The 72,089-nt window shown below is 40.5% G+C and overlaps 1 protein-coding gene across 1 annotated transcript; it reads left to right on the plus strand.

Annotated features, from left to right (window-relative positions):
• Window positions 1-5,122: 5,122 nt before the first annotated feature.
• Window positions 5,123-29,395, plus strand: LOC126162710 (NFU1 iron-sulfur cluster scaffold homolog, mitochondrial-like). The gene is made up of 7 exons (XM_049919368.1): window positions 5,123-5,256; window positions 5,370-5,529; window positions 9,298-9,432; window positions 12,970-13,087; window positions 21,568-21,671; window positions 24,833-24,949; window positions 28,361-29,395. The coding sequence occupies exons 1-7, from the start codon at window positions 5,183-5,185 to the stop codon at window positions 28,466-28,468; spliced, it is 816 nt and encodes a 271-aa protein (XP_049775325.1). The 5' UTR covers window positions 5,123-5,182; the 3' UTR covers window positions 28,469-29,395.
• Window positions 29,396-72,089: the final 42,694 nt, after the last annotated feature.

The raw sequence follows: 72,089 nt of genomic DNA on the forward strand, positions 1-72,089 counted from the left end.
TCAGCGAACAGCTGCAGACTGCTGCTTACCCCATCTGCCAGATTATTTACATGTATGGAAAATAACAGCAGTCCTATTACACCTCCCTGGGACACTCCTACCAAGAGGTCCTGTTCTTCCTGCCATGGCTTCCAACATTTCCCACTATATCTAACTCCAACATATACATATATCTGACTAAATTCCCTAACCTATCCATGCATTTAAGGGACCTAACAATCCACTCTTCTTCCATAGAATACTGGCTTTGGTGGTCCTGACGATTAATTACATCCTCCTATGTAGTCCCAGCCTGGAGGTCCAAATGGAGGGCTATTTTACCTCCAGAGTAGCGCCCTCCTTGTGGCTGGACATAAGATACTGCTACCTGCTTCATTGAGGCAGACAAGGCATTTCACCCGAACAAAACCCATAGTTTTCTTAAATATCACAATCAAGATGTAAATCTTTTGTTTTTGACGTATGTCATCTTGGTGAAAAGACTGTCAGAGTTCATGGTTCTGTTGTTTTTCCTTTATATGCCTCAAGTGAGGGAGGAGAAAGAGGGATGTAACCCTTTTATTTTGCTCCTGAGAAGCTGCTCTATGATGGAACTCATTTATGAAATAGGTTATGGAAAATGGTTGTGTATTCATTGAGCAGCTTGGTATCACTAATACAAAATGTAACTATACTTAATAAATATGTAACATATGATACCTCTGTAACATATATTTTGTTTGGCTTTTCCATATTAATTTTGAGTGTACACGGATCCCAAAAAGTTTAGCAGTAGCAAAGATATTGTTATCATCTTTAGTGTGGTGCATAAACCAAAGAGAATGTTTACATTTTTCAAGATTAACACACAGTTCATTCATTACAAACCAGACACTGGCCTCTCTGAAATGGTCCGTAATTCTATGTTTTATTGTTGTTACATCCATGCCTACTGTAAGCAGTGTGGTGTCATCTGCATATAGTATGGACTAACAATTAGACAACATAAAACTGAACAAGTCATTTACACAGATTATAAATAATAATGACCCAAAAACAGAACCTTGCAGCACACACTTGGTATCGTTCAGAACATTAGATCAATTGCTGAACTGTAAGCCTACTATTTGTTCCCTGTCGTTCTGGTTTGACCTGCTCAGAGCGTTCTGGGCCTTAAAATCCAGGGCAGCAGGACTTTTTTAGCACAATATCACCAAAGTCTACTAGGCATGGGCCTACCTAATTTGATTTTTGGGCAACATGGTTGTGGAGGTGAAGCAGCAATTAGTATGATTAATCAATTATTCAAAAACAGTCTTAATCGCATTTATTATTATTATACCGCCAACCGGTTTCAACCCAACGTAGGGGTCATCTTCTGGGCGTTTACACCATTGGTCGACTGCTGGTGGTGTCACAGTTTCCTGCCGTTATGTAGGCTAGACAGTCAACCAATGGTGTAAACGCCCAGAAGATGACCCCTACGTTGGGTTGAAACCTGTTGGCGGTATAATAATAATAAATGCAATTTAGACTGTTTTTGAATAACTGGCCTACCTAATATGGTTTGCCGTCCCCCTCCCTCTATCTCAGATTCTGGGTACACTTTTGCTGCGACCCTAAGACTGGCAAGACACTTGAACTATAACAAACTTCAGTGTGGATATGAGCACAACGTTTGCGGTCCACGTCTGAGTACTTCCAAATCTCAGAACATGGGAGTGATTCCACAGCACGAGTTCTCAAGCTATTAACTTGGCAGCAGGGCATCACGCCAATATTGTCATATCGCAGTTAGTGAGTTCTTATGTGACCCGTAATATATATTTACGAGAGGATATTAGAGTCGACTAAATAAGAGTTTGATATTATGCACTTGTAAAGGCAACAGTGATGAATCTAAATGGAATTTTTATATTTTATGAAGTTGCCAAAACCGTTAATAGTTATAGTTCATTACTGATAACATGATGTAATATCTTTAAATTTTTTTGTTTATTCTTTGGTAGCAAAGATGTGATGATTCTGAGATGGCTTCTAAGCAAAAAGTCAATAAAGAAGTCTTAAGCAGGCCAAGTGGCGTGTGTTCTTGGTGATTTAAAATTAGACTAAATATCGTCAAGCGACATCTTTTGGGAACTGCCGCAAATATTGCGTTACAGCAGTTATGCACTCCCTGAAAGACTAGTTGCGATGACCACCAACTGGTCTGTAGCTCAGCCCCAGTTCTGGGTTAGGTTTAAAGCTGATAAGACTTGTTATAAGTGACTAGCAGCGAAATCTAATATTTGCATTTTCGCCATACTTAACGCATCTTTCGCTGGAAAAACTAAAACTGCAAGGTAAATTCAGAAATGAGATTATGGGCAAGTATCTGGCGAGCATTAAGATTCAGGTTATTTACATGTGCACTCATTATAATTTTGCTGCTGTTATTTACATATGTCGTATACAAACTACGAAAAGTGGGAGAGATATTCTCTGCATAACGTTTACCTCACAATATAAGTACCCCAATACTTGATCTCCTGACTAAAGCCGCGGTGGCCGTGCGGTTCTGGCGCTGCAGTCCGGAACCGCGGGACTGCTACGGTCGCAGGTTCGAATCCTGCCTCGGGCATGGGTGTGTGTGATGTCCTTAGGTTAGTTAGGTTTAAGTAGTTCTAAGTTCTAGGGGACTTATGACCTAAGATGTTGAGTCCCATAGTGCTCAGACCCATTTTTTGACTAAAGCCCGGTCCACACGCAACGATCTGTCTGCGCAGACATCGGCGCAGATGTCTGTACATGCAAAAGATCGCTGCAAATGTGGTGTGTTCACACGACACAAACCCCAATCTACTACTCGCCCGCCATCTGTCGCTGTAGAAAGGAAATATTAGTGGCAAGCGACTGCGCTCCGCGTAAACGTCAAAAATTTAATTCAGTTATTTTGAAATATAGAAATGGAGGAAGTTCTGTTGTGGTCTGTGTTCGCAACCTGTGTTGCAAAAAACATTCAGACCAACCGCAGGAAACAGAGAAAGCGGTCAAAATGGTGTAGACAGTGGCTGCTAAAGCGAAAGCAGTTTTCTCACGTAAATTTACTGCGAGATTTGAAGGGCGAACCTTATGAAAGCCAAGCAGATCAAAATACCATAACGTTGGCTGGTGTACTTGATCTACTCCTACTTCAGATCTTTTAGATTTCTGAACTTTGGATAACTCTTTTCGGTAAACAGTTCGCAAAGAATTTTTTTTTTTAATTCTGTTTGCCGAGGCGTCAACTGCTCGCAATTTTTCAATTAGAGCATTGTATGGTGCTGTCTTTTTGTCTCTGTCACTATATTCTTTACTTTTAATCTTCCACAAACATGGGTGGTTTCTATATATTTCAATGAATTCACTGACAAACTCTCGAGAACACTGACGAGTATCAGCCATTTTAATGCCCTGTGCGCACAAATACAAACACTAGACTGAACAAACAGCTGTTTCGGGCCAGATTTGCGGCGATCTCCTGTCCACACGCTCCAACTTGTCTGCGCAGATGCGGTTTGAACCCACAGATTTGAGAGGTTTCGCTCAAACCTCCAACTCCAACTTCCAGGTTTGCACACATCTTAGGTTGGTGCAAAACTTCTGTCCACACGCAACGATCTGTCTGCGCAGATGTGATGTGCGCAGACATTTGCGCAGACAGATCGTTGTGTGTGGACGGGCCTTTAAAGTATTATTGCCTTGTAGACTTGGCCACTGTTTCTAAGTTTCGATACAGCGTATCGATACCTGGAACTGTTTCAGTGTTTCGGAACGGCTATGGTTCACTGTTTCGAAACAGTGGTGTTTCATTCCGCCCCTGTCTCAGATCTCTAGCCAGACATAGAAACTGTATCGTTGTTTCAAAATAAGACTGTTTCAGTCCACCTGCGCCTGGAACGGACTAATTGTATCGAAACAGTGATGTTTCATTCCGCTCTGTGTCGGACGAGATTCGGGCTCGGCACAGGTACTGAAACACAACATACCACTTCACGAAACACTTTCAAGAGTGTCGAAATCTTTTGATAAGCAATAGCATGAAGCTTAAGATATCCGAAAATAAAGCTTCGTTTCTAGTTGACTGTCCTATTCCGAAATGGCGTAACATCTGCTTAATAAACACTAACCAAACAATAAAACAACGCATACTATTCGCATTCAAAATAATAAATATGTGAAAATCATTCAGTTAAATTACACTTTTTTTATAACATACGCTTCTCTGTTCATATACAGTAATCATATTAAGAAACGCAAGTAAGACTACAACATTTTAATTAAAAAAAGGGAGTAGAGTGACAGTTATTAGACATGTACATAAATTTGATGTAGGTATAATTGCAAGCAATCGGTTTGACATATCACTGATAGTGTAATGGTGAACGGGAAGCATCGTAAATTTATAGTAACGGTTCGAAACACCTTGAAACACAAAATTTTTTTCTGTTATATTTTGTTATTTATTCGAATTATTTGGCGTTATTTGTGAGTCTATAGTCACTGTGTCTATTATCCACAATGATTCCCTTTGTGTGCATGGAAACTAGCAGGATGGGTATATTAGCCATACTAATGGAATGTGGGAATCCCAGTAGCATATCTGTTGTTTCTGCAGTTTGCTCCCACCTCCAGTTCCGTTCGTGGTGGTTCTTCTGTCTTCAGCTAAGGCTTTCCTCAGCCAATTGAAAAGTATGAAAATCGCATGACACAAAAGCAGCGCATTTGCTGCAGGAAATACGAAACTGTCAAGACGCCTAAGTGATAGTTTCATACTTTCTGCGTTATGATTAGCGCTCTCGCACCTCATTTGTGTTTATATGGACATACTTATACAGTAGACATTCAAGACGATAAAATGTGTAGGTTTATTTGATTACAAAACACAAACTGTTTCACTGTTTCGAAACACCGTATCGAAACATTACATTGTACCGTTTCATTTGTTTCGAAACATTTACGTGTTTCAGTTTGCCCATCTCTATTGCGTTGGGTCCTAATTGTTGCAAGACGTAAAAGCTAGGACTGAATATCGAGATCTACTCCAGTCGATTTCTCCTCGTCAGTTCCTGCAAATTTGCATCTGTATTTTTCGATGTTGGTCACCCTTTGTTCAGATGGGTTACGTTTGATGTTGGCAATCGTTAAGTTTGGCAAACAGCTGACTGGTGCGTAATTTGTGAAAATGGCAAACAGGGTTTTGAAACTTGGTATTGCGTGCCGCCGATTATTTTCGATCACTTCAGCGCAGAATTTGAGGTAATACTAAATTGAAATCATCAAGGTAATCAGTAAAGCGCACTGTGATACGGACGTACGTTGTCATCTTTATGCTTGATCAATTGCTAGTAAATATTATGTTATATATACAGGTTGCTGACAGACATTGGCACAAGAACATTCTCAAACCGCCTATTTAAGTATGGTGGGGATAAATTGTTTCTCACCTACATACAACCAAGGAGAACAATGTTCATACAGACTCAGGAAACGCCGAATCCAAATTGTCTGAAATTTTTACCGGGTGTGGAGGTAAGTGGCTAACCTTATAAATGTACTTCTAATAACAATCTAGAATGGTTCAAAATTTTTCTCTGGCTTCTGTATAAAGCCTATGACTGGACAGACTTTTCGGAATTACAGATTTAAGCGAGAACGATAGTTTATCGTTAAATACTTTAGCATTTAAAATCTCAAAACCATAGGTCACTATTGGGCGAAAGTGTGGTATTTTAGCCCCCTTACCCCCCAAATCGTGGTTGTGGTGACAGGCTTTTCTACAATGTAATCCAAGATGTTTTAGTTTGGAAGGTGATAATTTCTTGAGAGTTTTCTGAACTAATAAATGTGAATGCCGAGAAAAGTTTCGTAGTGGACCCATCTTCCGTATTTTGTAATTTATTTGTTAGAGCTTGATAGTGCCATACTCCCCCCTTCCCCTCCACACTGCCCTATACCCAACCTAAGTCAACTCCACACCACCCCCATGTGACTGGTTACGGTAACAAATTTATCTATGTTGTAGACCAAGGTCCATATTGTAGTGTTTTCATTTATCTTTGTTTTCAGTGTTGCCACTCTCCTTAGTTCACATTGGACAGCCTTCTGTTGAGCTGACTGACTGATTAGCACCTCTCTCTCTTGGACCAAGGGGTTTGTCATATGCAAAGACACGGAAAAATGTGTCCATTAATGTTAAAATGATTTACAAAAATTAGGCAAGTAGATGACATAGTGGTGCACTGTGTCACAGGTTACCTTCACAAGACAGCTCAGTGTGACACTGATGTAACTTGTTGCTATTATGACGGAATGTAAATCATGTTATGGTGATTTCCACTTATTGTAAAAGTTAAAATGACTAAGCCGGCTTGTATGGCAAGTGCATTGTGAACATCTTTGAACCAAGTTCCTACAATCATAGCTCGTAATGTGCAAAAACTGACATTGTCACTGTGCCACAACAAGGTTTCAGTTCGGATGTGTTAGAGCTCAGGACAGTTGTCATTGCAATACTGAGCCCTAACTGCAGTTCGTTTGATTTTCACTGACACAGCAGACAACAACATGTTTAATTGAATTGAATAGAATGAAATTGTATTGCCGTTTAGCTATTACAGCAATTGACAAGGTCAAGTTATATATATACAAGTTATACAGCATATATACAAGGGATTGAAGATCAATGTGTCACTATTGGTTTTCCATAAAATACAATATTTAAAATCAAATAATATGAAAAACATTGCATCATAAATTACTCAGTTAAAGAAATTTTGCTGTACTCTCCAAACTGGTACCACTATGATATTTTACAGTCATAAAATTCCTGAAGTGAGTACCAAGGATTTGCAGCTAACCAACTGAATAATTTGTCTTTAAATAAATCAAATGGAGCTTCTACCCATTCTAGTGGCAGTTTGTTAAACATCTTCATACCTACCACTTCGTAGCTGTTCAGTGACTTGGATAATATGTCGTAAGGTATGTCAAGATGGCTACTATTTCTGGTTCTATGAGAGTATACATCTCTTCTACACTGCTCTTTATATGCAGTGGGGCAGTGTAAACATACATGTTTATAACAGGTAATATTTTTAAGTTTATAAGCAGTGGTTTGCAGTGGGCCAGTTTATCACTGTTTGTGATAATTCTAATTACTTTCTTCTGAAGTACCAAAATGTCCTGAAGGTGTTAGCTATTGCCCCATATTAAAAACCGTAAGATATAATGCTTTGAAAAAAAGCAAAGTAGGCTGATCTTACATAGGCCGCAGGTACATGGTTTTTTAAATTCCTTAACAAATACACCACTCTAGACAGCCTTGCACTAATGTATTAAATATGTGGCTTCCAATTCAATTTACTATCTATAACAATACCTAAGGACTTAACACTATCCATGAAGTCTGCCACTGGCAGATCTCTTAAACTAAGTACAATCTTTTGAGTTTTACTCTCATTAAGCAGGAACCCATTAACTCGAAACCAGACTGATGCTTGTGATATTGTGTCATTTGCCGCAGTTTGGAGCAGATCCATGTCTGAGCTGATATTGAAAAAAGTGGTATCATGTGCATAAAGAATGGAGTGAGTATTTAGGTAAGATGGTAGATCGTTTGTCATTATGATAAATAGCAGAGGTCCTAATACTGAGCCTTGTGGCACACCTCACTTAACTTCAGTTACTTTAGATAAAATAGGTGTCCGAATATTTTGCGATAGCTAGGTGGGCAATTTTTGCCTCCTTTCTTGTAAATGGGCACTACCCTGTATAATTTCAATACATCTGGGAATACTCCTTCAATTAGACATCTGTTTATACCTACATTTAGTAAGAGGATATACTATGGGCCCAGTTATCTTTTCTAACATCTGACAAGAAATACCATATATGTCTTCACTATTAGAGGGCCTAAAATTATTTACAATAGTTAATACAACATCTGGTGTGACCTCTATTAAAAGGAATTTATCTTTCAGGGTGTAGTCTACATTATGATATTTAATGAGATCAGCTACACTTTCTTGTGGCCTCCCAATGCTTTCCCTAATTTGGTTAACAGATATTATACAGTAGTTATTAAATTCATCTGCTGAAATTTCTACCTCAGCTTTCTGCTTGCGTTTGGCCACTGAATTTATTATAGTCCATGCTTTTTTGCATTTATTTTTTGATGACTCAATGCTGCCTAGGTTATGTTTGTTGTTTTTTGGCCTCATTTAAAGCATACTTATGTTCCTTTTGTGCTCTTGAGTACCTTTGTTTAGCCATTTCAGTTTTCTGAAGTCTGTAAGAATCCCTATACAACAACAACAACCTCATTTTCATATTGGCTAGTTGAGCGGTATACCATGGATTCTTATCCCTTTGTCTATTACCGTTACTTTTAGGGTTAATTTTACATTTGTCTTGAGGGCAATTGGTCTCGAATATATTTAAGAAAGAATGAAAAAATCTATCGAACAATGTATTGGCGGAGCCCTGGACATTATTGTTAAACATATGTGACCAGTCATAATTACTGAGTGAGACCCTGAAATTAGACAGTTTTTCTTGCGTTATTGGTCTTGTAATGACTATTTTAGGCTCTTTAAACTCCTTATAGTCCATATTAGGCCTATCTGTACCTATTTTTACCCAAACTGAGTCATGGTCCGAGAAATCGAAGACAGCTACATCCGAAGACAGTAACTCTCTATTGACATTTGTAAGTATGTTGTCGAGATAAGCGGACTGTCTTGTGGGTTTTGCAGTTTGTAAAAATGAAGTTGAATTGTCGTAACTGGTTTTTAAATTCATTTATGGTGTGCACATCTTTGTTTACATCAAATGTGGCATTGATGTCACCACCAATCACTATACTATATTTGTTCCACTGAGGAATAAGAAAGAAATTAGTAAAGTCTCAAGTTTTTCTAAAGATATTAGTGGACTTCTGTCTGGTAATCTATAAAGAGATACAATAGCAATTTTTAAATGATCCAGTTATACACCTGTGGCTTCAAAATGTATCTCACTGCACAGAAATCCTAGATCTAGTTCATTTCTACAATTTATTAATTCTTTCTTAATGTTTAATTCACAGGCGCAACCCATTACCCCTGGCAGCTCTGTACTGACATGATGGTGTTAACATCGATTTTAAACATATAATTTTAATTAGATTAGAATTTTACTGTTATTCATTATTGCTTGAATTCCAATAAAAACTATGACATGATGAGATATTTCCAACTTACGCAAATGATGCATTTCATTTCGCAGAACTTCTTACTGGCTGTTGTTTGTACTTTTTAGGTTTTGGGGCCAGGTCAGACTAGGGACTTCCCTAATGGGCAGTCAGCTCACTGTTCACCACTTGGACGCTTGTTGTTTCGCATTGAAGGAGTTAAGTCAGTGTTCTATGGGCCAGATTTCATCACAGTTACCAAGGTACTTTCACAGTTTTTTGGTATATTTTATTAATATGTGTATATACATACATGTTTAATCTTATTGATGGAGACTTTCTAAACCTCTAATTTACATAAGATGAAGAAATTGGAGATAGTCATGGTTCTCAGTCAGATTTAATTTCTCAAACTCTCCCACGAATCACTGAAAGAGTTGGGTTTTGTGATTCGTTATCTTGGATGTTTGCAGAATAAGGGATATATATATATATATATATATATATATATGGTTATAATAGAAGGAAACATTCCACGAAGGAAAAATATACCTAAAAACAAAGATGATGTGACTTACCAAATGAAAGTGCTGGCAGGTCGACAGACACACAAACGAACACAAACATACACACAAAATTCAAGCTTTCGCAACAAACTGTTGCCTCATCAGGAAAGAGGGAAGGAGAGGGAAAGACGAAAGGATGTGGGTTTTAAGGGAGAGGGTAAGGAGTCATTCCAGTCCCGGGAGCGGAAAGACTTACCTTAGGGGGAAAAAAGGACGGGTATACACTCGCGCACACACACACATATCCATCCACACATATACAGACACCTGTATATGTGTGGATGGATATGTGTGTGTGTGTGCGAGTGTATACCCGTCCTTTTTTCCCCCTAAGGTAAGTCTTTCCGCTCCCGGGACTGGAATGACTCCTTACCCTCTCCCTTAAAACCCACATCCTTTCGTCTTTCCCTCTCCTTCCCTCTTTCCTGATGAGGCAACAGTTTGTTGCGAAAGCTTGAATTTTGTGTGTATGTTTGTGTTCCTTTGTGTGTCTGTCGACCTGCCAGCACTTTCATTTGGTAAGTCACATCATCTTTGTTTTTAGGTATATATATATATATATTATATATATATATGAATATAATAGAGGGAAACATTCCACGTGGGAAAAATATATTTAAAAAGAAAGATGATGAGACTTACCAAACAAAAGCGCTGGCAGGTCGATAGACCTGTGTCTATCGACCTGCCAGCGCTTTTGTTATATATATATATATATATATATATATATGCTTTTGTTTAGTAAGTCTCATCATCTTTGTGTGTGTGTATATATATATATATATATATATATATATATATATATATATACAAAGATGATGAGACTTACTAAACAAAAGCACTGGCAGGTCGATAGACACACAAACATACACACAAAATTCTAGCTTTCGCAACCAACGGCTGCTTCATCAGGAAAGAGGGAAGGAGAGGGAAAGATGAAAGAATGTGGGTTTTAAGGGAGAGGGTAAGGAGTCATTCCAATCCCGGGAGCGGAAAGACTTACCTTAGGGGGGGAAAAAGGATGGGTACACACTCGCGCACACACACACACATATCCATCCACACATATACAGACACAAGCAGACATATTAAAAGGCCTTTTAATATGTCTGCTTGTGTCTGTATATGTGTGGATGGATATGTGTGTGTGTGCGTGCGAGTGTGTACCCGTCCTTTTTTCTCCCTAAGGTAAGTCTTTCCGCTCCCGGGATTGGAATGACTCCTTACCCTCTCCCTTAAAACCCACATTCTTTCATCTTTCCCTCTCCTTCCCTCTTTCCTGATGAAGCAGCCGTTGGTTGCGAAAGCTAGAATTTTGTGTGTATGTTTGTGTTTGTTTGTGTGTCTATCGACCTGCCAGCGCTTTTGTTTGGTAAGTCTCATCATCTTTGTTTTTAGATATATTTTTCCTACATAGAAATTGTATGTCAGTGTTATAGCCCATAGTAATGCTAGACACAGGATTTTTTTTTTTTTTTTTTTTTTTTTTTTTTTTTTTTTTTTTTTTTTTTTTTTTTTTTTTAATTGCAAAGCCTGTGAAAGCTGTTTTCTTATTCCATTGAGCCTATAATGAGGACAATTCTTTTCAGCATATAAAGAGCGGGTCCATTCTAGATAACTTCTCATACATAAATATGTAGGGCTACTGGCTGTTATAAAGATTCAATTGCTTCTAGTAATTAAAACTAATTTGTATTGCCCTCAACAAGAAAAGAAAATTGACCTTTGAAATTTGTTTGTTATGACAACTTCATGTAACTTTGATTACTGCTGAAGAGGCTGTTCATCACTGCAATATCAATATTATCTGGGCTAGTGACAGTTATATACTGCTGATTTTATTTTTTAAACTATAATTGAGTAAACTCTCCCTAAATTTCAACCACGGTTAACAGTTAGTGATATAACAGTATTACTATTTAAAATACTCTTTGTGTATTTACATATAAATATATGTCCCCTTATGACAGAATAACATGAAAGATCCCCCTTCCTTTTCTACGATCATCCTCATTTTTCCATGATTATTAGTTGTTATTCAGTTATGTTCTTTATTGCTTTTTACAGCTCTCCCCCCTTTTTTACCTTTTTTTCCTTCTAGCACTTTATTAGTTTCATTTATCTTCCTCTCATCCATCTGTGGACTGATGCTGGTAGAGTGCTTACCAATGTACTGTCTGTGAAAGCGTAAAATGTCTGGTACTTCCCACTTCATCTTTGTCTCCTCTCATACTCACATCATCTCATTCAGGGGTATCAGTGACCTGCTTAACTTTCCTTTCTAACCTATCCTTTTCTACTTTTCTACCCAGAGATGGAACTAAAGGTTTTGTAAGCTAGAACGGTTTCTTTTACTTACGTGTGTCTCTCTCAGCAGGACTAAGAATTTTGCCGTCTGAAGGTAATTACTGCCAAACCATCTCTTCCTTAATTTTATCATTCTCTCAAGTTAATTTTCATTTTGATGCAAATACTGTTTTTGGCCAAAGCTACGTGATGGACCGCCGCCCCCCTCCCCCCTCACATGATGGACTGACCCCTTCCCCGAAATCGGGGATGTTGTGATGATGTAACTGGTCTGTAGCACAGCCTGAAGTCTAGATTAGGTTGGAAGATGGCAGTTCATGAGTAGGTGAAGCCAACAAATGTGGAAGCAGAAAATGTGGTTGTGATAACACATTGACAGGTAGTGAAGCCTAATGTTTACATCCACACCATATTGAAGAATGGAAGTGTGGTCCAATACGTAGCTTTTAACCTGTTTTTTAGTCTTACTGAACAGTTTTGACCATTATGTGACAGGTGTACATAAGTCACTGAATATGTTTGATTATTTTTGTATGAGTTTTTCTCCTATCAGTGATCTTACTGTAACTGTATTGTGGTTATTGCTTAACAGACAGCGAAGATAAACACTGATGTGAGAATTCAGAGACCAAGAAATATGACTGTTCACGTGCAGTAACATATTCTACAGTCCTTTCAAGCTGTTATTTCTTGTATGATGTACTATTTTAAAATAAGTGACATAACAGATTACTTCCTGAAAAAGAATGTTAATTGTGCATCCACTATTTCTATGAGAAAGACATTTTGAGAATCATGAATTGAAATGTTATGTTGATATATACATCTTCTTAAATTTGAGAAGTGAGGTTACATTGCATTGCACTATTACACGTTAACTGCATCTCACAGACAGGCAGTAAATAACTAAATGGAACTTGTGTGCAGGTTGATGATGATTCAGTGGAGTGGAAAATACTGAAGCCAGAAATCTTTGCAACTATAATGGATTTCTTTGCTAGTGGACTGCCTATCATCACAGATGAGCAAGGTCCAGCAGATACACGTAAGCTCATTAACTGATTATTGATGTACAGAAATCTTTTATTATGTGTTAACAAGATGGTGGTAACTAGTGTAAGTTGTGTAAACTCCAACAAAAGTTCATCTCTAACTGATAAAAAAAATCCAAAGTGCAACAAAACAGTTAAGATTGGCATTATCTGTGTGATATGTAGCAGTGTTTTCTTTTTTTGTTGTGAAAAAATGGATTCTTCAGTGAAGGAAAATTCAAAACTACTGGCATACTGGACGTGCATCATCTGCTGCAGTGAAAATGTGACAAAGAGTGAATGTGAAGACAGTGGCTGAAAGTGTGAGCTGTCACTAATGTGTAAGGAGCTACATGATGAAGCTTAGTGCCTCAGTACACAAACTGATCATGTACAGAAAGGTGTGATTAGCTTATGAGACATAATCACCATGTGGTTTAATTTGAATTTTAATGTGAAAAATGAGATTAATAGTTTTAGAAATATTACTCGTAACAGTTTTGAAATGTACCAGACTACTAAAACTATTGCTCTGTATGAGGATCAAATATCTATTTTCTGTTTTAAGATTGACAAATTATTGAGGCAGAATTCCAGGAGAGAGTCAATGTGTATCAAAATATACACTAAAAAAAAAAAGAAAGAAAGAAAGAAAGAAAGATAGTGTTTCAAATGCTGCAAACAGAAATTTCTGTATTACCTAAACATATAGTAATGTGGAACGACAAATACAAAAAGCTGCAACAGTCCAAAGTGTGTACTATGTGCCAGGAAAATCTAATAAATTCTTCCTTATATTCAGTGGAAATAATAAACAGTACCAGTGCTAATCTCAAAAGCAGCGCCAATAAGGTAACAAAATCAGGTAACCAGCAGAGGGAAAAAAGAAAATAGGGTGTCTTCAGTAATTCTTTCAAACATACTGAGTTTCAGAATTGAAGTATGATGCCCCATTTCTTAAAGAAGATACACAACTACTTTTCACTTCTTCTGAAAGCCATAACAGTGTACAACTGTAGAGTTTCAAAATACTAAAAAAATAACAAAAGTTTATTGTATGTGCTTACAGTGACAGTCATGGGATTGCTGCTCAGATTAGTGAAACAGTGGCTGGAAAAGCAATAAAATTTGTTAAACCTGGTGCTCCCTTGTCTGAAATAGGGAAACACTACCGAAATCAGTTATTTAACTCACAATGACTTTGATGTGTTATGTGGAGGAGCAATTGATACATTGAGAAATGAGACTGCATTAGCCACTGATGAATTAGTGTTTAGGGCACCTGATTTGTACAAATATTCTGTTAATGACCATTCCACACTGGTAAGACCTGCCTCTGTGATCGTGATGGAACAGAGATACATACTGCAAAAATATTTTCCACAAAAAGATTAGAAGTTATTGATCTCTGTGGTAGAGGACTATCACTTAAATTGGCAAGAAAAGCAGCTTGTGACGGGGAAAAAAATATGTTATCAAGAAATGTGAGACACTGTATAAAACATACAGGAACAAAAAAAATGGCTTCACTACCATATCGTCTCCAGTCACCAATGCAGCTATGGTCTCTTAGATACATAGCAGTAGCCGCCAAATACCTACACAGATGATTTTTTGTAAGTGCTGTAATAAAAATGCCTGTAGGAAATTTAAATAGTAATTTAAAAATTGGTACTGGTAATAGTCAGATAAATGACAGCAACAAAATTCTTTCCATTAGCCATAAAAATATTCAGTCAGAGTTTCAGATGTAGAGAGTTTGCTAAAGACTAAACACCATTTTTCAGTGGTCTGTGCCTCACAGAGCACTGGCTAAAGATTGACCATATTCTCTCTCTTTAGATATCAGGCTACATACTAGCAAATCATTCCTGTAGAAACATAAAGAGGATGTACTATAATTTTAATGAAAGAAGGGCGGAAAGATAAAGCTATTAATATGTTCCAGCATCTCAGTGCAGAAAGGGGCTTTAAGCTATTACTCATTGAAGTTCGTGATTAAAGTGTAATTGTTACATGTGTGTATCGCTCCTCAAATGAAAATTTTGACTCACTCCAAAATAAACTCTTAAATCTCCTAAATGGGTTTCATCTAGATAAGAAATCAATAGTGTTCTGTGGTAACTTCAATATCCACTTTCTCTGAACCAGGAGGAAGAAAGAGCTAGTGCTGAACCTTACAGACGCTTTCAGCTTAAAAGTTGTTATCCTCTCAAGCTACATGCTACCCACTCAGAACTGTAAAAGAACCGTGACAGTATACCACAGGGATTAGTGGAGCAAGGTCTTTTTTATTAAAGTGCAGAACAACAGCTCAAACATTTATTAACTAAACACAAGCAGTTTATCAATAAAAACTTTGAGAAAGAAAATTTACTTGCCCTGAGATACAGCAAAACACTATACGTCAGTACAGTAATACATTCAGTAGTACTGATAGCTACATAAACGGAGTTAGCTTGTGCAGGTTACAAGTCGTCAATACTTTTGTTCACTGCTAGTTACTCTGGTAATCATACAAATAAACAGCTTAAGCCTTGGTCAAAACAGAAGGTTACAGTTCTTATCCAACTTACCTGCACTTGTGGCTGTTAACTTCCTTCCAGCCCTGCCCCAGGTACGGATTTTATAACCCAGTCCCAACTCAGTCAAATTCCTCAGAATACCTTAACAAATCTGCAAACCATAACCCACAAAATAATTATTTTATACGGGAGAGCATGCCTTAAAATCAAACTCGGCCAGATCAAGACTCACTATTAAACATATCACTAAAATATATCTAAAAACAAAGATGATGAGACTTACCAAACAAAAGCGCTGGCAGGTCGATAGACACACAAACATACACACAAAATTCTAGCTTTCGCAACCAACGGCTGCTTCGTCAGGAAAGAGGGAAGGAGAGGGAAAGACGAAAGGATGTGGGTTTTAAGGGAGAGGGTAAGGAGTCATTCCAATCCCGGGAGCGGAAAGACTTACCTTAGGGGGAAAAAAGGACGGGTATACACTCGCGCACACACACGCACATATCCATCCACACATATACAGACACAAGCAGACATATTAAAAGGCCTTTCAGCCACAGAGTCATCTCTTCTAAAGTAGAAACACACAGACACACACACACACACACACACACACACACACACACACACACACACACACACACACACACACACCACAAGCTGGTTTTTGAGGCCAGACTTGTGAAAGAGAACTTAAGAAATCAAAGTAAAAATTTAAATATCCTTCAGCATATGATAAAAGACAAAAAGAGAAGTTTCATGGCCAGTCAGTGAAGACCTCACTTTCAAAACTTCCACTACAAATAGTGCAATATACTTGTACAATATTGTAATGACTCTAAAGACTCTTTAGTCTGTCACATAAGGTAACAATTATTTCACCATTCTCATTGTTCTGTAGAACACGAATGTCATTCTTATTAAGCCACTGCTTCTATTCAGTAACAGAATCTGTAGAACATGTGTGCACTATAGGTTGGGAAAAATTTTATTCCAAAAGCTAGAAATTTTTTGTTTCCTTTTTGTGTGCCCCTGTCTATGACTCAATGCTTCTAGTCGTCAGTGAGTGGTCTCCCTACTCCTAAAGTATTTAAGTACTTGAAATGAATTGTGCATACTACTTAACCTGTCAGTTAAGAGTTCCCTGTTAGTGTTCCACAGTACTTTATTTGTGTGTTGGATGCATTTTTATGATCCATAAAGCATTTTTGATCATGACTGTGGGATATGTCAAAATTTTATATGTATTTAGTTATGTACCAACATTTATAATAAACATCCACAGTTGACTTCCACAGAAGATGATGATGATGTGTTATATGACAAAAAATTCATAAGCATTAACAACCAGACAATAATTATGATGACATCTTGGGTTGTCGGGTGTTCTGCCGGATATCAGCGTCGTACTTGCACGATATTTCGGTCACGTAGCTCGAGACCTTCATCAGGTGCAACCTGAGACTGCTCCTCGAGTGGACCTGGTCCAGTATTTATGCCTATGGCCTTCCCCGTCCACCAACGGCTGCAGGCGCTTCCTCTGTGGTCCGCGCCCATTCCCTGCGACCTGTTGGAGCATTGCTGCTCCATTTTCCATCTGCTGCGGTTTTAGGTGTTCCCTCTGCGGGTTTAGTGGGCGCGGACCACAGAGGGAACACCTAAAACCGCAGCAGACGGAAAACGGAGCAGCAATGCTCCAACAGGTCGCAGGGAATGGGCGCGGACCACAGAGGAAGCGCCTGCAGCCGTTGGTGGACGGGGAAGGCCATAGGCATAAATACTGGATCAGGTCCACTCGAGGAGCAGTCTCAGGTCGCACCTGATGAAGGTCTCGAGCTATGTGACAGAAATATCGTGCAAGTACGACGCTGATATCCGGCAGAACACCCGACAACACAAGATGTCATTAGATCGCCGGGAAAGCCTGAAGAGTTACAATAATTATGATAGTACAGAATAACAAATATGATGATAAAGTGAACAAACTGGGCTAGTCCTTAAATGACAATGGTCACATATACTCAGTAGTTTAACAACAGTTCAGAAACATAAGCTGTGCATGATATCAGATAACTGGTAAACTCTTGTTTATAAACTCATCAATTGAATGGAAAGGTTGAGTTAACAAAAACTGTTTCAGTTTAGATGTATTCATACTGTAAGGAACTTAATGATTTATGTTTTATTAGGTAGCAATGTCAGTCATAACACTTTCCACAGACAGATTGTTGTCAACCATTCACACTGAGACAGGTTGTGTAGTGGCAAGACACTGGATTCATGTAAGGGACAGTGATTCAAAGCCTTGACCAGACATCCAGTTCAAGTTAGTTCTTTGTGGTGTCCCAAACCACTGAGGGTGAGTACTGGAATGGGCCTTTGGAAGGGCAGACCTAATTTTCTTCCTCATTCATTCAGACGGTGTTCAGGAAAGATAGATTAGGCAGAATTGGTGGTGGAGTGTTTCTGTCTGTCAGTAGTGGTTTATCTTGTAGTGAAGTCGAATTAGATACTCCGTGCGAATTGGTATGGGTGGAGGTTATACTTAACAGCCGAACTAAGTTAATAATTGGCTCCTTCTACAGACCCCCAGACTCCAATGATATAGTTGCTGAACAGTTCAGAGAAAATTTGAGTCTCGTAACAAATAAATACCCCACTCATACGGTTATAGTTGGTGGGGACTTCAACTTTCCCTTAATATATTGGCAAAAATACTTGTTCAAAACCGGTGATAGGCAGAAAACATCTTCCGAGATTGTCCTAAATGCTTTCTCCGAAAATTATTTCGAGCAGTTAGTCCACGAACCCACGCGAATTTTAAATGGTTGCGAAAACACACTTGACCTCTTAGCCACAAACAATCCAGAGCTGATAGAGAGCATCATGACTGATACAGGGATTAGTGATCACAAGGTCGTTGTAGCTAGGCTCAATACCGTTTCTTCCAAATCCACCAGAAACAAATGCAAAATAATTTTATTTAAAAAAGCGGATAAAGTGTCACTAGAAGCCTTCCTAAGAGACAATCTCCATTCCTTCCGAACTGACTATGCAAATGTAGACGAGATGTGGCTCAAATTCAAAGATATAGTAGCAACAGCAATTGAGAGATTCATACCTCATAAATTGTTAAGAGATGGAACTGATCTCCCATGGTACACAAAACAGGTCCAAATGCTGTTGTAGAGGCAACGGAATAAACATGTGAAGTTCAGAAGAACACGAAATCCCGAAGATTGGCTAAAATTTACAGATGTGCGAAATTTGGCACGGACTTCAATGCGAGATGCCTTTAATAGGTTCCACAACGAAACATTGTCTCGAAATTTGGTAGAAAATCCGAAGAAATTCTGGTCGTATGTAAAGTACACAAGCGGCAAGACGCAGTCAATACCTTCGCTGCGCAGTGCCGATGGTACTGTTACCGACGACTGTGCCGCTAAAGCGGAGTTATTGAATGCAGTTTTCCGAAATTCCTTCACCAGGGAAGACGAATGGAATATTCCAGAATTTGAATTTGAAACACGAACAGCTGCTAGCATGAGTTTCTTAGAAGTAGATACCTTAGGGGTTTTGAAGCAACTCAAATCGCTTGATACGGGCAAGTCTTCAGGTCCAGATTGTATACTGATTAGGTTCCTTTCAGATTATGCTGATACAATAGCTCCCTACTTAGCAATCATATACAACCGCTCGCTCACCGATAGATCTGTACCTACAGATTGGAAAATTGTGCAGGTCGCACCAGTGTTTAAGAAGGGTAGTAGGAGTAATCCATCGAACTACAGACCTATATCATTGACGTTGGTTTGCAGTAGGGTTTTGGAGCATATACTGTATTCAAACATTATGAATCACCTCTAAGGGAACGATCTATTGATACGTAATGAGCATGGTTTCAGAAAACATCGTTCTTGTGCAAAGCAGCTAGCTCTTTATTCGCATGAAGTAATGGCTGCTATCGACAGGGGATCTCAAGTTGTTTCCGTGTTTTTAGATTTCTGGAAAGCTGTTGACACCGTTCCTTACAAGCGACTTCTAATCAAGCTGGGGTATCGTCTCAGTTGTGCGACTGGATTCGTGATTTCCTCTCGGGAAGGTCGCAGTTCATGGTAATAGATGGCAAGTCATCATCGAATACAACTGAAGTGATATCAGGTGTTCCCCAGGGAAGCGTCCTGGGACCTCTGCTGTTTGTGATCTATATAAATGACCTGGGTGACAAACTGAGCAGTTCTATTAGGTTGTATGCAGATAATGCTGTAATTTACCGACTAGTAAGGTCATCCGAAGACCAGTATCAGTTGCAAAGCGATTTAGAAAAGATTGCTGTATGGTGTGGCAGATGGCAGTTGACGCTAAATAACGAAAAGTGTGAGGTGATCCACATGAGTTCCAAAAGAAATCCGTTGGAATTCAATTACTCGATAAATAGTACAATTCTCAAGGCTGTCAATTCAACTAAGTACCTGGGTGTTAAAATTACGAACAATTTCAGTTGGAAAGACCACATAGATAATATTGTGGGGAAGGCGAGCCAAAGGTTGCGTTCCATTGGCAGGACACTTAAAAGATGCAACAAGGCCACTAAAGAGACAGCTTACACTACACTCGTTTGTCCTCTGTTAGAATATTGCTGAGTGGTGTGGGATCCTTACCAGGTGGGATTGACGGATGACATCGAAAGGGTGCAAAAAAGGGTAGCTCGTTTTGTATTATCACGTAATAGGGGAGAGAGTGTGGCAGATATGATACGCGAATTGGGATGGAAGTCATTACAGCAAAGACATTTTTCGTCGCGGCGAGATCTATTTACGAAATTTCAGTCACCAACTTTCTCTTCCGAATGCGAAAATATTTTGTTGAGCCCAACCTACATAGGTAGGAATGATCATTAAAATAAAATAAGAGAAATCAAAGCTCGAACGTAATAGGGGAGAGAGTGTGGCAGATATGATACGCGAATTGGGATGGAAGTCATTACAGCAGACATTTTTCATCGCGGCGAGATCTATTTACGAAATTTCAGTCACCAACTTTCTCTTCCGAATGCGAAAGTATTTTGTTGAGCCCCACCTACATAGGTAGGAATGATCATCAAAATAAAATAAGAGAAATCAAAGCTCGAACAGAAAGGTTTAGGTATTCGTTTTTCCCACGCGCTGTTCGGGAGTGGAATGTAGAGAGATAGTATGATTGTGGTTCGATGAACCCTCTGCCAAGCACTTAAATGTGAATTGCAGAGTAGTCATGTAGATGTAGATGTAGATGTAGATTCTTCTTCAGAGATAGCATGTGCCATGTATCTAAATTTCCTCCTTGTCAACTGAATGTTAAAACCTAGCCTTTCTGCCAACCAGTTCATGATGTTGTGGTTTTTGACTGGTATCATGCTCTGTAGCTCTTGACTAGAGTGATTAGCACGAAGAATACAGCTATCTTCTGCAAGAATAACTGATAGACTCATTTGAATGTCATTAATAAAAATTATAAAGAGGAGGTATCAAGTCCTGAGGCATGTCCTGCCCGACAGTTTGATTTATGGAAGTTTGGACTGGGGGAAAGGTAGGGAAGGAAATTGGCCATGTCCTTTGAAAGGGATTGTCTTTGCATTTGCATGGAGTGACACAGGGCAATCATGGAACATAAATATAAAAAACTGGGTAGGGATTTGAACTGCCGTTTTACACAGTATGTGTTTAGTGTCTTACCACTACATCACTTTGTGTATTTCACATTTTTTTTCTTTTTTTTTTTTCAATTCACTGTAGAAAGTTCAGAATCATTGGCTCAGTATATTAAATCACTTGTACTGTTCATTTTCTCTGCTGCAGCTACAATGGTGAATGCCTTTTTCTCATGCACTATTTAATTCAGTTTTAAACATTGGTTGTATACATCTCATATTGAATTAGTGTTTCAGTTTTTGGATTGTAATTCAGTAATTTTTTTCTCCTTTTCAGAGATATCTGATGATGATGACGAGACAGTTCAGATGATTAAAGAACTGTTGGATACAAGAATTCGCCCTACTGTGCAGGAAGATGGTGGAGATATTGTTTTTATGGTGAGAAAAATTAGCTTCAGTTCTGCCTGGATGGTGTAAGAGGAACATTTGATAATCTAGACTTTTTACTACTATTAGTTTTTGTTAATTGGTAAACTCATTCAATGGTTATATTAACTAGGTCACGCTCTGGATCATTGATTCGGACTAGAACATGTTAATAATCAGGCTAACTTCAGAGTGAAGATGTGGAAGACATTGATCTGGGTGCCATCTACATTGATATCTATACTCTGCAAACCACCTGAGGTGTGTGGAAGAGGGTACATCCAATTGTATCAGGTGTTAGGGTTTCCTACTGTTCCATTCATGTATGGGGAGTGGGAAGAATGACAATTTGAAAGCCTCTGTGCATGCAATGATTATTGTAATCTTGTCCTCACGGTCCCTGTGTGAGTGATACATAGGTGGTTGTAGTATATCCCTAGAGTAATCATTTAAAGCTGGTTCTTGAATCTTTGCTAATAGTCTTCCCCAGGACAGTTTACATCTGTCTTCAAGAGCCTGCCAGTTCAGTTCCTTCAGTATCTCTGTAACACTCTCCCGTGGATTATACAAACCTGTGACCACTCGGGCTACCTTTCTCTGTATATGTTCAAAATCCACTGTTAGACCTATCTGGTACAGGTCCCACACATTTGAACAATATTCTAGGATTGGTTGCACGAGTGATTTTGAAGCAATCTCTTTTGTGTAGGTTGATTACACTTCCCAGTATTCTACCAATAAACCATAGTCTGCCACCTGCTATACCCAAGACTGAACCTATATGATCATTCCATTTTATATCCCCACAAATTGTTACATCCAGGTATTTGTAAGAGTTGGCTGATTTTATAGTCATAGGCTACTACATTTTTTTCATTTTTCATTTTGTGAAGTGCAAAATTTTACATTTATGAATATTTAGACCAAATTGCGAATCTCTGTACCACTTTGAAATCTTATCAAGATCTGACTGAATGCTTATGTGGCTTCTTTCAGATGGTACTTCACTGTAGATACCTGAATCATTTGCAAAAAGCCTGATTTTACTATTAATGTTTTCTGCAAGGTCATTAATATACAACAGGAACAGCAAGGGTCCCAACACACTTTCTTGGGGCAAATCCAAAGTTACTTCTACATCTTACGATGACTCTCCATCCAAGATAACATGTTGTGTCCTCCCTACCATAAAGTCCTCAACCCAGTTACAGATTTCACTTGATACCCTATATGATAGTACTTTTGAAAATAAACACAGGTGCTTTTCGAAAATCAAGAAACACTGCATCTACGTGGTTGCCTTTATCCAAAGCATTCAGTATGTCATGTGATAAGTGAGTTGGGTTTCACATAATAAGTGAGTTCGAAATCCATGCTAGTTGGCATTGAAGAGGTCGTTCTGTTCAAGGTACCTCATTATGTTCGAGCTCAGAATACGTTTTAAGATTCTACAACAAATTGATGTCAGGATATTGGATGGGTGTGACCTGTGCCTTTTCCCAAGAACTGGGCATGGTGTTTTGTTCTAGGGACTTGTGATAGATTATAGTTAGAAGAAGGGCTAACCCAACCACAAATTCAGTATAGAACCTGACAGGAATTCCATTTGGGACTGGAGCTTTGTTCAGTTTTAACGATTTCAGCGGCTTCTCAACACCACTGACACTAACACTTATTTCATTCATCTTTTCAGCACTATGAGGCTTAAATTGCGGCAGTTCTCCTGGGTTTTCCTTTGTAAAGGAACATTCAGAAATGGAGTTAACATTTCAGCTTTTGCTTTGCTACCCCCAGTTTCATTTCCTTTCTCATTTGCTAGGGTCTGTACACTAAATTTGGCCTTTAGAGACAACAAGAATTTTGTTCGATTTTGTGAAATGTCATTTGACAATTATTCTGTTATGGTAGATGTTCAAGGCTTCGAACATTGTTCTCGACAGTCAAACACATTTCATTCTGCATCTCTCTATCTGTAACCCTACTCTTTGTTTTGCAGCTATTATGCAGTAATCTCATTTGATTTGTTTTGTGTGGCTTTAGAAGTATGTTCAAATTATTTGATTCTAGTGATATGATTGTGGAACAATGTACTAGTTGGCCTTTGAGAGGAGAGAAAAAAAGAAAACTGTGTTTTCACTATTTGTAGCTTTTTGTCCACTGTAAGATAGGCAGAATTCATGAAGCTGTGAGGAATGATGGAAGAGGCTTTCAAGACAGTGTCAAATAAGTGGAAGCAAAATGTTCTATTCAGCCATGAACTGTAAACCTCTGCACAAGGACATAGAGTTGTGTAGCATCAAATTACTAACTGTTAGTGCTCAACCTCACACGTTTGAACATTATCTGCTGATGGGCAGCAATGAAACTGCTGTAGTGTGCTTTTGTACCTGTGTCAACTTCATTGTGAGTACCAGGTCCTACAATTTACTAACGATTTATCTTATGTATCTGATGATATGAATATCACTGATGTAAATAGTGATCGTTTGCCATAAGATAAAACTCCTGTACAAAGAAGCAGAGCAGAAAATTGATACTATTGTATTCCGGTTGTTGTGGCAGATACTGCCAATTATTTCTGATCTCATCCCTTACCAGAATAAAAGATTTATATCCTGCCAGTTAACAAATAACCTATAGATTTTCAAGGACTAAGATCTCTTTTTAAGGCACTCAGTAAGATTGTCTGTTACACACGGGGATGGGAGACCAGTTAATATATTTCTGTACAGAGAGCAAAATACCTTTCACTTAACAGTGATTTCATTGGTAGTCTGTGAGTACTGCAGCTGCTCATATTGTATAGAAGTATTAGTTTGAAAAATCTCATTGGACTTGCTACATCAATATTTGTTTCAGTGGGAATCAATCCTACAAAATAAATGTCAGACATCAGTCATTATTGACAAATGATTGAAATATGATGAAGCTGTATTGTAATAGCAATATGTTGTAATGATGAAGTGCAGATATATTTAATTCACTTAAACAAATATTTGTTTCCCTGTAGGCCTATGTACTATCTGGAGATGCATTTCCTAATACAGCTAATATTAATAAAGCCCTCTGTAGCATGGCTGATGCATAGAGTATTTGTATCTCATGTGCAAGCATCAGGTACTATGTTTCGTGCTCTTTAAGAATCTAGTTAAGTTTCATTTATTTTGTTGCAGGGATTTGAGGATGGAATTGTGAAGCTGAAGATGCAAGGATCATGCACTGGTTGTCCGAGTTCCTCTGTTACTTTGCGAAATGGTGTTCAGAATATGTTACAGTTCTACATACCAGAGGTGAGTTTATACACCCAGCATATATGAATGCAAGCTTAAAAGCCATGAACTGAAAACTACTAACAATTCGCTATAATTTTTTGCTGCTACTTTCAATTCCTTCTGTTCCGCCTCTGCCCCCCCCCCCCCTCCCTTTTCAAAAGATTTAGTTGCTTAGGACAGGAATTATACTGAATGTGTTTCAGTTGTTAAGTATGCATTCTGAATCACATACTGATATTTGCCATTTATCACTTGAAGCCTTCATACTGCACCATTTGATTTAGTGTTTGACTGTTGATTGTGGAACGGTTTCCTCCCTTTCAGTGTTCACTCTGTACAGGTCTTTTGTGCATACCTTTCGCTTTGTTGTGGATTCTGTTTCTAGCGAGCCATTCAGTACGTGAACTTAATCATTACTGGACATTTGGAAATGCTGTTGGTTCCTCCGTTCACTGCATCTCTGTGTTCTGAGTGATATCCAACTTCTGCTGAATAGTATAGTAAATAAACAGCATAGAAATTTACAAGATTAATTATGTTCACAAAACGGGCAACCAATTAATCTTCAGCCAAGAAAAGTTAATCAAATATGGTGTTGTATCTATTGTTTTCAAAGCAGCCATCTTATATGAAACATTTCTGCCATAATCCATTCCACTTTATTACATTTCCCACTAATATGTATGAATGACTGACTGCCGTGTCATCTCCAGTCAGCGGCATTGTCTGTGTGCAATATAGAGGGACGTTGGATCAACACATTTCTCTCTGAGCCATTGTCAGTTTAGCAGATCTTACTGCTGCTGCTTCTCATTCAAGTAGCTCCTCAGATGCCAACACAATGCAGCATGGACCCCATTCCAGTCCTTCCACTAAGAAAGTAGCTCCTCAGATGCCAACACAATGCAGCATGGACCCCATTCCAGTCCTTCCACTAAGAAAAAAATCTGTGGCAGTACTGAGAATGAAACACACATCCTCCACATAGCTGTGTGTGTGTGTGTGTGTGTGTGTGTGTGTGTGTGTGTGCACTGAAAGAGAAACTATAACTCCCACAACAGTCATATCAAATGGTGCTGCTTGAAGGCTTCAAGTGATACTGACAAGTGACAGTGTCTGATGGCAAGTGCATAATATTTAAGTGGGGATCTCCACCAGAGGGCACACCTGCTGTGCTTTTGGCTTGCACTGTCTGTGAAGCTACGATGCACAGTATCTACTTGGAAGCCACAGTATCTCAGACTTTTTATTGATACTGCAGTTTGATGGGGAATCTGAATCACAGTCTGATAAAAGACAACTGAAGCTCTAGATAGTGATGCGAGTCAAAAATAACCTATTGCACTTGAACTTCGTTCTGATACATTACATCCATAATATCGCCTTTCTTGACATTTTTGCGCAACAAATGATATCAAAAAGTCATGAATTCAGTGATATCTTCAATGCAGTGCATTGATTAAACTGCTTTTTTTGTACTATGCAAGTATATGGACAAAAACCACCAAATACCACACTTCAGCTATTCAGGCATGTAAATCAGTTTGACACTTGTTTGGTTAGGTAGGCCACTCATCTGACTGTCACCATAAACTTCGCGCCAGAAAATAGTGAAAATAATATTGAGTAAATATTGATATAAAAATTTTTGTTGGTTTGTCGTTTCCATAACTTAATGTGCTGGCTGAGAGAAGCGAACAGAGCAGATGCCATCTTCACTCAACTGTTTGTACATCTTGGCGGTTTTTGTTTTTGAACCTCCACACTAGAAAAATATGCAGTTCAACTGATGAACCACATTAAAGATTTCACCAGAATACTTAACTTTTGTTCGAATTTGTTGGGAACTGTGATGTTGGAAGCTAGAACTTCTTCTTCTATTCCAAATTAAAACAACTTGAAGATGGGTTCATTATTGTGGGAAATGAATCTTCGATATGAGGCCAGTAAGGTTTTGATGAAAAATATGAAGAGATAAATATAATAAACAGAGATGAAGGAACATTGAGGTACACTAGATCATATCTCCAAATTAGACTGAACTTTTATGGGCACAGATGTGTGCGACTTTGTGTTCACAGTCCTAGGGCCTAGATTCTTGTTTCAACCCTAGGATGATGATCTACAGCATCCTGTTAATGATGAGGTGGCAGAGAACCTATTACTTATGTATACTTGGAGTGTCAGGTCTCTGCATTGTAAATATTCAGAAGGGATGCAACTGCCTTTAGGATTTAGCTGAAAGCAACTTTGCATCCAACCAAAAAATATGGACTTTGTCAAATGTATGGCATTGTGCTAAAGAAGGTTTGGCTTCCATGTAGTTGTTTTTACACTATTATGAAGTATTGACCCAGATCAGCAGTGTAATACTGTAGAAAAAAAAACTTCAGAGTTATGACATTGCTTTATTTTGAAAAATTTTCAACAGCGTTTCTTTGTGTACTTGTTTGTCCTTTAATTGGTAATATTTAATAAGTTTAAATTTTTTTCCAGTTATGGAAATGAATGTGATGTCAGCAGTTGTAATTGATTGTTATGTTTTTATTTTCAACATTGCAAAACAATAAAAATAAGGGAAAATAAAAAATACTTGAAGAAAAAAATCATCAGCAAATAATGCCAAAGTTGGCAGAAAAAGTAGTACCTAATTTGGTGAAAAAAGTAACACCGAGATTGGCATAAAAATTATTGCACTGTAAATAACTGAAATTTGCCATAAATAGCTCAGAAATTTGTCACAGTTTCACTTTTTCTGTAGCTCATTATAATTTTACACTGAGTTCATTACTACTGTCTTATCCTTATTCAGTGTACACTTATCTATGATACAATGATATGTGATAAATCCAACGATCTTTATATTGTTTGTACTGCAAATTGTTCTGTACAGTTCTATCTAAAAAAAAATGAACCATCAAAATAACATTTCACACTTTAACACCCATGGCTACTTGTGCAATAGCTCTGCACATGCAACAGTGCTTATATTTTGATTTGTTTGGAAAACATAGCACTAATACTGTGCACAGTAGTTTTTGTTGCTAATAATATAGCAGTATATTTTCAATAAATATGTTCATGACTGACGTGAGTATAAAGAAGCTGACAAACTATTTATGATTTCTGTTCCATGTGTACAGGAAACAACTTTTTGAATATAGATATTTTTACTTCATATTTTTTACATTTTTTTAGTTCTTTTACATGTATGTAATAATGAGATTGAATAATTATGTCTGTAAAAGTCAGGGATGGATGGGATTTTGTGACTTAAATGTTACAAATTGTTCAAGACATGATCTTAAATAGGTTTGAGGTTAGGAAAATGTCTAGCTCCTCCTTTGACTTCATTTTCTTTTTTCACTTCTTATGTTTAGTATAACATAAAATTTGTGAAAAAATGATAAAACCTTACAATATTTCTAGGTTCTTGGTGTTGAGCAGGTGGAAGATGAGATTGAGATAATGACAAAGAAAGAATTTGAAGAATTCGAAAAGAAGATTGGTGCTAAAGAAACAGAAAATAAGAATTAGGAAAGGAGTTTTTACTAGTTATTTATTTTTTTGTAAATAAGTTTACGTGTCACTGTACATAAAAGTATCTATAGCAACTGTGTCATGTATTCACTAACATGACATTTTGTATTGTTGAGTGATACATTTTCAAACTGAAATTTGCTTATATGATTTAAAGATGTGTAGAAAAAAACAAAAATAACTAGATTTTTTTAATCTCTCTGTGCATGTAAGTTATTATTACTTCCTCCTTAATGGAAATCCATTTTGTAAATTACAACTGCATCCAATCTCGTACTGTTTATTATGTATGCTGTTAATCATTTCACCACGTATTCTGCAGCGGGTTTCTTTTGAAGCTATTTAATATTCTAATCACTATAATGAGGCCCGTGCCTGTTACTTGCGATTGGGTTCCTTGTCACTATATCCTGCCAGATAGTTATAAAGCATTGGTGCATCCAGAAATTACAGGAATAGGTCAGCAGTAATATTGCATTTTGTCATACATCAGTAATATTACTTTTTGTCATTCTAGTGAATGTCTGGATACATTAAATCTGGCATTTTCTCTTATGCAAAGAGAATACAAACAAAGAAAAAATAATGATTTTTATTTCTTTTCTTAATTAAATAAGATTAATATCATGTTATGGTTTGTGATAGCAATTTTCATTTCTTAAATGTCTACACCCTGGATTAGTCTGTAAACTGTACACACTGTACATTATGCAATTAAGTAAGATGTACCAAATGGAAAAGGCTTAAATGAAGAGACAAATATCTGTCTTCACTGGTTTCTGTGTTTTTTGAATAATACATGGTTTGGACATTTACATTGCCTATGTGTGGAACCTAAATAAGACTGATAGCTTTTCTTTTTAGTAATGTATAAAGTATTTGTTCTGTATGATAAATATTTGTAAATATACTACATGAAATCTACATCTATGTAATTTTTAAAATCTGAGATACAAATGCTGAAAAAGTTTTTGAAAAGATTCAGAATATGTTAAGCAGGAAATTTAGTTGATAGATGGCTGATGCTACATGTACAGTGGAATCTTGGTAGTATCTTTACCATATTTTTCTGCATAATATATCCATTTTTGAAAGTTCCAATCCCAGTTGCATTTAATGCATTTAACACAACTCGTTTATATTTTCTCTCTTCCCACTTAGCGCTTTGAAATTTGGCGGTATTTCTCAGTGCCGGCAAATGTGCACATCATAAGCTGTGGTAGAAATGACCAGTTTGACTTTGACACACTGAAATACGGTATAGTACACTACTGTACAGTAGTCTGTATAGGTTGGCAGTAGCTCTGATGACTTGCAACCTATCGACAATTGCAGGAGCAATGTTGTAGCAGCCAAACAAAGGATAAACCACATGTAACTCAGTCACTGATCTTTCTTTGCTTGGTTGTTGTTGTTGTTGTTGTTGTGTGTGTGTGTGTGTGTGTGTGTGTGTGTGTGTGTGTGTGTGTGTGTGTGTGTCAAAAAGTGTACTGCTATGTCATGGATAAGAAGGTAGTGAAGCAGTTCAGTAATGAAGAAAAGTGGAATATTGTACAGGAAGTGGACAAAAATCCACACATTAACCTTGTTGAAAATGCATGAAAACTGAACATTCCTCCATCGCCAGTAAACATGATAGAGAACAAGCAAAAAGTAATTGAAGCTGTGTGTCTGAAAGGAGGAAACAGCAAAAGAACGTGTGTGATGGTTAGTTTCCAGAACTGGAAAGTGTCCTACTGACATTGTTTAAGCAAGCTTATGTAGCAAACATTACTGTTAATGGTGTTGTGGTTTGTTGCTGCAGATACATATTCGGCACAAAAGTTGGGACTCGAAAATTTCAAAGCATCCAATGGTTGGCTCAAAAGTTTTAAGAGCCAACACAGTTTAGTGTGTAAATGTGTTCCAGGTGAGGCTGGAAACGTGATATTGAAACTGTTGAGTCATTGAAACATACTCTTCCATCTATCATTGAGGGGTAGTCTCAATGATATTTTTAATGCTGATGAAACGGGCCTATTTTTTCCACCTGCCTGACAAAACCCTCGAGTTCAGAGGAGAAAAGTGACAGCAGAACATTCAGTTATGTTGCAATGAAAGTGAAACAGAAAAGTTGATGCCACCAGTACTTGTTAAGGCAAAAAGTTCATGATGTTCGAAAAATGTGCTGATATTCCTATGCAGATATACATCTAATACAAAAGCATGTGTAACGGGAAGTATATTTGAAGAATATTTGCGTGCTTGGGATACGATGTTGGGTGTCGGAAACCGGAAAATCATCCTCATTATTGCCCATTGTGCAGCACATCGTCAGGACATGTCATATATTCGTAATATAAATCAATGTTTTTTCCTGTAAATTGTACAAGCCATCTTCAGCCACTTCACTTACTCATTATAAAATGTATGAAACAAAAATATAGACAAATTCTTGTATATAAGGTGCTGGACTGTCTTCACGGTACAACAAGAAAAGTGACATTCTTTGATGCTATATATTTTGTAAGATGTGTGTGGGATTCCGTGCAGGAAAGCACAGTATCAAATTGTTTTCAGAAGACCGGCTTTTATTGGATACTGGCACTTACGAGAGAGAGATCACATAAGAAAATAATGAAATTGCAGAAGAAAACATCATGTCAGAAAACAATGGAATTGCAACTGAGTAATGACAGCGAATAATAGAGCAAGATAAAAATACTGCTTGCCTTAGCTTCAATGCTTATGTTGAGTGTGATGAAGGTGTTACTGTTTGACAGTCCATGATAACTGATGAAGTGTTCGTGGGGCAGATGTCAGAGGAACAAGAAAGTAAAGACAAGGGTGAAACAGATTCTTTGCCAGTTCCTACAGTGTTGAAAGCAACAGAAGACATGGACACAATTAAACATTATGTATTAAGCATTGAAGTTCATGAAGTAGTGCTGAATGAATTAACGAAGATCGACTATACAATATTAGAATTCGGACAGAAGAAACAAGAAATGATTGACATGTTCTTCAAATGCCTGTGAACACAGGACTACGCATTGTAGTGTAGTTAGGTTAACATGTACAACATACAAACGGCTTTAGCAATGACAATTTATATTATGGGTAGTGATTCACTAATGGGAAAAGTGTTGAACAATGTTCCGTTATATTAAGAACATCTGTGTAAACTCTGCCCCACTTTGTGAATAAATAAAATCATCACATGCCAGGTTCATATTATTCACTGAAATTGTTTTAGGTGGTGGTATCCCTCTATAAACTAGGTGGCTTATTTATACATAATGTTATGCTTTACAATTTGCACATGTGTATTGGTATTGTCATCCACCGTAAAAATGTAATTGGATGTTAATGTGATTAACACTGTAAAGATAGGTACATATTCACATATAAAAAATTGACTCAAAATTGAAATAAAATGTTGGTATCTGAGTCTCTTAGATATGTCCCTAAAATAAGAGATTGTATTTTGGAGGCTAGAGGCTATGCTCTCATGTCACAATGTACTGCATTCCAATTAGCTGTTGGCTTAGGTGTAAACATCTGGCAGCTTGAATGCTGCCAATGTCACTCACAGCAACGCAAATCGTGCAACAAAACGAAGGCACCAAAATCACTTTACATCTTCCATGGAGAGTGTTGTTCGAGATGGTCTTCAGGGATGGTTCTCTCCAAGAAAACGGGCACCAAAGCAATCTGATGAACAGTGCCAGAGTTGACATCAGGCAGGTCCACCACAAACTCGCAACCGGCTTACGATGTTGACCCGCCGTGCCACTGCTGGCCGAGTACGCGTGTTTTCCTCTTTTGTCCATTCAAGCACGTCCTTGCGCCTCGTAGTGAGTCCAACCGACCTCAGCGAGCGTGAAACACCCTCGAGATTACAACAATGTCAAAGATCCTAGTACAGCCAGGTAATTGATAGAGTTGTACCAAAGAGCTTGTGTGCCAGAAAAGGCACACCACAGCTTAACCTTCCCTGCTGAAACCTGACCAGCCCACCTTTTTGTCTTACTACAACTGAAAGAAGGGAAGGAGACTTATCTAACAGGCTTGATTTGACTAAGGTGCACTCTGTACACCTTGCCCATTGCAAGCTCCTTAACTAACAAATTAACATGATGTAAGACCCTGGAGACGACATACGGTCCCAAGTAACACTGTACAAATTTACGAGTTCCCATACCACGAGCATTACGACCAGCGATGTTCTTAATAAACACCTTATCCCCCAGTTTTAGCTGAAAAACGCTTCTGCCCTGGTTATAAAGTTCGACTTGCCAACAGGCTAACTCCATGTTGTTTCGAGCACACTGCCAATTTTCCCTAAGGGTATCCGGATTAATGGAAAATGGCAACAAGTCATTGAGCTGCCAAAGATTGGAGAGAGACAAATTGACCGGATATGGGAACATTAACTCAACGGGAACTGCCTTAGAAGTTTCATGCTGGGCCGTGTTGAATGTGGAATTTAACCATGGGAAGAAAGGGGTAGTCGTAATATGCCTCATTCCACTACGGAAGCAAAAATGTTTAAACTCTCTTGATACAAAGGCAGGTGCATTATCGCTAACAAGTTGTTTCAGGGGTCCAAACCGTGAAAAAATATGAGTCAGATGATGTATGGCTATACTCGCAGTGCAACCACGCAAAATGCGAAAAGTCATCTACAGCGATGAAGATATAATGGTACCCTGCCTTAGTCCTAGGCAAAAGTCCTACAAAGTCGATAAACATCTTATCCATCAGTCACTGCTGTCTTTGAGATTGAAGTAGACGCAAAGGGGCATGAGAACTGGCCTTACTCCTTCTACAGTTGTCACACTGGATGATGAGCCGCCGCACATCGCGGTACAGAGAAAGCCCCGTCACATGGGCCCCCACCTTGGCCGAAGTTTTATAGAGGCCGAGATGCCCTCCTAGTACAGAATTATGGACATACTGAAAGAGAGGTGAAACTAAATCAAGTGGTAAGCAAACCCTAACATCTCCAGGCTTACCAACCTCTTTACAGAGTACCCCATTCCTTAAGGAGTAACTGGGCAGGCCTTCGCTAGCAGTGACTATCCGATTGATCGGACCCAAATACAGATCCTCATTCTGCTTGGTTTTAAGGTCAATGAATAATAGAGGGATCTCTGTGAGGACATTATTCACCACATGACTACACGAGTCATGTTCTCCCCTTGGTTGAGATTCAAAGTCTTCACTAAACATTCTACTTAGGGCGTCAGCTACCTGATTGTCGGAGCCTTTAATATGACGCACCTTAAAAGGAAAGGCGGAAATACGGATCATCCACCTAGCAATCCTTCCGGTCTTTCAAGATCGAGCTAGGACCCAACTCAGTGCTTCATTGTCAGTTTCAAGGTCGAACTCCCTATGTTCTAAATAAAATCGAAATTTCTCCAAGGCGAAGAGCACTGCAGAGACTCACACTCATAAACAGAATAATTTAACTCTGAGGCGGTCGGTGAGCTTCCTTGAAGCAAAGGCAAGAGGGCGCTTCACGCCCTGATCTTCGTGAAGAAGAACGGCTGCTATCCCAGCATTGGAAGCATCGGTTTGGACTACAAAACGTTTTTGGAAATCAGGAACTACCAAAACGGGAGGGATCGCAATGGCGGTCTTAATCGCCTTGAAAGCACTTTGTTGGCTGTCTCCCCAGGTAAACTCTCGGCCGTTCTTTCGCAAGTCATTAGAGGGGCAGTCAACTGTGCGAAATTAGGGATGAACCTAGGGAAATAATTCGCCATGCCAAAAAAACGCGCGACCTGCTTCTTTGTCCGTGGGGGCGGAAATTTCTTAATCCCACTTTATCAATTCTGACTCTGTCCCTTGAGACAAGATGGCCTAAAAAGGAAACTTGGTGTCTAGCAAGAGTAATCTTGGCTGGCTTAACGGTCAATCCAGCGGAACGAAATCTATGCGACACCTGCTCAAGATGGGTAAGATGTTCATCGAAGGTTCGGCTATACACCACATCATCATCCAGATAATTGTATACATACTTAAGTTTTAAATCTCCCAAAACACAGTCCAACAAGCGCGACAATACTGGGGCCCCAAGTAACCAAACCAAACCGAACTCTGTTAAATTCAAAGAGATTCCAGTCCGTGAAGAATGCGGTAACATGTTTTGATTCCTCACGAAGGGCAATCTAATGATAAGCGTGATCAAGATCAAGAACAGTGAACCATCTTGCCCTGGAAAACCACATAAAACAATTATGAATATCGGGTAAGGGAACGGATTCCAACACAACCTTCTTATTCAGTAACCGGTAATCAACTACAGGTCTATGATATTTACCACCGGCTTTAGGAACAATAAATATTGGTGAAGCGTAAGATTAGTTTGACGGTCTGGTAACGCCATTTTGCAACATAGTGTCCAGTTTTTGCTTTAGGACTCTCATTTTTGGAAGGGAAAGTCTATAAGGCGACTGCCGCACCGGTAGGCCATCATACAAATGAATGTGACATTCAATAAGGCCAGTTACGCCAAGTTTCTCAGAAAGCACGTCAGGTAACTCATCTAACAATTCTATTAACCGAACCGCGCGATCATCAGGAAGGTGACTAACCTCAAACCTGTTGGCTTTATTGCTGACCATACTAACCAAGTTAGAACGATCACATGCACACAGCGCTATCTTTTCTCCCGGCCTGAACTTAAAGCTTAATGTGCGATTAGCGTAGTCTAATACCAATCCAGTGTGCTTAACTGCCAACAAGGTAACTGGCCACCTAAAACCACTGATTGATAGGCTACCCTGCACTTCCTCCACCACGGGCAATTCTTCCCCATTCGCAGCGCGACAATTCTGCCAGGTAGGCTTCGCAACAGATAACCTATACAATCGACGAAATTCCAAATACCATTTATGGTCAATCAAGGAAACCGAACTTCCGGAATCAAGCAGTCCACAAAGGGGCTCTGTTCCCACGCGAGTACAATCGTAGGGGAGAGGGGGCCTACCTGGAGCGCAGATATGTTCACATCAGAAGGGTAACTTCGATTCCTACCCCCTCTCTTCCTATGGCATCAGATGTTTGCCTGCGATCTCTTAGGAATAGGACAATTGCGCACTAAGTGATCAGTGTCGCCACAGCGAAAACAATGCTTCCTAGCCTGCACAACAGCCCCAGTGCATAATTTGCTATTCCCTGGAACTAAAGATACTGTCCCTGTGCTATAATTAGTACTACGCTGGGAATCAGCAAACGCGAGGGCCTGGATTGACTCCAATACTTGGTCCAGCTCCGAAAAGCTAGCCGACCTGCTACCAAAAACTAGCCGTGACCGGTCATCAGGGCGCATCGCCTCAACAATGTTAGATATGACATCGGACTCAGCCATAGACATATCCAGAGCCAACATTGCGTTACGGACTTTCTCCTCATATTGTTCTAATGTTGCGGCAGAGCCCTGCACTTGCCAGAGAAACTTGCGCTCAAGTTCGATTCGCACTCGTGCTGACAATTTCCTAGCTATAATTAAAGTCCTCAGATATTTAATAGACTGCTGACGCATCAAAACTTCTGAAAATAATACATTTAACACTCCATTAGTTAAGGGATACAATAAGGAGAGAATTACGGGACACGCAAGGTATCAACCTGAACCTCCAACTTGGCTAATAACCACAAAAGCTCTTGAACCTGACTCAAATTATCGACAGATAATTCCGACAATCCAGTAAATAAACACATAATGGGATTGGGCAGTTTAGCAAACCTGTCGAAGGCTACCTGACCGTGATTTTTTACGTCACAAACCTGAGTGCTGCTGGGCGCCTACCAATGTCCCCTTGTTCCGACCTAGAGCCTTCCATATTTAAACTTAAGGCCGCAGTTCTAGTTTGCAAATCCCGCACACGACTCGTAACCTGTTTTATTTCCCGGCTCTCAGCTTCTTTGACTTCCATGCAATCAAAATCGCTTAAGCGGTTCCCCTAATGAACTAACTGGGCCTGTATACGGGATATTTGCCTATGTGTCGGCTGGTTATCCTCTAAAAAGGCAAGGTTCTGGTCTATCTCATGAACGGCTCTCAAAATAAATTGCAAGGCGTCACCTGCCTCGCCAGTCATACCCGCAGTGAAGGATATCAGTAGATCCAAGGCCACGCGCAACCTAGCTGCCAACTCCGAAATGCTGCCCATTACAGGTTGTTCACGAATCCTCAATTCATACTGCAAGAACTCCTCCTTGAGATAACCAATTCCGGGACACCCCCTTGAGACCATGTCAAACAGCAGAAACCTGAGAACAATAGAAAATACAATGAAATCACAATAGCCATAAATTCTTACTAATCAACAAATGACCAATTAAGGAGTGACACATATTGAAAGGAAGACAATTCTTCCCCCCCCCCCCCCCCCCCCCCCCCCCCCTCCTCCCGCCTTTTGCCAAAGAGCTGGTGTGCCAGAAAAGGTGCACCACTGCTCACTGTCAGTGATGTGGTAGCTAATCATCTAGGTCACTAGGAAAGCTGCTCGCTTTAGCTTTGTTCAAGGGACTACTGTTGATCTCTGATTTAGCCGATCAAAGAAATCGATTGCATCAGTGCTTAAGAGGCAACCTCACAGCCATCCAATTTCTCTGATTCCACAATGAATCACTGCAGATTGATGCTGAAATAGTTCTGACGTAAGGCTATGATCTGCTTGCTGACTCTGTTCTTGTTCGAACCAGTCTGGATTTGTGGATCTTTTCTTGTGAACTTGATGTTGATGGTACATTAAACTGTAACTGCCCATCATTCACGATTAAGATATTTGGGAGATTGCATCCAGTCTTCCTTTTGCAAATTACAAGGTGACCTCAGAGTGGAAACTGATGGGTATTGAAGAAAAGTTACGTTACGTTAACACATTTGAAGCACATTGTGGGCGAAAGAATATCCAATGGTAATTGATTGAGTTGAGAGCATGGTGCTGGTCAGTAGAGCCTGTTCAAATTACGATAAAAGCCATAAGGTAGTGTAACGGAACATATTAAAGGCTTTACTGTACCGAAGTATGCGATACCCTCCAAATTCAACTAGTTTAACGAGTATTTATGATTATAGAAAAGTTATTGTGTATGTTAACAATGATTGCATAATATGTCTCCATAAACAGTCAACCCATTAAATTATACTGAATAACTGACCCACACAAAAGTTTATATCACTTGATCACTGATACAGCAAATGTCATCATGTAAAAACACTAAGTTCATCTTAAATAATTAATATGAAGTACGAAAAATAGTGGCCAACTTAGGTATTTTGGATCTCCTTAAATAAAAATCACCCAGTGAAACCTATTTGTTCACTAGGAGCGTTTTCACTCAGTATTCACGTAATCAATCCTATTTTAGACGAAAACCAATGTAATTCTTAATAATTCATGTTATTTACTTATTTATGCAAATTAGAGAAGTCAATTGACAAACTTCTAAAAAACGGCCTTTTTGTAACAAAGAATTATTCTGTCAAGTCAACAAATCTGTCTGTCATTTTAATAACATGTTAAATTATGTCACTCAATGCAAATTAATTACTTTTCTGCACAAATTATGATAACAGATGTACATGTGACTTGTAAACTATATCTCTTTTTAGTAGTTCTTTGACAATGTTATAAATACAAGCAGCAAGAACGGTCGGGAGGCAGTCGGAATGTCACTTTGGTAAAGTGTGTTTGTGTGTTATCGTTTGAGGTGGATAAACAATGCAAAGAACATGTAAAGGAAATACTACTTTGTGTTGAGTCATGGCCTTTGGCGGACAGTGGAATTAAGATGGCCACCAGCGTATTAAATATTTGAAGTTTACATATTTGTTGGTTTCGCTCGTTCTTTATCATCAAAAGCACATAAAAAACACGGGACCTCATGTTTTTAACCCTAGACAACCAGATTTAGAGCCAGCATCAGCATCGAGACACAGCAGCGATCCAGCAAGTAGCAGCGATTACCACAACACAATGCATTTTAATGGCGCCAACCTAACATCAAGTGCTAACAAGCTCCGTAAATGGGAGTGAAATAGTGCGATTATAGCAATTAGCTATATCTACGACTAGGCGACCATTACAAAAGTGGGGGCTTGTCCGGGATCTTTAAGTGCATCGATGATAATAGTGCAGCGATAAATTTCGTAAGTGCTTAGCATTCCAAAAAAGTTTATTTGTGCAGTGTGGCAACAGTGAAAATATGTCAAAAATAAATAAATAAATAAATAAAGTGTGTTTGTGCGACTACGGAAAACTATCATCACACCGCTCGGAAGATTAACATCTGGATTATGTCAATGGAATTCATCAATCAAGACTTCAGCTTCGATAAAACCGAATAGAAGTGAAGAAAGCCAACAAGAACACCAATCACAACATCATAGCATAGCTACATAAAGCAAGGTATTTTGTTGTTGTCATTTAAAATAATTAATAGTTAACATGTCTCTACCTGAGAGTGATGAGATCGTAGGAAATGTAAAAATTGAACCAGGGGATGGTGAACAATTAAACTTAACAGAGTGGCTAGCAGGGTTTGCAACTCAAATAAGCTCGCAACTTAAACAATCAAGTGAACAAGTAAGTTTGGATTTTAAACAATCAAGTGAACAAGTACGTTTGGATTTTAAACAATCAAGTGAACAAGTAAGTTTGAAACTTAAAGAAAACACAGATAGACTGGATAAGTTAAGTTTGGATTTTGATCTATTAAGTACTCATCTCAATGAGAAGTGTGAGGAAATTAAAACTACCCTCAGTAAGAACACTAGAGAACAGTTGATACACTTCAGAAAAGAATTTCAAGTTAAAGTTGAAAGTTTAAATGAAAACATACAAGCTAACACAGACAGCATTGCTGTCATCTACAACAGAGTAGATACTGAAGTTGAAAGATTAGATCAGAAAATAGACAAAACATCAGAAAACCTTAAACAAGAATACAACCTGTATACCACTAATGTAGATACAAAAGTAGAAAATATACACAATTGGAGGACGCATTGATGTCCAAACAAACGATTTACAATCAAAATACAATGTATGGGCACATCCAAGTGAAATGCTTTCCTGGTGAAAATCTGCACCCTATTGACTTTATTCACCAATGTAAGGATATGTTTGTTGTAGGAATGTCAGATAACATAAAAATTAAGTTAGTAAAACGGTTTCTAAAAGGGGAGGCCCTATCCTGGGCAAATGAGAATAATGATTCTTGGAATACTTTTGAAGAGTTTGAAGCTAAGTTTATTTGCAAATTTTGGTCACAATCCATACAAGCCAGATTAAATTCAGAATTTCTAAATGGACCAGTGTATAGAGGGAAAGTAGGGGGGAATGCAAAAACTTTGCAGAGATCAATTGAAAAAGCTTGCTCACTTGAATAACTCTTTTGATATTATGACACAAATTGATGTTTTAAAAAGAAGGTTACCAGAGAGACTGCAGTGGGAATTGGTCCATGGACCAGACGATTCAATGGAAGAGTTCCTGAAATTTGTAGATAGATTAGATAGGGCCTTGGAAAGAGAAAATAACCAAAGTTTTGGCTCTGGCAACAACCAGTATGGGGGGTGGAACAGGAATGTAAATAGAGATTATTATGGGAGGAGAGACTTTGAAAATTCTGGAAATAATGCTCCAAATAGGGGAGATAGGAGATATGAAAATGATTTCAGAAACAATACACAGGAGGGAGGATGGTGGAGAGATAACAGGAATGATAGAAATAGGTATTGGGGAAGAGAACAAGATAGAAGGGGGTTTGCTGAAACTAGTGAACAAAACGACAACTACAAATGGACAGACCAAGGGAACCAGCTGGGAAACGGTGGACAGTCCCACTAGATGTCCGTAGTTTTGGGGCTAGACAATATTATGACAGGACAACACATAACCGAAACTGGAAAAGGAGAAGATACAATGTAAAGAGTAAGTACCATGAAAATACTGATGTTGTTAGAATGAATAAATTAGAATTTAATAAAAGGTTTTGGGATACTATGAGTAAAAGTGATACAGTTAATAAAAACAGTGTTCAAGCACAGGTAGTTTGTGAAAGTGCAGAAGTTGAAGGTATTGCAGAGTTCCATAGTTGGGCTGAAAAAGATACTGGTGTTAATAACAAGTCAGACACACCACAAATAGAATCTATTTTGGGGGGTTTATTTAATAAGAAGGGGGATGACAAAGTGTTTAATGGAGCCAAAGACTCAATTGCTGAGATTCAGATACATAGGGGGGAAACTGAAGATGGGGTGGTTGTGGAGGAGGAGGAAGAAGTAATAGAGGGACATTTAAATAATGATCCTAAATCAAGTGATGTTATTGATGATAGTGTGGAGGAAGAAATAAAAGTATTTGTAGAGTTGAAAAGTGATTATGTGGTAAAGGTAAGTGATGTGACAAACATGGGTAATAATGAGGTTAATTTAAGTGAAATGCAGACTAGGGAATGTGTATCTGAGGACAAGCTATTGCCTATTGGGAACTATGAAACACTAATCTATGAGAATGGTAATAATAATAATATTAAAGAAAATATAAAGGCATGGAATGTAAATGTGTGTTTTCAAGAAAAAGGGGAAAAGTTTTTAGAAGTTTTGTGGAACAACTATGGAAACTGTATAAACAAAGATGCCTTTTGGAAAGAATTAGCAAAGGTAAGTGCAACCTTGTATCCTACATGGTGGACAAGAATCCGTAGTGGACTTTATAAAAAAGGGGGTGAAAACAGTAGGTTGTTAAGTGACAACACAGTGTTAAAAGGAACAGATGAAAACAAAGGTTTATGTTTAAATGTCAATGCTTTGCAAACAGAGAGGGATGTGTCTAAATGTAGGAAAGAGACATTAGACTTAGGAACTAAAGAAATTGAAAATGATCTATTGTTTGAAAATACTGAAATAGACAAAGATGTTGAGCTAGGTTGTCCATATGTTAAAGTAAACATTGACATTTGTCCATTTGAAATAAAAGAAAGCCCACATCCTAATGCGTATAGACTTATCTTTCCCAGATCAAGAAGGTTATTTGGATTAAGAAACATCACTGAATTGAAACCATATAAACAGGATTAAGCACATTTCCCTGTTTGAATACAGTTACTTACCCATTTTCCATAAAGCATGTTATCAGCAAAGATTTTACTGGGTGTGTCAAATAGCAACTACCACTCATCCTACAGACCCTGGAAAAGTTCCAGATCTCTGAGAGAATGTTTTTATATTTTTATTGTTACTATTGAATATTAAATTTTGAGACATCTTCTTTACTTGCAACGGGCAAGAAGGTGACAAACATTTATTACTTTCCTTTTGTATTGTTGAATATGGGACATACTTGCACCAAATAAAAGACAATGTAAAAAAATTGTTGTGCAAGACCCATCATTTTGTTACTATTCTTTTCTTAGGCATAAGATTTGTGTACAATTTTCTACAGCTAATCAGATGTTCACCAAGTTTGATGTTTGTGTTATGTTGTGACCAATTTAAGTGTCCAATTTTGGTATTCATATGTTCTTGTACTGTCTTGACTGTGTCTCAGTGGGAGACAATGTTTAAAAAACTCTTCTTTTTTTTGCAAATGCATATTATACTCATACATGTGACCACTAGTGTTTGTGTTTATATATCATGTCCATACTTATAATTCTGTTCTTCGTTTTCATTTCTTTTATGTGGCTCAAAAAGAACAGACAGTTGCAATATTTTCCTATGGACATATGACCTGTCCATCTATGTAATATATTTATGTTCCTTCTATTATCTTGATTAATCTGTGACTCAATGAGAACTGACTTTGAAATAATTTACATATATTTTTTATATATCTTAAAATCGCATGTGATATATTTGTGTCTGTTTTGATCATTTTCCATGTGGCTCACTGGGAGCAAAGATTAACAGTTTTTTTACTTTCATATATTACTAAATATTTTTATTATGCTGTCATACTGAGAGCCATAACACAAAGTGCATTTGAAACAACACAACTAAAATATTTGCAGGAAAAAGTCATTTTGAAACGGTGTAACGGTCATTGTATACATACACATTATGCATAGTAAAACAAAAAAATTATTAAAGTAGTACTTTTCCAAATTTTAACCATTTGACACATTTGTCCTAGTCGGCTAATATCATTAACATTCTGTAAATGATATTACCCGAGGGGGGTATTGTAACGGAACATATTAAAGGCTTTACTGTACCGAAGTATGTGATACCCTCCAAATCCATGACTGGAATTAAAATGTATTTTATAATTACCTAAATTACATAAAATTACATGGTAAGTAATACATACATCTTTTCAGGCAACAAAACGGCATATCAGCTTACTTCACTATTTCGTTAAACAGCAGAAGAAATACTTTTAAAAAGGCAAGATTTTTTGTTATTACAAATGCAAAGGAAGTCGGCACGGCACACACGAGTGTCCATTTTCCATCTTTTTTTGATCCAAGGTAGAAGAGCATGTTCATTGTTATGGAAGGCAGACCGACTTACAACTGAATGAGTCGAGTGTCTTTGTAAAGATAATATGGTAACTTCTACAATATTATTTCAGTGGTACAGGGTGGCACACGAAAAATCAGCCCCGAGTACTAGACTGCTCATTATCACCTACCAATTGTCATCTACTGTTTCGAAGTTGTTGTTTGCATTAGTTTATTTTTTATTTTTTCACTTTCTAATTATTACATGTTTATCTATTCTGCTCATAGCAGTCAACAAGTCCAGCGTAATTGGCGAGCAGTCTGTCCTTGGGGCCAGTTTTTCGTGCGCCACCTTACATTATTTCACAACGATCAGCCACATAACGTTACAGTTGGCTAAATGAGAGGTTTTGCAGAATCACAAAAATTACTTCATGTGTGTGAGAATTCTGTTATGAATAAAATCTCTGACTCCAGGGCGGATGCAAGTGCCCCTCTTGACGCCTTCCATCTACAGTCATCTATGCTACTAATTTTCAATTTTTCATAAGAACCGTATACCAAGCACAAATGAATGGCGAACGAATAAAAATGAACGGTTCCCAAAAAGGATCGATCACCAGTGAACTAGTTCCCAAGGATGAACGAGTTTGCCCATCTCTAGTATCTTTCATTACCATCACAGGTCACATGCAAGCACATGAGAATGTCTCCCATAGCATAATGCTGCCGCCACCAGCCTGCATACATAGCACACAGCACATTTCAAGCAGCTTTTCACATAGATGGCAGCATTTGTGGAGATGACAATTGACCTATTGCAGCAAAAATGTGATTCACCTGAAGTGCCAACACGTTTCCAGTGATCAATGGTCGAATCTCAATTGTCGCATACCCACTGCGGTTGTAACTGACAATGTCATTGGGTGAATGTGTGAACAAGTAGGGGTGGTCTGCTCTGGAGCTCCATGTACAATGAACAGTGTGCTCTGAAACACCTGTGTGTCCACCAGCATTGTGCTCTTTCGCAGAGATACCACAGATCATCACTGAACCGTGGATTTCTTTTCAAATAATGATCTTAATAATTTATTTTATTTACTAGCGATTCACCAAGAACATTAACACATTTAGTCACACTATCTGAGCGTGGAAGTAGTTGCCAGGGAGTAACCGATGAAATCATAATCAAATTGCTTTTAACAAATGGGAATTTTATCCCTAAAAAGTTTTTCTTTTTTTTAAAGAACAGATTTAAAATTATAATCAGAAAGCACCCTCTTACTATCAAGCTACAATTTATTCAGAGGCAGAAGGAACAAATATGACCGTTTAAATAAAAGCCCATGAAATGCAATCTTATATAAAATTATACAAGGTTGGCCAAACGAGTTAACATGCCCTACAGTACACATATACCGCCTCTCAGAGTGATAGGCAAGATCAAAACGTATTTCAGGAGTTAGGCCGTTACACTCCAAGTAATAAATTCATTAACACATCGAATCCGACAAACATGACAGGGGCAGCTACTAACATAAGGCAGATTGATAGGGAGATTACTGAACAACCCGAACCGCAGGTTGCTCTAACCCGCCCCTACTCCACAAGGGGGAAAAAAAAAAACGGACCACCCAATTCATAAATAACCACCTTCCCGCAGGTGGGCAAACGGAGAAGAATTGTGGGATGACCCCAAAACAAAGCGGCTGGTGACCTCACCAAAAAAACAAGTAGAATTCAACAAGTAAATGAAACAACATATCACCAACCACTTAACTTCTAATAAACTGCGATTTCTGGAAAAGACCTGGCGTAGTACCCCCAAATCGCTCTCCTAAACCGTCCGTTTCCAGTCGCTTCAATGGACGCAGGAAGGCGCGCCGATCTCCTGTCTCATGGCATTGCAGCTCACACCGGCCAGACCGATGTCATGGATCGACTCTTGTTGCTCTCGTGTAGACCGCAAAGCCACTACCCCTCACTATATGGCATGGCCCACTGGACTCACGTGGCGACCTCACATGCGCCGACATTCAAGGTGGACAAGTCATCTTGTGTGTCAGTGCACGACCGACCAACCGATCGATCCAACCGCCAATGACCATTGCCTGAACAACTTGAGCAGACTGGCCGCCTAATGTGCAGACTCAGATGCAGGAACTAAGCCCCAAAGGGCAACAACTCGCTGAGTTCTCTTACTGGCGGAGTGGAAGGACTCTCATTTATCCAGCTTTAAAGATTGATCTGAACAAAAGACATACTAACACTCCAGACGACAGACAGACACTAACTGCCTCACAAATTCGGATGAGAGACTGACCCCAGACTGACTCCAGACTCACCCAGACTGACCAACTGGCACCAGCTGGAGTGGCCGAGTGCAGTCTGGAACTGCACAACCGTTGCAGTCGCAGGTTCGAATCCTGCCTCGGGCATGGATGTGTGTGATGTCCTTAGGTTAGTTAGGTTTAAGTAGTTCTAAGTTCTAGGGGACTGATGACCTCAGAAGTTAAGTCTCATAGTGCTCAGAGCCATTTGAACCATTTGACCAACTGGCGAGCTCATAGTGCCCCTTAAATGCATGTGAACAGGCAACCTTTCCCACCAGAGGGAGACACCAAAGCTGCGATTGCCACAGCGGCGCCACCACCAGAAACGGAGGGCGACTGCTTTACACTACGCGCTGCGGCGCACTCTTCAAAACAGCAGTTTTTACCGTGGTTCAATCACCTACCCTGCTTTATACAGCAGACAAGCCTCCGAACCTTATGTTCTGTGAAGAGTCATGGATGTCCAGCTATAGAGAGCCTAGGGGTAGTTTCACTGTCCTACCAGCATCTAATGTTGCAGTGGGTGGTAGTCATAATATTTTGGCTTATCAGTGTATTTATAGTAGGGTTAAAAACGTTCTGGCAGAATGTAAATAATTTAAGAGCAAGGGTGACCACTTACTAAAGAGCTGAAGTGTTGAGTCATCAAGAGAGACACACGAATGAGAATGAAAACTTTGCTAGTTTTAATCATTTGACAAGCTGTTGTGTGTACACACACACACACACACACACACACACACACACACACACACACACACACGTACATGCACTTACATTGTCCTGGCTGGACATGCAACTAATATTTTTTGCCATTGTAGAAGCATATGGACAGTGGAGCTCTACATTCTGTGAAAAACTCCTGAGCAGTTGTCCAAGCTTGGCTGAAGTGTCACAGTTTCTAATGCTGCAGTGGTTCTGAGTGCCATCTTTGTGATCTGCAACCCTGTTAACTGCTAGTTGAGTAAGAGTTAGAATTATAGATTACCTGATGAGTGAGGAGGAGTGAGTGGAATTGTGAATTACAGTGTGTTTGTGAATCGTGTTAAGGAAAAATGATTGTACTAGCAGATGGCTCAGAGAAAATATGTTCTGCAGGAACATGAGTCCAGTAGAATGAACAGAGAAAATAATGCTTTAGTATTAAGAGCACAGCTGATGAACCAATTTGGGCTAACTAGACTACAATAAGGAAGAAACCAAGAGTTGCGTATGTTTGTCACAAAATTTTTTGGAGATAATCACTCACCTATAATCTGAGGAAATTTTTTTTAAGGAGAGGGGAGTACTGCACCTTGAAATAACATATTTGGCGCAGCAAAGTATAAATTCAGACACCTTCCCTGGCAATGCAAGCAGAAGGAAGCACCTCAAGCCTTAAGAGCCACGTGTGTTGCTGATACTTCAAGTACTGTTACTGCAACAGGGGGGAGCTTACATCTTCAATTTTTACTTTCCCACATATTGCAGTTGTTGCAACCATAACAACTTACTTTTTTGTAGCCAAGTAAAAACTCAGACACCTCCCCTGTCACACCGTAAGAAACAGAGGAAAGTGGGTCAAGCCATAACAGCCAGGCAAAATTTCAGCATGAGTCCACTGATACTGCAAGTACTATGAATGCGCCATGAGCTGGTTACCTCACCCCCTTTGCAAGCGGGGCAACAAATTATGGATGCAACAAAATGGTGGAACAGCTACAACTTGGATTGCCTAATTTCACCATGCCCAGCCACAGCGATGTAATGAGTTGGGGCAAGATAACCAGTATGGAAGCATAACAAGCACGAGCCAGCCCCAAACAGATATTTCTCATTTTTCAGTGGAGATATTTTAGTCGGTAGATGACCATCAGTGAAAGTTTGCAAACTACTCATCTGGCAGTCTATGAGCTTCTATGGTACAGCAAGACCTTCTGTGGAGACTCAGACACTGTTATCCACGGTGCCACTATCCATGCCCAGTCTGATGGGAAGGACTGTGGTAGCTTCAATGAGCTGACCACTTGGTGGTCTACCTTAAGGGTCAACATATGTAGCTGCTCTTACAACATTGCAGTGGTGAGCAGTCTCTGCTGCCCACTTCCTGCTCCTGTGTGAAAACTCCACTGCTGCTGGCCACTTCTCTGTCCAGAGGCTGGAGTGTGACAGCACACCACCATACACTTCACGCAGGGCTGCCAGAAGCCACTGCCAGCATAGCTGACATTCAGAGCTTTCTTCCCACCTTAGAGGCCTTACGCCGCCCATAGTCACTGCAGTGTCCATGTGGATCACATGACAGGTTTGGTGCATTCCTGGTAGAGGGTACACCGCTTCTGCACAGCTACCATGGGCTGCCTGGAATGTCATCACAACATCTGCATTTTGTGGAACACCAAATGTTTGGTTCTCTAATACTAACGTCCATTGGGTGTGAGACAGGCATCCACTCACCAAGCAACTATTCATATGTCTTGAGGTGGGAGGCCACCGCATCCTGACCTTGACCCACCCTCAGCCACCAACCAATGTTATCATCTGACTCCTGGGTGTTACAAACGTATGTTAATTAGCTCTCAGAAGTATCTCTTGAAAGCATTATTTGCACACTGTTTTAAATGATGCAGTATTACTTTGAACATTTCAAGGTGTGTTTAAAGCATGGTCCTTTTTACAAAGCTGGGTATTTTGTTTCTTGAGAAGTTACTTGCATAATTCCACAATTACTATTACAATGCGTTGGCATTCCAGATATACAAGATTTACAATTCAGAATGGTTTCATACCTTGAGCACTGTGTAAATCCTGCAGAGGCTAGCAAACACGAGCAAACCAAGACTAATAGCATTCACTACAGGGCCAGTGCTCACAATTCCCAATGCTTGGCACAACAATTTACAGCCCTAACACTCAAGCAATGATAGCACAAAGAGAGGGAACAGTCATACTGTTGTGGCATTGCTTTTCACAGTACTTTTTTGGGCCACTCCAACAAAGAATGTATCAGATTTTTCTTCCGTCTCAGCGTTTGCAGTGTCAAGTTGCCACTTGACATAACTGCTGTCTCAACTTCTTGTATGGCAGTTGAAACCCCTGATATTCTCCCTGCACAACTCTGCAAATGTTTCTGGCAATCTTCGTATCTCATTTCTCCCGTCCCACATACTATAGGTCAACCCTAATGTCCGCTGGAAACCAGTTAGTGTGGCATCTATTTTTCTTGAAAATGAAACCCCTGCTTTGAGCAGGGGTTTCATAGTGTGTCCACTATTTCTCTCTTGTGTAGACTCACAAGAATTATGACACTATCTGGGATGCTCTTGGAAGTATGCCACCTGTGATGAAAGGAATTTGCATCACTTGTGTATGCATACACGTCACTAATGTGTTTCTTCTGTTATGTGGATGACACCTTTGTCATATGGCCACATGGTAGGGACAAGCCGAATAGTTTCTTCATACATCTAAATTCCATACACCAGAACATCAAGTTTACCATGGAAGTCGAAGTGGATGGGCTGCTCCCCTTTCTGGATGCCCTGGTTAAAAGAAGAGCAGACAGCACATTGGGCCACAGTGTTTACCGTAAGAAGACTCACACCAATCTTTAATTATACACAAACAGCTGCCACCATCCAACACAGAGCAACCGTGTCCTCAGAACATTGGTTCACAGTGTCCTGTCTGACAATGAGAGCCATAACCAAGAACTTGAACATCTGAGGTAGGTTTTCTGGAAAAACAGCTACACAGAGAAGCAAATTTGGAGAGCTCTATGTCCCACACCGACTGTACAACTGGAAGAGGAACCTCAGCAGGATGGGGCATAGCATTTATTCCGTTCTTCGTCACTTTATCAGGAAAGATAGGTTGAATTCTTCAAAAACATTAAGTGAATGTTGTTTTCTGCCCACCAATTAAGACACAGGCCCTTGGTAATGCCAAGCATGATCTATAACTACAGAAATCTGAAGTCTACCAGATCCTCTGTGAATGTGGCATGACTTACATCGGTCAGACAGTGTGTACTATTGAATATCATTGCCAAGAACACCAATGGCACACCAGACATCAGAAGCCTAACAAGTCAGTGGTTGAAACTTCCTGGCAGATTAATACTGTGTGCCCGACCGAGACTCGAACTCGGGACCTTTGCCTTTTGCGGGCAAGAGCTTATGTAAAGTTCGGAAGGTAGGAGACGAGATACTGGCAGAAGTAAAGCTGTGAGGACCGGGCGTGAGTCGTGCTTCGGTAGCTCAGATGGTAGAGCACTTGCCCGCGAAAGGCAAAGGTCCCGAGTTCGAGTCTTTTCGGTCGGGCACACAGTTTTAATCTGCCAGGAAGTTTCATATCAGCGCACATTTCGCTGCAGAGTGAAAATCTCATTCTGGAAACATCCCCCAGGCTGTGGCTAAGCCACGTCTCTGCAATATCCTTTCTTTCAGGAGTGCTAGTTCTGCAAGGTTCGCAGGAGAGCTTCTGTAAAGTTTGGAAGGTAGGAGACGAGATACTGGCAGAAGTAAAGCTGTGAGGACCGGGCGTGAGTCGTGCTTCGGTAGCTCAGTTGGTAGAGCACTTGCCCGCGAAAGGCAAAGGTCCCGAGTTCGAGTCTCGGTCGGGCACACAGTTTTAATCTGCCAGGAAGTTTCATATCAGCGCACACTCCGCTGCAGAGTGAAAATCTCATTCTGGAAACATCCCCCAGGCTGTGGCTAAGCCATGTCTCCGCAATATCCTTTCTTTCAGGAGTGCTAGTTCTGCAAGGTTCGCAGGAGAGCTTCTGTAAAATTTGGAAGGTAGGAGACGAGATACTGGCAGAAGTAAAGCTGTGAGGACCGGGCGTGAGTCGTGCTTCGGTAGCTCAGATGGTAGAGCACTTGCCCGCGAAAGGCAAAGGTCCCAAGTTCGAGTCTCGGTCGGGCACACAGTTTTAATCTGCCAGGAAGTTTCATATCAGCGCACACTCCACTGCAGAGTGAAAATCTCATTCTGAAGTCAGTGGTTGCTGAACATTGCATCTTGGAATTACACAGAATGAATTATGACCAAACCAAGGTACTGACACAGATGTACAAATACTGGGACTATGTTATTAAAGAATCCATCAAGATTTGAGTACGGGAACCACTGATCAATCGAGGTAGCGTATACATTCTTAGTAAGGCCTGGGAACCCGCTTTGAATCTGAGTAAAAGGAGAAAGAAGACATCCCGCCATGAACTGACTTCGAGAACAGGCAGAGATACTAAGACGCCGCCGCCAGCATGTGCCCCTGGGTGCGGACCATGAACTGAACGGATGCCCGTTGGACAATAACACCCATCTGTTCACCCATGAACTCTTTCGCCAAGTCACTAATGCATTAATATCGCTTGAAAATACCTCATATCCTTTCCAATTACAACCTTTACAGACATTATTGAAAACCCCCAAAAACAACACCACTTAATAATAACAAAAACAAATTCGTCATATATCTCAAATACATCATAACAATTAAAAAGGTACGTCGCACACTATCCCAACAACACATCATAAACCATGTCACATCGCTATTTATCAACGTGATCTAACCATAAAAGGTATTTTGTTTATACCTCGGTTCCCAACTTGTCCTCTCTTCCTTTCCTTCTTAAACTTAATGCCCCATATTGGTGATGATACTGGTACTTACAGGAAATCATCCACAGCCACTTTAAATGGTTTAACCCCTCGCATATCCACAGTGGAAATTTTTGTTGGAAATTTCAACTTGACATTGACAGATGATGACATCTCTGTGACTTTTTATGGTCCGTGGTATTGAGTCAAATATCTCTTAGTTTTACCCTTAGTTGTACAGGTGTATGTCAGCAAAACCCATTACCTGGCTCTGTAATGAGTTACACTACTGGCCATTAAAATTGCTACACCACGAAGATGACGTGCTACAGACGCGAAATTTAACCGACAGGAAGCAGATGCTATGATATGCAAATGATTAGCTTTTCAGAGCGTTCATACAAGTTTGGCGCCGGAGGCGACACCTATAACGTGCTGACATGAGGAAAGTTTTCAACCGATTTCTCATACACAAACAGCAGTTGACCGACGTTGCCTGGTGTAAGGAAGAGAAATGCGTACCATCACGTTTCCGACTTTGATAAAGGTCGGATTGTAGCCTATCGCGATTGCGGTTTATCGTACCGCGACATTGCTCCTCGCGTTGGTCGAGATCCAATGACTGTTAGCAGAATATGGAATCAGTGGGTTCAGGAGGGTAGTACGGAACGCCGTGCTGGATCCCAACGGCCTCGTATCACTAGCAGTTGAAATGACAGGCATCTTATCCGCATGGCTGTAACAGATCGTGCAGCCACGTCTCGATCCTTGAGTCAACAGATGGGGACGTTTGCAAGACAACAACCATCTGCACGAACAGTTCGACGACGTTTGCAGCAGCATGGACTATCAGCTCGGAGACCATGGCTGCGGTTTCCCTTGACGCTGCATCACAGACAGGAGCGCCTGCGATAGTGTACTCAACTACGAACCTGGGTGCACGAATGACAAAACGTCATTTTTTCGGATGAATTCAGGTTCTGTTTACAGCATCATGATGGTCGCATCCGTGTTTGGCGACATCGCGGTGAACGCACATTGGAAGCGTGTATTCGTCATCGCCATACTGGCGTATCACACTGCGTGATGGTATGGGGTGCCGTTGGTTACATGTCTCGGTCACCTCTTGTTCACATTGACGGCACTTTGAGCAGTGGACGTTACATTTCAGATATGTTGGCTCTACCCTTCATTCGATTCCTGTTAAACCCTACATTTCAGCAGAATAATGCACGACCGTATGTTGCACGTCCTGTACGGGCCTTTCTGGATACAGAAAATGTTCGACTGCTGCCCTGGCCAGCACATTCTCCAGATCTCTCACCAATTGAAAACGTCTGGTCAATGGTGGCCGAGCAACTGGCTCGTCACAATATGCCAGTCACTTCTCTTGATGAACTGTGGTATCGTGTTGCAGCTGCATGGACAGCTGTACCTGTACACGCCATCCAAGCTCTGTTTGACTCAATGCCCAGGCGTATCAAGTCCGTTATTAGGGCCAGAGGTGGTTGTTCTGGGTACTGATTTCTCAGGATCTATGCACCCAAATTGCGTGAAAATGTAATCACAGATCAGTTCTAGTATAATATATTTGTCCAGTGAATACCTGTTTATCATCTGCATTTCTTCTTGGTGTAGCAATTTTAATGGCCGGTAGTGTAACTTACCAATACCTTGTCCTGGCTGTTACCTCAAAAGGTGAAGGCCTTTTCTATTATGATGAGAAGCCAATGATGCAGAGTACTGTTGAGTGATATGCCGACATGATGTACAAAAGGTGTATGTACCAATAATTGTGATTGCTGTTTACATAATAATTTAGCATTTTGATGACTGTGCGATGAACATATTCTGTTCTTCCATTTGATTGAAGATGAAAAGGGCTAGTCTTAAGCTTCCAAAAGAATAGCAAATGGCATAGCTGTTTTTTCTGATCGACATAAAATTAGTGTCAGGAATGCCAAACTTCAGTTGCCAGTTGTTCAGCATGGCCTGAACCATTGTACGTATTTGTTGATCTGGGATTGCACCCATTGTAAATCTAACATTAGCAGTATGGAATGGGTACCTGCTGCTGTTAGGTTAAACAGCCCTAGAATATCGATACAGACCATTCCAAGTCTTTTGGCTGCTTCTGACAACCTTTGCAACGTCACTCATTGATGGCTGAGATTGGCAAGTTGTGCACACTGGCATACAGTCTCTGACATATTGCTAAATCTCCTGTCTCCTCGTTTCTCACCAAAACTTTCTGGCTACCTATCGCTCACTTGTTCTCTGGCCTCCATGACCTGCTAAAACATGATCATGTGCTTGCAGTAAAACTTCATCTCTGAAAGCTGCGAGTTCTGCCCTGTGTAGTCAGCACTTTGACATTGTGCACAGTAAGCTTTTGTGTGTTATAAACTGTGGGTATGCCGTAATTAGTGGGCAGTTAGTGTCAACAGCCTTTGCTTTGTGCCACTCAACAGAATTTTTACCCAGTGCTCACAGTCTTCATACTCAAGCCATTAGCGTTGCCATGCTTTTTGTTTGGTTTGTGTGTTACTTCATAATCAAATTCACTTGATTTCAGAGCGCATTGCGTTAGTGTACTTGAAGGATCTTCAAGTCTAGCAACTTCAACAGTGTGTGGCCTGTCACAACTTTAAATTTTCTCCAGTACAGGTAACAATGGAAGAATGTAACACCATAGATGACAGCTAGCATCTCCTCCTCTGTTGTACAATAATTGTGCTGCACTTTATTTAACTGCTCAAATGGTTCTGAGCATTATGAGACTTGACATCTGAGGGCATCAGTCCCCTTGAACTTAGAACTACTTAAACCTAACTAATCTAAGGACATCACACACATCCATGCCCCAGGCAGGACTCGAACCTGCGACCGGACTGAAGCGCCTAAAACCGCTCGGTCACCGCGGCCGGCTATACTGCCTTGATGCATATGCTACAGGGAGTTCCTAGCCCTTTGTGTTTTGGCTGAGAATACATGCAATCACCAGATTGCGTGTGTCACACAATAAAATAAACTCTTTCTCAATCTTTGGAATGCTTTAAATTCTCAAACAAAGTCTGGCAGTCAGTAGACCACTGAAATTTCATTCCTATGCTTAAACGGTTTAAAAGCTCAGCTGTTTTGGCAAACCATTAATTTTTTAAAAATAATTACAGAATTTTAGGGATGGTGGAAGGGTTAGTTGTCTGTGGTTGTAATATAATGCAAAAGGTAAATTTTTGCATGATGCTTACCCCCAAAGTCAAGCCCTGGGATCACATGGTATCCATTACCAACCTGTAGCAACACTTTCATATACTCTTGTTGCGTCACTGAAAATGAGTAGCATTGACCACAATCATGCCACATCATTGTTCCCTACTTCATGTCACCTGTATCTTAGAGACTTCTGTCTCTTCCTATCTAGAAGGTCCAGACTACCAGCCGACACATAAGCCCCTGTGTCGACCAAAAATCTATGCTCCATTCCGTTTACAGTGCCCTACAAGCAGCATTCTGCCTCTCCACACATTTTTTCAGCTCTCCGTTTTAATGGGAATGTCATCCGGCAGTTAACGAATTCCCATTGGCATTTAAAAAACAGTTATCCTGAGGCTGTCAGTTCTGCTTCTTATTACGACAGTCATGTGCCTGATGCCCCACTTCACCGCAGTCGTCTTCGGAATAAATATTTTTCCCTTTAGCCACTTCTGTATTCTTCCAGTCCATCTCTAAATCATCTGTAGGCTCTAAATCGCCCTCAAAATCCTTTGTTTGATCATCCTCATGAGCATCAAGTACACTGTTCCCTTGCTCTAAGTAACGGTATCAGTAGCTGCAACATTCTCACAATTGACCACACAACGTAAAACTTCGTCTCCCTGACACAAAACTTCACTTATTTCCACCGAATCACTACAAACGTTACTGCAATTAATTCCCTTAATATCCACCGATAACTCATAAGCTTCGTTACTTAAGCATCTGTTACATCCTTCAATGGATTATAGAAATCACCACCAATAACCCCCTCAACCTCCGCCAATACACCATATAAATGGTCACCACTGCATCTCTCCACATCAGCATTCACACGACACTAACTATTTCTCCTTTACATTTTCTTTACTCTTAGATTTCTCCAAATTGGATTCTGATCTACCATTTACCACATTAATTTCACATTCATTCTTCCACATCCACTCATAATTCATGCAATCATCAAGAGTCATAGTTTCACTTCCATCAATAGACGTAACTGCACAACCTTCGAAAGGAAACTTTAGCACCTAAAACATTAGCTTTACCCCAGTTTAACAACGAATCACTCACATCTACCGATACACAATAAAATTCATTATCAACTGACGAGATGACACTACAGCTTTGCTGCCTTCACAGATAGCTTCACCTACTTCCTCTGGTACGAAATCATTTACAGTACTGTCATCTACATTAGATTAATTGTTGCTACAGACTAGTGCCTCATCAGAATTCGTCATACATTTCACTTTCATCAAATCCAGATCCACCTCAGCCTCTCTTCCGATCAGAGAATTTTCCACCAAACATAAATTCATTCCATCGCCCCTTCCACAAAATAAATTTTTTAACCACATGTCATTATCAACCTCCTTTACACATTTTACAATAATCCTTGCACCCTCTTTATGGTTGCACTGCTTAAAATTATTTTTTATTTCTTATAGCCTCCATCTGCAATGTTTGTGGTTTATTTGCAGAATTTTTCACATTCACAGAATTTTTAAAATAATTACTTCTGTTATTATCATTATGATTCCCATTCTGGTATCCATTGCACTGTCTACTGTTTCCACTGCATGACTTGAATTTCAGGGCCTGATCGAGTCCCTCAGTAAAATCGAAAACTTCATTAATGGAATTTGTCGAACTGTGGACAAAATCCCACTGTAAAAATTCCAGTAGTCTTCTCTTAAGCGTTTTTATTTCAGTTAATACATCCAGTGAGCGATTTATATGCAACTTAGCCAGTTTACATATACAAAACTCCCTCACGGACTAATTTCCATATCTGAAACTTGGTGCGTTTAGGAACTCATTATGAAGCCGCGTTTCCTTTGCTTCACTCCAAAATTCGTTAAGGAAACAACTCTCAGACACTTCATACGCGATGAGCAAAACACTCATTAAACTTGCCCCTGATTGTTGACCTCAACATGCTTTATTTCTCATCATTTCTTTGTCACACTCTACCAATCTACCGGACAAGTTGTTAATGGACTTAGTGGTCACTTCCTCAAGCGCATTTTGCCTCAGCAAAATGGTTCAAATTGCTCTGAGCACTATGGGACTCCACATCTTAGGTCATAAGCCCCTAGAACTTAGAACTACTTAATCTTAACTAACCTAAGGACATCACACACACCCATGCCCGAGGCAGGATTCGAACCTGCGACCGTAGCAGTCCCGCGGTTCCGGATTGCAGCGCCAGAACCGCTAGACCACCGCGGCCGGCTTTTGCCTCAGCATAAAATTCTTAACATCGCCATCCAGCTCGACCTTTATCTTTTCCAGCTTTTCCCCGAAATCTTTTTCTACCAGGCCAATCTCCACAGAAATTTTGCGCATGTCTGCCCTCATAACTTCTGATTTTGTGTCAATAACTCCTTCAATATCTGATCTATTTCTTTCCACTTCAGCTATTACACTTTCAGTTCTTGAATTAAGGTAAGAATTTCCCTGTTCCATTTTTGTACCAGATGCCCCTATACTAGATTGCATTTCTAGCTAAATTTTCAGCTATTACACTTTCAGTTCTTGAATTAAGGTAAGAATTTCCCTGTTCCATTTTTGTACCAGATGGCCCTATACTAGATTGCATTTCTAGCTAAATTTTCATTTTTTGTACTGTTCTCGGGTCTCCAGACGCGTGCAGTCGTTTTCAAACCACGATGTTTCGAGAGCGTTCCTTGCCGTCATCTTCAGGTGATACCTGCCGAAAAATCGTGGTTTGAAAACGACTGCACCCTGCTGGAGACCCGAGAGCAGTACAAACAGTTAATTCGCCGGGAAAGCCTAATATCACACAAAATTTTCATTAATTGCCACGATGTATTGTCTGAAACCTTACTTCCCCTCTCTGATTTCGTACTATGTGGCCCATTATTTCGATGCAACCACGTTCGGATTTAGGACTAACTGTTCCATTAGCATTATCTGATCCATTCAGACTGGGTCATTGTTCATTCATTGTATGCTCCATCACAGACGTTGACCTGCAGGTTCACACATATTAACGCTATCGGTGCAGGTACTTAACTTAGGGCTCATGCTAGCTGCTTCAGTTGTGCTGCTGCTGCCAGATGTGTAAATGCTGCCGGTGCCAATGCCGACGCCGATGAATTGGAAGTCGCTGCCGGTAACCTGCGTTACCGTAGCCGCTGCCGCCGCTTCCACTGCTGTCGGAAGTCCCCGCTGCTGCTGGCCAGTCCAGGCTGGAGCTTCGTACGCCTCTATGTAGATTTATTCTTTCTTGAAGTTTCAAATTCCCCACATCCAACTTCTGTTATCGATCCTCACGCGCGTGATTGCTTATGCTTGGAGTCCCCCGCGCAAACTACCTAGCATGCAATAGAATTGGGACCTGGGTCAAAGAATGTTGTAACGCGTTAGAATTACAACTGCAATTCTAAAGAAATTAGATTCTTTCAATTCTAAAGGGATTAATTCATATCGCGAACGAGCTCCCCAGTTGCGATAGTACCTAATGGCTACTGCTAGTTCAGTTGCTCTTCCAAACCACATCTCATATGAGCAAAGTAGTTGTGTCTTTATCTGTGGTTACTCGTTCTTTAGGTACATGGGCTATGCACAGCTTTATTTAAAAAGAACTGCTCGATGTAGTCATACGGTCAAAACATGCACGTCTCCTTTAATGCCCCGCAGCTAATTCGCTGCAAATAATAAAATGTAGCTGTGATCCTGCCGTGAAATAGTGTATGCATGTGCTAGAATTGCATGTTAATGAAGTACACAGAACTACAAAAGAAAAGTTAGATGAATAATTTAATAACAAGGTTCTATTGTATGTAAACAACAGAGAATTATGTTGAATAATGTTTATTGAAGAAAGGATATCTCAAATAAACGGGAAGTGGTCCTATGATATTCGTTTGAAATACAGACAGAAAATGCCTTCATCGAATGCTGTGAAGTTGCATTGAGAATGGCAGCAAAATCTTTAAACTAAATAGTCATCAAATATACGAGAAAGCTAAGTCCATTTCGTACTCACTATACACAAAATATTCACCAACTCAAAATAGTTCAGAGTTGACATGATTCACGAAGTAACACACACGATACAAAGAATAGTAACACATTCGGAACTCTAGAAATATAAAGTCCCTTCAAAAGTTAGAATATTGTAGTGGCCGTTCACTCCCGGGGTCTATCACCAACATTGCTGAATATCGCAATTTACCTCATGCAAATATGTTTTCCACCAGATCTCCACATAAAATGTCCTCAATTGTTAAAAGTCTCCTAGCGGCTGTTCATCGCCCAGAATCTATCACCCACTCGACCATTAACATTCGGTACCACAAGCAAGTCTACCTTCTTCCAAAACGATCAATAAAGTGTCTAGAATCACTCTCTTGAGCTCTTCATTCGGAAAAGTTTCCACTTGACTCCCATAGACTTCCCCTACTGAAGGCCGTTCCCATCAAAAATGCATTGCTCTTAAGAAGTTCTGCAGCCATCATTGACCCAACTTCACCACTTTCTGGACTAAACTAATATATTACAACCATATTTAAGTAAAGAAATTTTCTGAAAATATTCAGTCACATTCAGATGATTCAAATGACTCTCAGTACTATGGGACTTCTAAGGACATCACACACATCAATGCCCGAGGTAGGATTCGAACCTGTACCGTAGCGGTCACGCGGTTCCAGACTGTAGCGCCTAGAACCGCTCGGCAACCCCGGCCGGCTCAGATCATCCACAATAATTACGAATAAAGAGTTGTTAATAAACAAAAAAGCTAGTATTCTTGAGCAAGTGTGCTCACATTAAATGACAACGAATTATCCTTAAATATTGTTTAAACAATTCTTGATACCTTGTTGACAGAAACGTCTTTTGGTTCCCTTTTCAGTGGTGGTGTCTGCTAACTCATACGAATGACCACATTTAAATTAGCATAGTTTTGTAACAGAACTTGCAGTCGAGATTAAACTGTTAATGAAATAACTACACAACTACACTGAAGAGCCAAAGAAATTGGCACTCCTGCCTAAATCGTATAGGGCCTCTGCGAGTACTCAGAAGTGCCGCAATACGACGTGACATGGACTCGACTAATGTCTGAAATAATGCTGGAGGGAAATGACATCATGAACCCTGCAGGGCTCTCCATAAATCCGTAAGAGTAAGAGTGGGTGGTGATCTCTTCTGAACAGCACGTTGCAGTGCATCCCAGATCTGCTCAATAATGTTCAGTCTGGGGAGTCTGGTGGCCAGTGGAAGTATTTAAACTCAGAATAGTGTTCCTGGAGCCACTCTGTAGCAATTCTAGACGTGTGGGGTGCCGCATTGTCCGTATGGAACTGTCCAAGCCCGTCGGAATGCGCAATGGACATGAATAGATGCAGGTGATCACACAACATGCTTACTTACGTGTCACCTATCAGAGTCGCCTCTAGACGTATCAGGGGTTCCATATCACTCGAAGCGCACATGCCCCACACTATTACAGAGCATCCACCAGCTTGAACAGTCCCATGCTGATATGCAGGGTCCATGGATTCATGGGGTTGTCTCCATACCCTTCGGCGCCCATCCGCTCGATACAATTTGAAACGAAACTCGTCCGACAAGCAACATGTTTCCAGTCATCAACAGTCCAATGTCTGTGTTGACAGGCAAGGGTTGCACTTCCGGCTCGCTGAACGATTCTATTCAGTCGTCTTTGGGTCCCAATCTTGCAAGATCTTTTTCCGGCTGTAGCCATGTCGGAGATTTGATGTTTTACCGCATTCCTGATATTCACGGTACACTCGCGAAATGGTCGTACGGGAAAATCCACACTTTATCGCTAGCTCGGAGATTCTGTATCCCATCGCTCGTGCGCCGACTGTAACACCACGTTCAGACTCACTTAAATCTTGATATCCTGCCAATGTAGCAGCAGTAACCAGTCTGACAACTGCGCCAGACACTTGTTGTATATAGGCGTTGCCGACCGCGTGTGCCGTGTTCTGCCTGTTTACATATCTCTGTATTTGAATACGCTTGCGTACACCAGTTTCTTTTGCACTTCAGTGTAAAACTTAAATTAAAAATTAAAAAAACGCAAAAAACCTCTAAAAAGTAAAAAAAAGTATTGTCCTTGCATGTCTAATATAAGTCGTAACATTTTGATGCAAACGTCGTCGCGTCAGAGGACTGCTAAGTAAATAATAAAAAGAGACGTTAACAGCAGCTATACTTTCTAGAGCAGGGTACTTTCATTATTATTTAATTATCCTCTTCCGCTTGCGGTAATCTCTTCCAGGGCTGCGCATCCTGCGTCCACACCTCAAAATAGCTGGTGAAACTATAATTACATACTATACGCTGTTTATCTCCTGATCTCTTTCTCCTATTTTAACTCTTCCCCCCCCCCTCTTCCCCCACCTCCCCATACTTCCCTCCAATACTAAATTGGTGCCGGCTGTGGCGGCCGAGAGGTTCTAGGCGCTACAGTCTGGAACCGCGCGACTGCTACGGTTGCAGGTTCGAATCCTGCCTCGGGCATAGATGTGCGTGATGTCCTTAGGTTTGTTAGGTTTAAGTAGTTCTAAGTTCTAGGGGACTGATGACCTCAGAAGTTAAGTCCCTTAGTGCTCAGAGCCATTTGAACCATCTGAACTAAATTGGTGATCCACTGGTGTCTCAGAATGTGTCCTGTCAACCAGTCCCTTCTAGTCAGATTGCGCCAAATATTTCTTTTCTCCCAACTAGTTTCAGTGCCTCCTCATTATTCATATGACCTACCCATTTAATTTTCATCATTCTTTTGTAACACAACATTTCAAAAGTTTATTTATTTTTTCTTTTCTCAACTGGTTATCGTCCATGTTTCACTTCCAAGCATGGCTACGCAAAGAAAATCCTTGAGAAGAGACTTCCTAACACTTAAGTCTCTGTTCGACTTAACAAACTTCTCTTCTTCAGAAACGCTTTTCTCGCTATTGCCAGTCTACGTTTTATATCCTCTACACTTCGGTTGTCATCAGTTGTGTAACTTCCCAAGAAGCAAAACTCATTTACTACTTTAAGTGCCATATTTCCTCAGCATCGTCTAATTTTTTACGAGTACATTCCCTTATCCTTGTTTTGCTTTTGTGCACGTTCATATAATATCCTCCTTTCAAGACACTGTCCATTTCGTTCGACTGCTCTTCCAAGTCCTCTGTTCTGTCTGACAGAACTGAAATGAACGTATGGCTTTGTTGGCCGGGAGGCCCCATCCGGAGAAGTTTGGCCGCCGAGTATAAGTCTTATTTCACTCGACGGCACATTGGACGACTTGCGTGTCGGTGATGAGGATGAAATGATGATGAGAACAACACGACACCCACACCACGAGCGGAGAAAATCTCCAACCCGATCGGGAATCGAACCCGGCCCGCTGCATGAGAGGCAAGGACGTTACCACGCAGCGGGCTCTCTGACAAAATTGGAAAAAGGACCGTCAACGGTCAAGCAAACCAGAACGGTCTTTTTCCAAATCCAGAAATGCTGTTCTTATCCAAGATAGAGCGACAGCACATACATCCAAACAAACAGCACTTCTGAAGAGAACATTCCCTGTCGTTTGCAATGAATGGCCTTGAAACAGTCTGGACCGGCCAGACTACAGGACGCAGTCTTCAGAAAACCTCGTCCACGCAACCTAGACCATCTTATTGCAAGTGGTCAGGAGGAATGGAACTCTGTCAGCCTTGAAGAGACATCAGTGCTCACAGAAAGTTTTGGCAGACGAGCTGAAGAATGTCTTCATGATTAGGGACGCCATACAAAATACTGAAAAAGTGAACAGATGACTGTCCAAATCATTCATTCAAGTGTAGAAATGTTTTTCTATAAAAAAAATCTGTGTAATAGAAATATTCTACTAGAGGGACAAACGTCCACCTTTCAGCTTTCCTTTCTTCGCTTAGTACTGGCTTGCCATCTGAGCTCTTGAAATTCATGTAGCTGCTTCTCTTTCCTCCAAAGATGTCTCTATTCTTCCTGTAGGCGGCTTCTATCTTTCCCATCATCATGCACGGTTCTAATGCCTTGCATTTGCTCTTTGGACATACCGTTTCATCTGTGGCGGCTTCACCATCAGAGATGGTCGCCTCGTTCAGTTTTCCTGAATACGACTGCTAGGCGACTGGCTGGTACTATAGTACGACGACGGGGAACGGGGAGCGGCTACGGCGTATTGAGGAGCGACCCCCTCCAGGGTGCTGCGACAGGTTTCGTCCACAGACCGTCTATAATCGCCTGCAGCTGACTGGTGTTAAAGGACTGTTGTGAAGGTTGACGTCTTGACACTCATCTTCTTTCTCTGAAGCGGGGTAAACATGCCGGCCGCTGTGGCCGAGCGGTTCTAGGCGCTTCAGTCCGGAACCGCGCTGCTGCTACGGTCGCAGGTTCGAATCCTGCCTCGGGCATGGATGTGTGTGATGTCCTTAGGTTAGTTCGGTTTAAGTAGTTCTAAGTCTAGGGGACTGATGACCTCAGATGCTAAGTCCCATAGTGCTTAGAGCCATTTTTTGGGGTAAACATGTTCAAGGCAGCCATAGTGGAAACAAACAGGCGTTTTGTCCTCCGTCCTCCAAATGTCTGTTCTTCTGTAGGGCGTTGTATTTGGCAGAGGATCTGGTTGTACCTACATTGGTCGGATCTTTAGTTCTCGTTTGACGGCTGCAGCTTAAGTCCGGATCGGCCGAGTTCCTTCTTCGTGGCGCTTTCGACTGATGACGAAGATTGGTGCTAAGGATCGATACACATCTTCTTCAACGTTCTGTATTATCTCCAGACGCACTGGATCGACATTCGTAGGTGCTATCTATTGTGTAAACTGTCCGACATTCCTGGCTGCCATAAACTGCTGTGTCTTTTCTCTTACAACCTGGTGTATGAGCGGGGCAAGGTCATAGTGGTCTCGTCCAACTGTCATAGGAACCGACTGCGAGAGTCGGTCATACCTATTTCGTCGGACGCTTTTTTGTTGCATTTCCGTGATTCGCTGGTACCATTTCATGAATTCCTCTGTTGTTGTGACATCCTTTATCAGAAGAGCTTGATACACGTTTTCTGCGACTCCCTTTTTTCATATTTTGTCGCATACTGTCATATTAGTATTCACAGTTTGGCATAGGGCATAAACATTCTGATTGTGTAGTTTCCTCATTACATTGGGCGCTGTTCTTCAATTGTTCTTCCGCTAAGCGGGCGCTCTGCTAATTGTCGCGATAAAGTTTCCCCAGGTCGAACTGGAATTTGTGCCAGCTAACGAACTTCTCTTCATTTTTCTCGAACTACTGCTGTGCTGTGCCTGCCTACCAAGTAAAAGCACCCATTTGCCAAACACATCATGTCGTCCGACCTGTGAAGTCTGGCCACTTGTCGAATCTTTTGAACCCTGTTTTCGGGTCCTGACCAGCGTCTCCAGAAAGCATTAATGGTTGGCTGATGTCCAGCTGACTTAATGATCTTTTGGAGTGCGTTGCTCTCCTGAATACACAGACCTTGAAAATGATGTACTGCCTGTATTCCAGTTCCTACCTGTGTAGGTGATGGCTTTTGCGTTGTCTAATTGGAGCCAGGGTGATGTAGATGTTTTGATTTACCCGGCATCTCTACCAAACAATGTCATGTCCTAACCACAATCAAGTCAAAATCTGAAAGCAGGGTCATCAGTGAAGTACAACACGTAGCTCTGAACGCATGCCTATTAGCGCACAAATATAAAGACAGAACGGGACAGAAACTTCCCGGCAGTTTAAAACTGTGTGCCAGACGAAGACTCGAACTCAGGATGTCAATCTTTCATAGGCATGTGCTCTTCGACTGAGCTACCCAAGAACGACACGCTATCCATCCTCACAATTTCGTCTCAGCGTACGCTCGGCTGCCGAGTGAAAATTTCGTTCTGGAACTATTCTCTAGGCTGTGGCCAACCCAGCGCTCTGCAGTATCCTTCCTACCAGGAGTGCTAGTCTTGCAGGTTTCGCAGGAGAGTTTCGGTGAATTTTGAAAGATAGGAGATGAGGTACTAGAAAAGTCAAGCTGTGAGAACGGGTTGTGGGTCGTACTTGGGCAGGTCGGAATAATACTTCCCCACGAAAGGCCAAGGTCCCGAGTTTGAGTCTCGGTCCAGCACACAGTTTAATCAGCCAAGAAGTTTCATATCAGCGCATACTCCGGTGCAGAGTGAGAATCTAATTCTAGAACAGAACAGATTTGCTTCCTGGATGGAGGGTGCTGGTATTTACATAAACATAAAATATTCCAGAGTATTATATTATAGATATAAGAAATTTCGAGAGATAAAAATTAAATAACAGATATTTGCTGCTGACCAGACCTGCACTGGGGAACCGCAGCATTCCAGTTAGCGACTTTGACCTCTGCTCCATGCAGCACAACTAGCTCCAATATTTTTTTTCTGAGTTTTGACTCTTGATCTCTAGAAATAAACAGATGTAGTACTGTTGCATGTAAAGTATACCGGAATTAATTACAGGTTGCTGCCAGATCACTTAATCTTAGCATTTTTGTTTCGACGTATGTATGAGACAGTGCGGTTTGGTGTAAATTGTCTGTCTATAGGTAGTCACTGTACACCGACATAGAGCCGGGAGAGCGGTGTGCAGACGACTTGCCCCTCCATATCCGCATCCAGTGACGCCTGTGGGCTGAGGACGACATAGCGGTCGGTCGGTACCGTTGGGCCATCATGGCCTATTCAGGTGGAGTTTAGTTTTGCATGGTTAGTCATTAAGTTTTAATTGTCGCATCGAAAAATGAGGTGACGAAATTAATTTTTTGTTTGTTTGCAATTACGTCTATAGTCGTGATAAACATTGGAATTCTCGTTTCATAGCACTCCGTACACTGCTAAAAGGGCCAAAGCAAAATGTATCAGCCCACTGTCGTAAAGGAGTATCGTGCGGTAATTCGTTTTCTGCATTTGAAGGGGAACAACAGTGCAACAAATAATGCTGAGTTGACGGAAGTGTACGGCAACAGGGCACAATCATATGACACAGTGACGTCAGTGTGGTCAGACGAGTCCAACTGGATATGAATTATAGAATATCTAATATTGGTTCATGATTACGAAGATGCTAGCACAAATGGAAAAAATCGAAAGCATCGTTCAATATGTCTTAGACAAGCATGTTCCGAGCTAGGTCTTAAGGGATGGGAAGACCGACCGTGGTTTAATAGCCATGTTAGAAAACTGTCACGTAAAAAAGAAAGCTTCATTACAGATTCACGAGAGCTCAAAACCTGCCTGACAAACAAAATCTGAACGAAGCGAAAATGAGAGAAAGGAGAGTAATGAGACAAGCGTTCAGTGACTTAGAAAGTAAAATTTTATCACCCGAACTGACAAAAAACCTTCTTAATGCTCTTACGTAAAACCATTAAGCGGTTCAAAATCCTCTGTTCATTCATTCAGACACCCTACTGGCACCGAAACGGAAAGAGGGAAGGCCGAAATGCTGAATTCGGTCTTTCGAAATTGTTACGCAACGGAAGATCGTAACACGGTACCAACTTTCAGTCATCGTACGAACATCGGAACGGCAGATATTCAGATAACCGATCGCGGAATAGGAAAGCAACTACAATCGCTCAGTAGTGGAAAGGCATCAGGACCGTATGAGAAACCTATAAGATCCTAAAACGCTTATGCAGAAGAACTTGCTTCCCTCCTAGCAGCAGTTTATCGTAGATCGTTTGGGCAACGGAGGGTACTTAGCGCTGGAAAAAAGAGCAGATCATTCCAGTTCTCAAGAAGGGCCGTAGGGCAGATGCACATAATTATAGGTGTATGTCGTTGACGTCAATCTGTTGTAGAACTATGGAGCATGTTTTAAGCTGAAGAATTACGGCGTTTTTGGAAAACGAAAATCTGTCCAGCAAAAATCAACATGGATTCCGCAAACAGAAGTCCGTGACTGAGCTCGCTCTGTTCCTCCACGAGATCCACAGCACTGTAGACAACGGCGCTGAGGTTAGCGCAGTGTTCCTTGACTTCATAAGGGAAATTGACTCCGTCTTGCACTGCTGGTTAATAAAAAAAATACGAGTTTATCGCTAACCGGACTAGATTTGCGACTGGATTCAAGGCTTCGTTGAGGACAGAACTCAAGCCGCCACCCTTAATGGAACAAAATCGGCGAAGGTACAGGTAATTTTCGGAGTACACAAAGGAATTGTAATAGGACCGTTACTGTTTACAAAGAGTTAAAATCACCTAGTAGAAAGCATCGGAAGCTCTTTAAGACTGTCCGCAGATGATGTGGACGTCTACAGAAAGCAGCAACGCTGAAAGACTGTATCGATTTGCAGAGAGGTCTATAGTTCACCCTGAACGTAAATAAATGTATCATATGGCCCATAGACATCAAAAGAAGTCCACTACTGTACAACTACACTATTGATGACGAATTGCTGGAAACGTTATCTACGGGAAAATATCTAGGAGTAAGTGTGCAGAACGACGTGAAGTGGAATGACCATATAAAACAAATACACTACTGGCCATTCCCCCCATGAACCATGGACCTTGCCGTTGGTGGGGGGCTTGCGTGCCTCAACGATACAGATAGCCGTACCGTAAGTGCAACCACATCGGAGGGGTGTCTGTTGAGAGGCCAGACAAACGTGTGGTTCCTGAAGAGGGGCAGCAGCCTTTTCCGTAGTTGCAGGGGCAACAGTCTGGATGATTGACTGATCTGGCCTTGTAACACTAACCAAAATGGCCTTGCTGTTCTGGTACTGCGAACGGCTGAAAGCAAGGGGAAACTGCAGCCGTAATTTTTACCGAGGACATACAGCTTTGCTGTATGATTAAATGATGATGGCGTCCTCTTGGGTAAAATATTCCGGAGGTAAAATAGTCCCCCATTCGGATCTCCGGGCGGGGACTACTCAAGAGGACGTAGTTATCAGGAGAAAGAAAACTGGCGTTCTACGGATCGGAGCGTGGAATGTCAGATCCCTTGATCGGGCAGGTAGGTTAGAAAATTGAAAAAGGGAAATGGATAGGTTAAAGTTAGATATAGTGGGAATTACTGAAGTTCGGTGGCAGGAGGAACAAGACCTTTGGGTAGGTTAATACAGGATTGTAAATACAAAATCAAATAGGGGTAATGCAGGAGTAAGTTTAATAATGAATAAAAAATAGGAGTACGGGTAAGCTACTACAAACAGCATAGTGAACGCATTATTGTGGCCAAGATAGACAAAAAGCCCATAAGCCCATGCCTACTACAGTAGTACAAGTTTATATGCCAACTAGCTCTGCAGATGACGAAGAAATTGATGAAATGTATGATAACATAAAAGAAATTATTCAGGTAGTGAAGGGAGACGAAAATTTAATAGTCATGGGTGACTGGAATTCAAGAGTAGGAATTGGGAAAGAAGGAAACATAGTAGATGAATATGGATTGGGGCTAAGAAATGAAAGAGGGAGCCGCCTGGTAGAATTTTGCGCAGAGCATAACTTAATCATAGCTAACACTTGGTTTAAGACTCATGAAAGAAGGTTGTATACATGGAAGAACCCTGGAGATACTAAAAGGTATCAGATAGATTATATAATGGTAAGACAGAGATTTAGGAACCAGATTTTAAATTGTAAGACATTTCCAGGGGCAGATGTGGACTCTGACCACAATCTATTGGTTATGACCTGTAGATTAAAACTGAAGAAACTGCAAAAAGGTGGGAATTTAAGGAGATGGGACCTGGATAAACTGACTAAACTAGAGGTTGTACAGAGTTTCAGGGAGAGCATAGGGGAACAATTGACAGGAATGGGGGAAAGAAATACAGTAGAAGAAGAATGGGTAGCTTTGAGGGATGAAATAGTGAAGGCAGTAGAGGATCAAATAGGTAAAAAGACGAGGGCTAGTAGAAGCCCTTGGGTAACAGAAGAAATATTGAATTTAATTGATGAAAGGAGAAAATATAAAAATGCAGTAAATGAAGCAGGCAAAAAGGAATACAAACGTTTCAAAAATGAGATCGACAGGTAGTGCAAAATGGCTAAGCAGGGATGGCTAGAGGACAAATGTAAGGATGTAGAGGCTTATCTCACTAGGGGTAAGATAGATACTGCCTACAGGAAAATTAAAGAGATCTTTGGAGAAAGGAGAACCACTTACATGAATATCAAGAGCTTTGATGGAAACCCAGTTCTAAGCAAAGAAGGGAAAGCAGAAAGGTGGAAGGAGTATATAGAGGGTCTATACAAGGGCTATGTACTTGAAGACAGTATTATGGAAATGGAAGAGGATGTAATGAAGATGAAATGGGAGATATGATACTGCGTGAAGAGTTTGACAGAGCACTGAAAGACCTGAGTCGAAACAAGGCCCCCGGAGTAGACAACATTCCATTTGAACTACTGATGGCCTCAGGAGAGCCAGTCATGACAAAACTCTACCATCTGGTGAGCAAGATGTATGAGGCAGACGAAATACCCTCAGACTTCAAGAAGAATATAATAATTCCAATCCCAAAGAAAGTAGGTGTTGACAAATGTGAAAATTACCGAACTGTCAGTTTAATAAGTCACAGCCGCAAAATACTAACGCGAATTCTTTACAGACGAATGGAAACACTGATAGCAGCCGACCTCGGGGAAGATCAGTTTGGATTCCGTAGAAATGTTGGAACATGAGAGGCAATACTGACCCTATGACTTATCTTAGAAGAAAGATTAAGGAAAGGAAAAACTACGTTTCTAGCATTTGTAGACTTAGATAAAGCTTTTAACAATGTTGATTGGAAGACTCTACTTCAAATTCTGAAAGTGGCAGGGGTAAAATACAGGGAGCGAAAGGCTATTTACAATTTGTACAGAAAGCAGATGGCAGTTATAAAAGTCGAGGGGTATGAAAGGGAAGCAGTGGTTGGGAAGGTAGTGAGACAGGGTTGTAGCCTATCCTCGACGTTATTCAATCTGTATACTGAGCAAGCAATAAAGGAAACAAAAGAAAAGTTCGGTGTAGGTGTTAAAATCCTTGAAGAAGAAATAAGAACTTTGAGGTTCGCCGATGACATTGTAATTCTGTCAGAGACAGCAAAGGACTTGGAAGAGCAGTTGAACGGAATGGACAGTGTCTTGAAAGGTGGGTATAAGATGAACGTCAACAAAAGCAAAACGATGATAATGGAATGTAGTCAAATAAAGTCGAGTGATGCTGAGGGAATTAGATTAGGAAATGAGACACTTAAAGTAGTAAAGGAGTTTTGCTATTTGGGGAGGAAAATAACTGATGATGGTCGAAGTAGAGAGGATATAAAATGTTGAATGAAATGTTCACTCTACAGCGGAGTGTGCGCTGACATGAAACTTCCTGGCAGATTAAAACTGTGTGCCGGACCGAGACTCGAACTTGGGATCTTTGCCTTTCGCGGGCAAGTGCTCTACCGACTGAGCTACCCAAGCACGACTCTCGCCCCGTCCTCACAGCTTGGGTGCATTTATCCTGAGAAATCAGTTCCTAGAACAACCACCTCTGGCCGTAATAACGGCCTTGATACGCCCTGGGCAGTGAGTCAAACAGAGCTTGGATGGCGTGTACAGGTACAGCTGCCCATGCAGCTTCAACACGATACCACAGTTCATCAAGAGTAGGACTGGCATATTGTGACGAGCCAGTTGCTCGGCCACCATTGACCAGACGTTTTCAGTTGGTGAGAGATCTGGAGAATGTGCTGGCCAGGGCAGCAGTCGAACATTTTCTGTATCCAGAAAGGCCCGTACAGGACCTGCAACATGCGGTCGTGCATTATTCTGCTGAAATGTAGGGTTTCGCAGGGATCGAATGAAGGGAAGAGCCAAGGGTCGTAACATATCTGAAATGTAACATCCACTGTTCAAAGTGCCGTCAATACGAACAAGAGGTGACCCAGACGTGTAACCAATGGCACCCCATACCATCACGCCGTGTGATACGCCAGTATGGCGATGACGAATACACGCTTCCAATGTGCGATCACCGCGATGTCGCCAAACACGGATGCGACCATCATGATGCTGTAAACAAAACCTGGATTCATCCGAAAAAATGTCGTTTTGCTATTCTTGCACCCAGGTTCGTCGTTGAGTACACCATCGCAGGCGTTCCTGTCGGTAATGCAGCGTCAAGGATAACCGCAGCCATGGTCTCCGAGCTGATAGTCCATGGTGCTGCAAACGTCGTCGAACTGTTCGTGCAGATGGTTGTTGTCTTGCAAACGTCCCCATCTGTTGATTCAGGGATCGAGACGTGGCTGCACGATCCGTTACAGCCATGCGGATAAGATGCCTGTCATCTCGACTGCTAGTGATACGAGGCCGTTGGGATCCAACACGGCGTTCCGTATTACACCCTTCTGAACCCACAGATTCCATATTCTGCTAACAGTCATTGGATCTCGACCAACGCGAGCAGCAACGTCGCGATACGATAAACCGCATTCGCGATAGGCTACTATCCGACCATTATCAAAGTGGGAAACGTGATGGTACTCATTTGTCCTCCTTACACGAGGCATCACAACAACGTTTCACCAGGCAACGCCGGTCAACTGCTGTTTGTGTATGAGAAGTCGGTTGGAAACTTTCCTCATGTCAGCACGTTATAGGTGTTGCCACCGGCGCCAACCTTATGTGAATGCTAATCATTTGCATATCACAGCATCTGCTTCCTGTCGGTTAAATTTCGCGTCTGTAGCACGTCATCTTCGTGGTGTAGCAATTTTAATGGCCAGTAGTGTAGTAGAAAAGCAGATGTTAGACTATTCATAGAAAGGATGCTAAGAAAATGTAGCTCATCCATGCAAAAAGTGGCTTATAGGGCTCTTGTTGACCGATTCTTGAGTACCGTTCATCAATGTGGGTTCCTTACAAGGTAGGACTGACAGAAGAGACAGAAAAGATCCAACGAAGAGCGGGCACAATTCGTCACGGGTTCGGCGTGGGAGCGTTACAGAGATGCTCAACAAACTCCAGTGGCAGACAGTACAAGAGAGGCGTTGTGCATCACGGAGAGGTTCTACATCTACATCTACATGATTACTCTGCAATTGACATTTAAGTGCTTGGCAGAGGGTTCCACTCCCGAACAGCGCGCGGGAAAAACGAACACCTAAACCCTTCTGTTCGAGCTCTGATTTCTGTTATTTTATTTTGATGATCATTCCTACCTATGTAGGTTGGGCTCAACAAAATATTTTCGCATTCGGAAGAGAAATTTGGTGACTGAAGTTTCGTAAATAGATCTCGCCGCCACGAAAAACGTCTTTGCTTTAATGACTTCTATCCCAACTGGTGTATCATATTTGCCACACTCTCTCCCCTATTACGTGATAATACAAAACGAGCTGCCCTTTTTTGCACCCTTTCGATGTCCTCCGTCAATCCTACCTGGTAAGGATCCCACATCGCGCAGCAATATTCTAACAGAGGACGAACGAGTGTAGTGTAAGCTGTCTCTTTAGTGGACTTGTTGCTTCTTCCAAGTGTCCTGCCAATGAAATGCAACCTTTGGCTCGCCTTCCCCACAATATTATCTATGTGGTCTTTCCAACTGAAGTTGTTCGTAATTTTAACACCCAGGTACTTAGTTGAATTGACAGCCTTGAGAATTGCACTATTATCGAGTAATTGAATTCCAACGGATTTCTTTTGGAACTCATGTGGATCACCTCACACTTTTCGTTATTTAGCGTCAACTGCCACCTGCCACACCATACAGCAATCTTTTCTAAATCGCTTTGCAAGTGATACTGGTCTTCGGATGACCTTACTAGTCGGTAAATTACAGCATCATCTGCGAACAACCTAAGAGAACTGCTGAGTTTGTCACCCAGGTCATTTATATAGATCAGGAACAGCAGAGGTCCCAGGACACTTCCCTGGGGAACACCTGATATCACTTCAGTTTTACTCGATGATTTGCCGTTTATTACTACGAACTGCGACCTTCCTGACAGGA

Source organism: Schistocerca cancellata, chromosome 2 (genome assembly GCF_023864275.1).
Source record: "Schistocerca cancellata isolate TAMUIC-IGC-003103 chromosome 2, iqSchCanc2.1, whole genome shotgun sequence".
Taxonomy (NCBI): domain Eukaryota; kingdom Metazoa; phylum Arthropoda; class Insecta; order Orthoptera; family Acrididae; genus Schistocerca; species Schistocerca cancellata.

What these genes read in the sequence shown, in the direction of transcription:
- LOC126162710 (XM_049919368.1), top strand. Translation starts at nt 5,183, where the DNA reads ATGGCAAACAGGGTTTTGAAACTTGGTATTGCGTGCCGCCGATTATTT. An exon ending in ATTTCATCACAGTTACCAAG is followed by an intron (nt 9,433 to 12,969) that starts GTACTTTCACAG and finishes ACTTGTGTGCAG; the next exon opens with GTTGATGATGATTCAGTGGA. An exon ending in TACAGTTCTACATACCAGAG is followed by an intron (nt 24,950 to 28,360) that starts GTGAGTTTATAC and finishes CAATATTTCTAG; the next exon opens with GTTCTTGGTGTTGAGCAGGT.